Below are 60,948 nucleotides of genomic sequence, written 5' to 3'. Positions count from 1 at the left end.
TCCCTTGAAAAATTATATAATGAAACTTGTATGTTTTGGATACTTACTAAAACAATGTATGAAAGTAATGCGAAAGTGGCCACTTTCATGAGTAAATCATGTAAGCCTTATATGATTTACTCATGAAAGTGGCCACTTTCATGAGTAATCACATATAAGTTTTTACTATTTCTTTTCCGTATGGGCATGCAACATCTGTCTCCTTGTCTCTGCCTACCTCCATCTTAAACAGATATCTATCTACATTCACAAAGCACACATGTAAGGGGGTGGGGAGAAAGCTAATAAGTTGTTATCATGTGGGACCTTTTTTCGTCCCTGCCTCATTTCTTGAATATCCCACATTCTGTTGGAGCACTGAACTGCAAATTCTAGAAGATCTTGCACCATTGCTGGACTTGCATGTGCAAAATTTACCATGGGGGTGTTAGGAATTTCAATCTTTGCTTCCAAAACAGACTGGCAGCCCAGGGGCCCAAAGTAGGGACTGAGCAGGATCCAAACATTTTTTTTCTGGGTTCAACACTGCACTGACAGCATTACCCCCTTATTCTCTATCTCAGTAGGGTTTTGCATTCCCTTTAGTGTGACATCCACGGGTATGTAAAGCTCCACTCTCTTACTAGCTTTAAAGCATTAGACAAAGGATGCTAAGAGTCCACAAACCTACAGTACGTAATCCTGGAGAATTTTTGTGGGCCAGTGCTGATAGTGGGAATGCTTGAGAAAGAGTGAAGAAGACCAGCAAGGACAAAGTGCAGGATTATGCCCGAGGCAATGATAACAGTAATATTGATCTATTTTATGATGCAAACCGCTGGAGCCTTGCTGCTCGGTACGACATGTTGGGATGAGCACCTATTGCAAGCAGGGAGCAACAGCAGCTGTACGGGTGAGTATGAAACCTCTCCTAACCAACAGTCCCAACTGACCGTACTGGAAGAAGTAATGTTGAAGTGTACTGCTGTCTGTGTGGTCTTTTCACTTCAAAACAAAGATTTCTAAAATACATATCATGATAGAAAATGAACTAGCTTAGATTTAAAGACAGATATTACAAATACATATTTATTTAATATTAAAAAGTGTGATTGTTCACTGTATAACACTTTGTGTCCTAAAAATTAGTGAAATTAGTCTCTTGGGTTGTAATTTCAGTTACACAAGTTCTTCTGTACTCCACATGGATATAAAGCATTCATGCAACAGCTGCTATTCAGTACTGGAATGTTTTTGTGGAGTACCACAGAGACGTTACTTCAAAAATACAAATGGTGATGACCAAAAAAACCACATCTCAGCAGGACATAAAATATTAAGTGCAGTACCGTGATTTTCATCCAAAAAATAATAACACTCCTGTCTACCAAACAGAAGTCAGCTACAGAACATCATGCGCTGATCTGGCAGCACAGATTTTTAGGAATACAGGTACAAAGCAGAGTCATAACAGGACCTTTTCACCTGAGCTACATAAATCTGTTGCCCAAACACTGTGCATGAAACTAGAAACTATGTTCTACTACACTACATATTCCTTAAATATCATCACTGTTTTCAGCGTGTATTTGGGGATGCTAATAGAGGTATGTGATATGGCTGCAATCGTTTAAATGGTAACTTTAATTTATTTTGTGTGGTAAAACAAAATGTATGGCATGACCTTCAAGCAATAATATAATAGTATTATTATTATAGCATTTTTTTAGTTAATATAATTAATTAATTAATAATTAAATACCTAGTCATTATTGATTCAACAGGACTGCAAATCCAGTGCTACCATATAATACTAGCACCTCAGCTAAAATCAAATATGTGACAAGATCTTTCAACAATTTCATGTTATAGTGTATATTGTTATTTAGCCCAATCATTTTAGTTACTGTATAGTGATGTTTATTGCAGAGTTAACAATTCTTTTTTTCATATTCTTGCATTTCTTTGTTTTTATAGGTAACTAGTCTGTAACTATGTGAACTGAATTATCATCTGAAATGCCATTAAATACATGTTACATCAATGCAAAATAGTAAATCAATGAAGAATTGATGAATTGTAGTATATTTTGTGTTAGAGTTCACAAATAAGTCCAAGTGACAAAGCTGAGTCAAGAATCATACTGACCTTCCAGTGAACTTGTCAATCAGTGATTCAGCAGGATGCATCCTAGCAACTCATTAGCAATGGCAGACATTTCATTATGTTGTTTGTCTGGTTTTGCTCATTGTTTTCTTCATTCCACAGAGTTAAGAGCGGCGTCTATGGTTGCATATGACAGTGTCATTACCTTGCCAATGTCATTGCTCACTCCAAGAGTAAAAAAAGAAAGTTTAGTTCTAGGACAGCTACATTTATCTGACAACAAATGCACAGCAATCATCCAATATACAAAATCAGAATATGTAGAAATATCATTGTTGATCATAACTTCCCAGCAGAATCCCAGAGTGATGTTGTGACCTGAATCAAAAACCTTTTAGAGGACACTAACTGCCTTCCCCTTCATTCATTGCAGAGTATTGTCAGAGTCAAAGGAAAAAGCAAAAGCTATTTGTTGCTAAGGGATGAGGTTTTACACAGAGGCAGCTGTGGTTGCCTTGAACTTCCCATTGCAGGGATGAATAGGTTTTTTAAATCAAATAATGTGCCAAATTGAACGACAACAGCAGCGACACAAAGAGGGGGGCAGGAGCTATTGAAACGTCAAATGCTGCCATAGTTACCTATATATACTGTGGATTTATTTGGTTAAGATAAGAAAGTAAATATGCTCATTCACTGTGAAAATTATAAAAAATTTAAAATGTGGCGTGATTTGTGACTTTTTTGTGAATTTCCTATTAATTAAAAATGCTAAATGTTTGCAATTATATAATTTTTATATTTTATATAATGGCATTTTAGTCTGTTATTGTAAACCTCACAGAATCATTAGTCACTAAATCTAAATATTGTTGAGTCATTATACAACTGTGTTTACTTAAGATATTATTTTTACAGAAGTAAGGCGTTCAAATGATCTTCACTGTAAATTTTTAACTTTAATAACGTGTGTAATGATTTGCTAAGCTTCACAGCCTTTCCTGATATTTGGCCATGGTAAAGCTATTCATCGGATGGGCCTTAATGGCAAGAATCACAGAAGGCTTGTGCCTGGCGTCGGAAGCTCTATCCTGCTTGACTTTCATTTCAAAGAACAGAGAGTTTACTGGGTTGACAGGCACACTGGGGTCATCTACAAAGCATCTGTGAAAGGAGCACACAAACAGGTGATTATGTAACTGCGCCCAAGTGTAAGTGGACTTTTTCTCTGTTTGATTGTTTTCCTGTGTGTGTAACTTATTAGTGAAAGCCTTTTTATTTCCATGCTAGACTAAAAGGGTGTGCACCATTTTATTACAAATTGCTGAATTATAAAATGACAGGTTATTTTGCAAGTTTTAAAACATTTTACGTACTACTACTTAGTATATCCTTTGGATGACAACACAAGAAAATTTGATATTTAAAGTATTTTTGTGTTTTGTCTTAATTTACAAGTAGATTCCATAACAATGTTAAGATACAAAACTACCAAATATTTGCATAAAACTACTTATAATGTGCTCACAGTCTGACCAACGTTTCACACACTTTAGAAAAGTCACTCTAAAAATCCCAACAAACACATTTTTTAAACCAGTAAAATAAACAACAGCAGACCTATTTTCCTTAATTTTTGCAAGTATAATGGAAGTAACGTGATCTGCTTTATATGTGCTTTTCTGAATCATTTTTGATCTTCTAACAAGGAAACTTCCAAGGTCCCCAATAGTGTGAAATGTCAAAGTATGGAATACAGCGCTAATAAGACTTAATACCCCCAAAGCTAACCAGCAGCTTAGGATCACTTTTAATGATTTAGGAATTTTTAATAACCTAATTAGTACAGCATCTAATTTGGAGGCTTTTAAAAGATCTTTCAGAAACTGTAATTACCATAATTAAATTGTTTAATGTTAATGTTATCCTGCATTGTTCTGGAAACTTTCAGAGCCGCAGATTTAAAATGATTAATTATGAATGCTTCTTTTGCAGAAACTGTATTCATATGACAAACACATCTCTGGCCTCGCAGTGGACTGGATTTGGAACAGCGTATACTGGACAAGTGGAGAAAAGGGGGAAGTAAAGAGAATCGATATAAATGGGAAGAAACAGAGGACTCTTTTAAGACACTTGACCCAGCCCAATTCTATAAGCGTTGACCCCTCTAATAGGTAATCTATGCAGATGTCATAATGACAGCAGTTTTTTGTTTTGTTTGCTGTTTTTCATTTGATCCTTCCGATACTATATGGAAGGATCAAATGATATAAAAATTGACTGACTGACTCTCATATACCTCTGATCAAGGACAGCAGTAGGAATTTACTTCCCTTCAGTTTGGCCTGATGGATAAGCGACACTGAATAATTTCATTTAAAAACATTTTTCATGATTAAAAAGTGCCAAGAGCATATTTAAATTGCTTTTTACATAACTTATTATCGTACACTTCTCTCAGGCTTTAATTCAATTGGGCTACAGTTTATTAAGCATTACCAAAAATGAGTTTGAGGCAAAAGAATTATGAGTCTCCTGATTTGGCAGGCTTAACATATGAGGAAATGTCTAAGCAGTGCCCTTACTGGAAGCAACTAAGTTTCCATAGTTCATAACAGATGCAAAGCTAACTTCAGAAAAAAAATATTTTGGAAAGGCTCATTGCAAAACCTTTTTTTCCCCCAAAACATGCATATTGCAGGTTTCTGTTTTGGTTATCTGGGGGGATGTCTCCAAGTATCCAAAGGTCTGATGTCACAGGACAGATGAAAATTACACTAATTAAGATAACTGAACAACTGAGAGCACTGTCGATTGACCGAGTAGACAAAAGACTGTTCTGGGTTCAGTTTGGGCCACAAGGAGAAAGTGCCATTGCCTCTTGTGATTACAATGGGAACGCCCTACACACCATGAATCTTCCACTTCAGTGAGTATTTAGTAAAAATACAATTTGTTACTCATCCTTTAACTTTGTTAATAAAGAAAATGTAGATCAGAGTGTTGATGTAAATGATCAAATAAGCCAGTCGAAAGCCACTCATTATGTCTTCTTTTTTATCAGGTCTCATTCAGTTGGAATATCTGTTTTTCTGGAGCACATATACTACACCGATTCTGAGTCTCGGGTTATAAAACAAGTAAACAAGTACACTGGTGGAGAGCCACATGTTGTTAACATAAAACAAATGGGTAAACCTCCAGTTGATATCAAGATCGTGCATCCACTTAATCAGCCAACAGCAGACCCGCTATCACCATTTCCAGGTTACAGCTCAACATTATCATACATTTAAAGTTCTTCTTAGTTAAATGAATTGTGTTTATATTCTAGATAATGTATCAAGCAATCACTTCCAACAGGTTGTGATGACCAAGGTGGCAACTGTGTTAACGTCTGTTCCAGTTTGGCAGACCAAGGCGTTTGTCAGTGCAGTGAAGGTTTTGTTCTCAGTATGGAAGGCACTTACTGTAAAGGTTGGTATTAAAATAAGAAGGCAGTTACAAATACACCAGCAAAAACACATTTTTACTTTAGTCAGAATAACACTGGAAGCTACTTTAATCAGCTAAGAATAGGAAAAGAAGGATACTAGACACTGAACAGTAGAAGACTTCCTGATCTGATGACATTAGTAGGGTCAGAATTTGGGATAAATAACATGAAAGCCAACATAGAGTCATCCTGTCTTCTATCAGTGTTCAAGGCTGTGGATGGTGTAACAGCATTGGGGATATTTTCTTGGTGTTCTTTGGTCCTTAGTACCAACTTCATTGTTCAAACACCATTGACCATCTCTATTCCTGTATGACCACAATGTACCCAACTTCTGATGGCTGCTTCTAGCAAGATAATGTAACATGTCACAAAGCTCAAATCATCTCAAATCAGTTTCATAAACATTACCATTCAGTTCAGCTGAAAGCCCACTACAGTCACCAGTCTCAATTTAGAAGAGCACCTTTAGGATGTGGTGGATTGGGAGACTGGCATCGTGGATGTGCAGCCAACAGATCTGCAACAACTGAATGATGGTATCATGATAGCATGGCCCAAATTCTCTGAGAAAGCATGTTGTTGAATCTGTGCCACGAATACTTAAGGCACTTCTGAAGCCCAAAGGGGTCAAACCTAGTACTAGCAGGGATCACTGTTACAGGGGACAGCCACAATTAAAAGGACTTATATATAAAGCACAGAAAACATAAATATTAGCATCTACTTGCAAAAAATATTACCATCTTTGTCTGTGTGTACCATAGATGTAAATGAATGTGCCCACTGGAATCATGGCTGCTCGCTTGGTTGTGAGAACATTCCTGGATCTTATTTCTGTACCTGTCCTAAAGGATATGCCCTCTTACCAGACAGGAAAACATGCCAAGGTAAAGCATAACCATGTTTATAATATCAATATAGCTTTGTCATGTGTTTTACAGTGAAAATAGAAAAAAAAACAAGTAAAATGTATATTCAAGATCTGAACATGACTAAAGCTTGGGTTGCAGATCTTCTTTGTGCTGCTGTCAAAGGTGGCATTTATCTACCAGATACTACTTTGACCCTAGAAGGCTTGAGGGTCACAGGCCTCAAGACAGACTAGATATATGTGAGCTGACAATTGTGTGTTAGGTCACTTGGGTCAAAACAAAACACTGAAACTTTGTCCAACTTCTAAACATTTAAGAGCACTGAGACGATCAGGTAGAACAAAGGACATCACGATAACGCGATTATTTTTGGCTTTCAGCTAAAAGTTCATTTGTCAAGGTCATGTATAAGAAATAATTATTTAGTTAAATAAACTTGGATTTTATTTTATTAAATTTTATTTTTACTTGTATGTAATTTTGACTTAAATTTGATGATTTTTTGACATTTTTTCAAACATTTATAGTTTCTGTTTTTTTAATTTCAAGATATAGTAAAACTTTTTTAAAAAAAGTATATTTTTATAGTCAGATCATAATCTCTTTTCTACTCTCACAGCAATATGCTCAAGACAACAGGAAAAGTTCACAGACAATGAGATTAGATGATGAGGTGACATTTGCAGTAGGGAACATATCTGGTCAGCAGCTTTGTCTTTCTAAGCTGCTTAGCTGACAACCTTTGCCAAGGTCCAGTATGAAACAAACATAGAGCCAAGCAGCAGGTTAGACAATGGAGATTACAACAGAGTTTACTTGGTTGCACAGACGACAGAAGAACTGTAGTTATTTACCTACTTGAAGTGCCATTTTTAATTGTTTTATATAAAGACAAAAAAATGAAAAAGCAGTAGTTTTACCACATGCACTGTTGACATGGAGCGTTTCTGGCCTAACTGAAAGGTTTAATGGAAGACTATAAAAAGATCTGAAATAAATTTAGCCATGATAAGAAGAATAAACTATCCTATTGTTTACTGTACAAAACCTATATATGAAATAAATGCATAAAAAACAGCAATAAAATATCACATTATACAATAAATGATAATGTTCTCAGTAAGATAAAACTTAAATGACTTGTGTTATGATTCACTTATGATGATGGCCACTTGTGTCCTCTGATACATCTTTACACGATTCATACTTTATTCTTATAATTCTGCAGCATAAATAAAACGATAGACACTTGAGTAAATGAGTAAATCATGTGTCTTATAATATAATACATAGAAAACTTAAATGTCACATTTATCTACTGCTTTTTAGTACTGGTACATACTCACCTCAGGATCTCTGGTACAGGAGACCCCATGTGCCTTTTAACTAGCATTACATCACCCTCAGTGTTTGGGTTTGACTTTCTTATCACACTTTCCACTATTTTGATAGGATTAGAGCTGACTTCATCAAAGGATTTTACCAGAACAGGGGCTAAGAAGCTTGCTGTCCATCCGGCTGATCCACAGTCTACTGGCCCAAAAATAGACTCAAGTCTATTTTATTTACATGGAGCATCACGTTGCCTTTATTGGCACTATGAATGACTGTAAAAAAATGTAATTAACTCACATCAGTTTGAGTTGAAGTTCATGTAATCTTTATGTTAATCTACATGAATCAAATCCATTTGATTTTTTTTCTTTGATTTTTTAATTGTTATTTTATCGTTAAAAATCAAAGATTTCTTGTTTTTATTTTTGATAGAACTGTCTTTTTTCTATTACAGAAATCATACCATGTGAAAGGAATATGACAAAGTGCGGCAATGGGTGCCTGTCAACAGGAAATGGTGCTGTCTGTGTTTGCCCTGAGGGATCTATACTACAGGAGGATGGACAAACATGTACTGGTATGGCCAGTATTACACCACTTTGCCCCATGTTCCAATACTAAAATCTACCTTTTATTAAAAAATTATATAAATACACTTAGTAAAAAAAATGTAGCGTTAATAATATTCTCATTTACAACACTAACCTTATAGTATATGGCTAACATACAGAGTATACACATACTGGATTCAGTTTCCCATTACGTTTACATTTTAACTATAGCATCGTAGTAAAAGAAAAGGAACAATAGCATGAATCTATCAACTGACTGAATGACAGTTTAATGGAACATATTGGTTGCTCATTTCCAAAAAACTAAGCAGCAGATACAGTGCCTACTTTGTGATTTGGAGCCAAGACTGTATAAATATTTCATGAATAAGAGTTGAGTTGATGTGATCAAACTGAGGATAGATGGATCAAAGAGATGAATGTGTAACAGTGTAATAACTGTTGTAATACTTTCAGTTTATTGTGGGCCAATATCTTGCATCAGTTTAGAATATAATAATTAAAATGATTAACTTTTTTATGCATATGATTTATTTTGCAATGGATAAACTGGATTACAGTGAAATCTGATGCCAGAACCAGTGTTGACACAACATAATTTTGTGTTAAGAGTAAATACTGCAACTAAGCAAAGGTCTGTTGAATTTTAACAAATTCATAAGCTTAGCTGTGCCCACATTGTTTTTCATGGTTCCAGGCTGTTCATCTGCAGATAGAGGAGGATGCAGTCAGCTCTGCAACCCTGTCACCCCTGTAAGCTGGGAGTGTGGCTGTCTGCCTGGCTACCAGCTCCACCAAGATGGCAAGCACTGCATTGCAACTGGTGAGTCAAACAATGGCATAGCAGATAGCTGAGCTACATGTGCCCACAAAGACACACACACCGTCTACCTTTTTGCATCTGTTTCCAATGCAAAAGTCAAAAAACACAAGGTGAAAGCTGCAGTGCATTTGACCACGAAACACTGTATTTTCTTATATTTTTCTTCAGGACCTCCATCTTATCTACTAGTTGCTAATCTAGTAGATGTCCGGAGAATTAACCCTGATGGCACTGTGGATCAAATCTTGGCAGAGGAGCCCAGAGGAATAATCGTAGCTTTAGACTATGACCCTGTCCAGAACAATGTAAGATGGAAAGCGTTCCAAGAGTATGAGTATAAGGTCGAATGACTCATTGTAATAGAATTGAGTTAAATCAGGAAATGATTTTGCTATGGATCTGCAGTGTCACCCAGTGGACAAGCACTGTAATGCATGCCCCTTACTATTACCTCATTATGCTTGTTTGGACAATGATCCACATGTTTTCCTTCCAGTTTATATTATATAATTATTCATATTTATATTATAAATGCAAGTATTCATAAATGATATATTTTGCATTTAAAGGTGTACTTTGCAAGTACAAGCCAGAAAACAATTGAGCGAGTTGACATAAAAGGTGGCCCAAGAAACATTCTCATCTCTGATGGTTTGGATTCACCAGAGGGGCTTGCAGTTGACTGGGTTCATCGCAAGATGTACTGGACGGATAAAAGGTGTGCAGTGTGTGTAAGAATTACACAATGAAAACAGTTTCTTCATACAGTGCTGGTCATTTGCTGTTAGTAGATGTTTGCTTTCTAGTTCTATTCAATTGTCTATCTAAAGTTTATCGTTTAGGTCACACCCAGCTTTCTTAATCTCTTTTAATCTGAATGAACTTCATCAGGAAATAACTGACACTGGGGAAATTAAACTTCTGCATGCACATATTTTGCCCCTCAGGCGGTCAACTGTTGATTGCAGTACTTTGGATGGACTTCACAGGGAAACTATTGTGAGAAAAGGTCTGGAAAAGCCAAGAGGAATCGCACTTCATCCTCTTGCAAAGTGAGTATAGCCATATGCATCACTCTTTCACCAATACAATTGACTAAAGACTAATCAATAAACAACAAATACCACATTAATAATTACCAAGCAGTTTGATTAACTTTGACTAACACTCACCAGAGTCAGTTCATTAGGTACACCTTGCTATTGCCAGTTTGAACCCGATTTTTTACCCCCATTTGTCTTTAGAACTGCCTTGCCTCCTCATGGCACAGTTTTACCAAGCTGGAAGCACTAACCACAGATTTTGGTTCATATTGTTACAGTATGTTAGCATCATACACTTGCTACAGATTTGAATCTCCAATTTCACCACATCCCTAAGATGCTGTACTGGATGGACCATAGAAGTCATTGAGTACAATGAACTCAGTGTGTCAGGGTTCCTGGGTCGTTGACCCAGTGTTTTCAGTTTAGTCATGTTCTCTGTTTAGTTTCCATATGTACACATGTCCTGTTTTATGATGTCAGCCCTTTGTCAGTCTCTGCGCATTATGTTCTAGTTCCGCTTCCTGTGTCATTAGTCGGATTATGTTCAGCTGTGTACTCACCGGTCTCCAATCGTCATCATCATCAGTCAGGGTATTTAAGTCCTCAGTTTCCTTCTGTTCACCGTCTTGTCATTGATGTTGTCTACTTCGCACGTGTGTCCAGTCCAGCCAGCCAGTTCAGTCATTTCAGTCTGCCAGTCATCTTATGCTCTGCTCATCCGTTCGTTATAATAAACTCCATCAACCCTCACCGTGAGTCCTGCGTTTGGTTCCCTTCCTCTCATCCACACACGAAGCCCCTGACACATGAAAACTAGCATTAGAAGATGAGTATGCTGTGGTCATATAAGGAGCCACATGGCTAACAGCAAAAGATGTTGACAACAATGCTGAGTTGGTCCCAAAGTGCACCAAGAAAATACTACCCCACACCATTACACGACAAGCAGCTTGAATTGTTGCTACAAGGCAGGATGGATTCATGCTTTCATGCTGCTTACACTAAATTCTGATCATTCATCTGGCTGTAGCTGCATAAACCAAGACACCAGGTACTGTTTTCCAGTCTTCAGTTGCCCATTTTGTGGAGTAAATTGCATCTTTAATTTCATTTTTCACCCCTAGAGATGTTTGTGTGGGGAAATCCCAGAAAATGAAGAGTTTCTGAAACAATAAATATTAAATATTTACATTAAAAATTGGTTAAAGAGATATACCTAACAAAATGGATAGTGAGTATATAATCTCACAGTGATCTGGCCAATAAAGGTCATGTTTTAATGACATTTTAAACAAAATATTTTGTAACAATGAATATCACAAAAAGATATAGATGATTTGTATATACAGTGCTTAACAAATTTATTAGACCACCACCAAACTAAAATTATTAAATTACATCTTCAAATTTACTGTTTTACAAAAAAAGCATACAATGCAGTAAAGCACATCATTATTTTTTGAATAAGATGCCAAATTACAGTTATTTATTTGCATGCCTGAAAATTAGTTTTAGAGGTTGACTGTTATGCTTGAACAACTGAAGACTTCTCAGAGTAGTCCAGTTTGGGTTTAAAGACATGAATTCGGTTCAGTTTTTTCAGATTTCTAAAATATTTGTATTTTTGTTTTCTTTTTATCACAGATGGTCTAATAGAATTTGTTAAGCACTGTAAACAGGTGGTTTAATAACTTTGTGTACCACTTGCTCTCTATTTCTTTCTTTTAACTTTTTGAGGAAGTTATTCTGGACTGACATAGGGACCCATCCTGTGGTGGAATGTTCCTCCCTGGAAGGGAGAGACCGTGCTGTCATTGCTAGGACCAACCTTGTGTCGCCCACTGGCCTGACAATTGACTTCACAGAGGACCGAGTATTCTGGTGTGATCAGAGGAAAGGCACAATAGAGACTGCCGCCCTGGATGGTTCAGATCGACGAGTCCTGTCAAAGAACCAAGTAGGTGAGGTTTATGTGAAATGTATATATCTAAAAAAGCAGATATAAATGCATGGGGAATAAGAATTTCATTGTTGTAAAATGAATATGTAAGTTAATATATGATAAGTTACTCTAGGATATATGACAGATAATTAATACTAAGTATAACTGATATAGTACAGCTGTCCTACTAATCTTGACTCAAATGGCAAAAGTATACCTCTTCTTAAGTTAACTTTCTCATTCATAGCATCATCCACAATTCAAATGTGAGAAAATCCAGTTTAACCAGTATCACTGCATTTACAGCTGAACACAAGCGCCTCTCACCTGGAATCACTGAGTCAACTCAGATTTTCTTGCCGTCTGCCCTAATTTGTTCCAGGCCAACCTTTTGATCTTGCACTATTTGAAGACAGGCTCTGGATCTCTGATCAGGAACGCCACCAGCTGACCAGTGTGCATAAGCGGACTGGGAAAACATTGCAATGGATCCAAGGGAGCATGGTGCAACCAGCATCTATTGTTGCAGTTCATCCCCTTGCTAAGCCAGGTACAGAGGAACAACCATGATTACAATGATCTAAAAAAACAAGTTCCATGCATATTTAGATACATGCAGATTGGACACATGTGCCAATAACAAAAACAAGTGGCACACAGCATCCATCAGTTCTAAAGAATTCCTGGGCTTATACTTCTGTCCTGTTTTTTAGGGGCAGATATGTGCCTTCACCTGAAGGGAGGTTGTTCCCAGGTGTGTGAAAGCAAGATGGGTTTTGCCCACTGCTCTTGTTTCTCACACTATATCCTATCAGCTGATGGAAAAACTTGCTTGACTGTTGACGCTTCAAATGGAACAGCAGGTGATGTATCCTGTGTTCTTTTCTACACAGTGTAATGTGATGATAAATTTGAATGTTTTCTTTATGTATTAATTTTATAGAATATGGAAACAGTGGATCAGTTGATTTAACACCTCTGAAAAACAAAACATTTAATACTGCGAGCTTGCCACTGACAACTGATGTAAGCAGCCAGCCAACTTTCTTCACCGACAAAATGATTTCAGGTAACAGTGCACCTTGAAAGGCGTTCTATCCACTCAATATCTTGCCCAGCCTAAATGTTACATTTGCATATGCCCCCTCTCTGTCAGACCAGAATGAGTGCTACTCACTCCGCTGCGATGTGAATGCACAATGCCTGCTGAATTCTGGTCACCCAAACTGTTTATGTCAAGAAGGTTTCACAGGTGATGGACAGTTATGTGTGGGTGAGTATGCCTTCAATTATACTGGGAATATGCATTAGAGAGATGAGGTAACTGACCCTGAAATAAGCTTACGGGATTACATTTGATACAAGTGAGCTTTTTTTTTAATCTCACCTACAGTAGCAGGGATCTAGCAGAACTGAGTTTTGGATTTTGAAATAAAATTCATAGGTAGGGTTGCTCTGAAAGTAAAGGTAATGGTATTATTCAAGATAAGCCTTAATGGAAAAAGTCAAAATGTTCAAAAAGTCCTAAAACCATCCAGTAATTCCTCCTATCGTTTCCTTGCAGACCAGTTGAAGTGTTTTGAGATTATCAGCTGAGTTTGTTTGCAAAGTAGGAAGCATCGAAAAGACATAGTGTGGCAACTTTGTTAAATTAATAAAAACTTAACTTTTTTCACTGTACCAGGCCAGGTTATGGAGGATTTAAAAAAACAAACAGTAATTACATTTTATTTAGCTAGTAAATAATGTCACAACATTTTTTCGAAGCTTATGATTCTTCTTATTTGGTAAAATTTTAGGTTACAACTTACTGCTCCTATTTTTGTCCTAGATATTGATGAGTGTAACCTGGGAATCTACAACTGTGACAAAAATGAAGAATGTCAAAACACCGCAGGGAAATACTACTGCAAGTGCCTGGCTGGATACTACAGCGATGGGCAGACATGTCAAGGTGATCGTTTCCTTTTGTTAACATATCCTGGGCCGTATTGGCACATTCTCATCGTCTATCATTATCTTATCTGTGAAATCAGATAGTTAATTTAGATTGAATACAGTGTTTATATGAACCATCTCTTTTAAGCAGTAGAAAATGAATCTAAGTTAATGAACTTATATCTTCAATTCTCTCTAGAGTTGGAGTCCACATCACCATGGGTGACACCTGGTACCTCTGCTGATGTTACCACCAAACGCCACAACGGAAATGCAGAGAGTTGTCCTGCAACCTATGAGACCTACTGTCTGTACCATGGTGTTTGCTTTTACTTTCCTGAATTGGACTCTTATGCCTGCAAGTAAATAAACCCGCTTGTCCTTCTACTTGACCCATGACCCCATCCCACCCCTCATAACTGTTTGTTTTTCAAAGAAGGGCTCACGATATTCATATTAGGGCTGTGCGATACCACATCATGTACAATACTGCAATTATAAATTATTACATGATATAAGTGTCAAATCATAATACCATTGTATTGGAGCAAAACTCTTTAAAATCCCCTAGTGTGCACAACAGGGAAACAAGCCATGTCTTGTTTCCCACGGAGAGCAAGACTTAAACAACATCCAACAATACCTAGCAATTTGAAAAATATGAAATAAAACTGTTACAGTTTAAGGTGAAAACCAAAAAAGGTATCTTAAAAGAGGCAAAAACATACCATCAAGTATAACCTTACTACAAAGGAGTTGATATTAGCAACCTAAATGTAAACAAATGACTCAACCAATCTTTGCTGGTGCACTAACTAAGTGCACTCCATATGACAGGAAGAGCTGATGATGGATGGAAATAATGCAGTTACATGGTGGACATGCACGGCTTTAAGCAACTGGTTAAAAAGATCGACCCAAGACACAAAATACAACAAATATTCTTTGGTTTTATGCGACATTGTGCAGGGTGCTGAATAGTTACAAGGTTAAATTACTTTAATTATTGTTAAACTAAAGTGTTAAGCAGTGATTTTATAGTTTAACTTAAAATTTCCAAGCACCTCCATACTTGGCTACTTCTGTACTGTCGCTGCTATTTTACTATTATACTGCTGTTGGCGCCTTGCTTCAATAGGGTCTCTCTTTTTTTAAACAGAAATATGATTATGGCAAATTTTATTAAATATTGTAATATAAATATAATAATTATATAATCAAATATTTTCTCAAATATTCAGATATATTCATGCAGTCCCACTGTTAATTAAGACAAGAACACTTAGGTGAAAAGTATTTTATGACAGCTGACAAGCAGCAGGTGTCACTGTTGTTCCATGATTAAAGCCCACGCCTCACGAAAGTGTTTACAGCAGAGACAGTCTACTTCTGTCCATGAAGTATGCACTTCAAATCAGATCAACAAAAATGTAAATTATGAGTTCTAATGCACAGACTTAAAAATATTTCATAATTTCAGTGGAAAGCTGCAGATAATGTATACACATTTAATACAAATTATAATGAAAACGTATATTTAGCAACAAAAAAGAACAACTGCCTATGAGTGCCCAAACAGGTTGAAGAGTTGAAGAACCCCCAAGTGGTATCTGGTTTCTGAGATAGTGGGCAGAAATGTCAACCTGGCACTAGGTATGGATAAGATTGGCCCCAGGATGCTGACAGTTCTGCACACTTTTGGACCAGCTTGTCTGACCTTTTCAGTGATCTGTCGAGTTCTCGGGGGGTACCCTTGGCACACTGAGGGGGTAGCTGTTTTTTTTTCCCCTCCAGTGTTTTCCAATGATTCTCAGGATTATGAGGATCATTTGAAAAACAAAATAACTGAATTATTACTGAAGCCAGTCAATTCCATTTTTTCACTAACCTTATGTCATATAACTCCAAAACCTGTGACTGTAATCTTCCCTGTGTATCTGTTCTATGAAATCCAATCCAGTCTTTCAAAAACGACATTTAATTTGCCAAGGGAGCCCAAACATTTAAACACAAAACTAAGCAGTTGCTTAAGCAGTAACCGTTTTTGAATTATAAAGTAACTGGATGTGTTTTAAACAAGTTTGTCTTAAAATATAAATTGTTTGCAGTTAACCAAAAATGATTCCTGGATATGATTTTTTGTCATGCAGTTGTGTATCAGGCTACATGGGGGAACGATGTCAGTTCAGTGACCTGGAATGGTTGGAGCTTCAGCAGGCTGAAAAGGAGAAGAAGAGGAACGTGGTCATTACAGCGTGCATGGTGGTCCTCGTTTCCTTGCTCTCTATCACAGCCTGTGTCACCTATTGCTATGGGTAAGAGAAAAAAGGGAAAAGGAGAAAAAGGAGGCAGCAAAAAGTAAAAGGGGAGAAAAAGGAAGGGAAAAGAATAGACAATGGGTAAAAAAAGAATAAGGACAATGGAAAAAAATAAAAAAGGAAGAAAGTAGGGAAATCAAAATGATCAAGATATGCTATTCGCTGTGAAAGGATCAAAAGTGACTTCCTAAAAAGAAAAAGAAAAAACATCTATGAATATTTAACTATTTCCTCACTAAACATACTAAATATACTATTCAATTTGTATGGGTTTTATTAGACTGGTAAAAATGAGAATCATGTCTTCATCTTAAGGGACTATCATGCTTTTTCTAACTGATGGTCAAAAAATAGACCAGGGAGGACCTGCTGCTGTAATGAATGAGCTGACAGCATTTAGAGATGTCTATCAAACCCAAGATGCATGAGGCGTTTAATGCCGGTTTCTCAGTACGACAGCAGGGGGTCAGGGAGCACATCACACGTGGAACAAATGACAGCATGCAACAGTGGTTAGCTGAGTGAAGAGCACGCATAAACTACACACTGTGGCCCCTCCTCCTTTTTATTTCCACCTGAGATGTTTCTAAGTAGCTGATTTGTTTTATGGTTGTTTCGCTGGCTTATGGACAAGGCTGTTTGGCATTCTACACTCTTTTGACTTACAAAGCACACTACCTACTACATCCTAACGTTTACACTCTTGGTTCCCCTGTGGAAGTGGCACGCTTTCAATTACATGGTTCGTTTAGCTTGTTCTACAGCAATTACACATAAAAATAGGTCATTTCTCAGCTACAAAATGGAGCCGGTGAGGTATGACCCCAAAGGAAACGCTACATGGCCGCCAATAGCTCTGCCTTAAATTGCCTTCTGCACTTGACTGCAGGTGCACTTGTGCGTTTTTTGAGTTTGGTAGTTTGGTTTCCCCTGTAATAAACACACAGAGAGTACAGAATCACACTGTACACAAAGATAGAGTCTAAAGAAACAACTGAAACTTATGAGCACGTAGAGTAAATGCACACACGGCCTCCGGCTTGGTCTATCACAACATTCAGATGTATTATCTTTGGTCAACATTCAGGGGGTGAGATATGCAGAAAGCTAAGAAACAAACATTAAATAAATCAAATGTGGTGAAATTATTATTTTATAATGCAGTGATAAATGATGCTGTGAAGGGCAGTACACAGCACAGACACTCATTTCTCATCACGATGAATTTGAGTACACAACTTCTGTTATAACCTATATAAATCTTCTTTAGGTACCTGACCTTTTATATTTCTGTGAGATAAACTCTCCATGTGTATATTATTCTATACATAACTTGTGCAGATTTTATATTTACTTTTCAGAACGAGAAAACGCTTCCACAAACAGCCATCAGTGGATAATGTGAGTGAGACCAGCATGACGGATGAGAGCATGTCAGAGACAACCACTACCACTGTTCCTCGGGTAAGGCCATTATTACAAAGCTCGGTCATTAATACATACAGTTTTTATGTCATGCAGTAATATAATACATCAATGTAACAAAAAGGACAGTTAAAATTATGTTGTTAATTCCATTATGTGGGCTTTTCAATTATTTGCCAGATGGGGAGAAAGAAAGAAAAAACAGTCAAACATGCCTTGCATTCTCCTTGATGTTGGACTGAAAAGAAGAGCTTGCGAGTGTGTCCTCATTAGGATACATACTAGGGCTGTGCGATATGATAAAATATAGCGGATGACGAAATTAAAACATCTATCGTTTCATATTATACGCTATCATTTGTGTAGATTGGTCAAACAGAAGGACGAGTCAAAACAAATCGAGGACCTTATTCCTAAACGATGGGCTACCTCTGTAGCATGGACATGGTTTGATTATGAAAAGTCTGACACCTACCAGAAAACTGCACTCTGCAAATTATGCCGCAAACCAGTCCCCACCACAGACTGGTGGGGACAGAAAATGCCGGCCGTTGCAACTTATATCTAAAAATATAGTTTCATGCATCGGTCGAAACACTTGACTCCAGGTACATGATGCCCAGCTGAAAACACTTAACACAAGTCGAGCACTATTTTGTGATATATACTGTTATCGGGGTGAGAAATGTCCTATATCGAGATATGAGATTTTGGTCATATCACACAGCCTAATACATACTTATGTCAGTGTATGGGACTGTAGCCTAGGGTTTAATTGTAATTATTTTACAAAGCATCTCAGATCAATGTAAAAGTAATGGAATGAGTGGTGTAACAAATTACTTTTTACGCAGAGTAAATATGTAATGGCAGTTCCCAGCAGTCATAACATTTTTGTTCGCTTTGAAAGTAACATTAAAGACTGCAGTTTAAATCCCAATGTCTTATCAGAATTATATGAAATGTTTCTCTTTGCAAGAGCAATTCATGTCCATCACTCACTCTGGGAGTAGGTAGGCTGCCCCCCCCCAAAGAAAAATGCATAAAACTTTTAATGTTTATAAAAACTCAAACGTCTTAATGTATAAATCTGCAGTTCTACATTGTGGCAGAAAATGGTGTTGAAGGGAAGGTAATTCCTGCCATGGGCTGTCCAAGGAGAGCTGTGTGTACATCCTGCTCTTCAGAAACAGGTACCTGAAACTTACATTATTCATATTATATATGTAAACAACTCCAGTGATTTTTCTAACTATAGTCTAAATTCATTCTTATACAAGTTTTTTTTTTACCAACTGCTTAATTCCGCATTTTTTCCAGGTGCCAATTCTGAAAGTGATGAGTCAGGAAAACTGTCCCAGCACAACAAAGGTTACGAGTGTTCCATGGTGTCTGCTGCTGCCACTGGAACAATGCAACCCACTGTGCACCTCTCAAGTCCATCACTGTCAAGCTGTACATCTTTTAAACCAACAACGTTACCCCAGACTTCGGGCCCAGAGTCATGGCTCAATGGAAACAGCGTACAATCAGCTGTTCAGCAATGAAACATTAAAAAAATAAAAGCTTTTAGAAATGTATACGTTTGTTTGAGAAGTCAAAAAATATCAAGCGCAAAGTTTAAAAACATAAAAATATCATCATTATAGTTTATGAGAAGAGTATGCCTCCTCAGATGAGTATGGCCGAGGCAGTTTAACAATAAAAAAATACTGACCATGTTTCTTAGCAAGGTGGTCCAGAACCAGCTTCAGTATTTCGGCACTGAGTCTCTGAGACTCTGCTGGAGGGATGGCATGTTGTTCCAACTGTAATATTGTTATCAGTGACATGTCGGTCTAAATAGTCCCCTTGGCATCAAATTAGGTTAAGACCTAGTGTCTATACAGGCCAAGGCATATAATTTTTACACTTGACTGATTCATCAAGCCATTCAGTGATCTGGGCGTTATAATTCTGAAAAAAGAATAACCCATACCGATCTGTGACACTTTCCTCTAAGGGGAAACGTGGATCTAAACCATGCTATTATTTTTTTTTCCACAACAAAACAAGAGCCACTGGATCCTCTCACTGCAAGTGTAAAGAGTTCAGGCATCATGCACTGAGATAAATCTTAGATAAAGAGCTACTCTTTTGTTTTTCTTTAGATATTACACCAGTACACAAGCATAAAGGTCATCAAATCTGAACTGTGAGCCACACCCTATTTACAGATGGCTTTCCCACTGATCTAAATGCAGTAATTACTTTGGTCGGTTCACACAGTAGTAAGTTCTGGAGTCTTTATGACCCTTTGCTGCAGATACTATGATTACAGCATTTCTGAATTACCCCAAATATTGTTTTGTGCATTAAGTTAAATGTTGAAACTTCAAAAAATAAATACATCTAATTGTTGTTCATCACATAGTATACAGGCTATGTGATAGATCAGAATAAACTCATCAGTGTCAGCTAACCAAAAGATCACTCATATTCTCCTTGCACTTGCAAAACTTTTGAGACTATTTCTATATTATCATGTTAATTTTAGTAAGTTCAGCGAGTTTTATATATTTTAGCTCTTTACATATTTTTGTGTTTGAAATGTTTAAGTCACTATAATTTGCTTTGCTCAGGCTCGCTGCTATGTAGAAAAGTTGTTTTTTCTTTTGTTCCTCCCATGTATCAACTGGTGTAGATGCCTTTTTGTAGCCTTTTCATCAAATTATTAAATGTTTCATATAGGAGAGGGTTAAGGTTACTATTGCAGTTATATATGTGAACATTGTAAATTTCATTGACTTGAGGTAGTTATAGGAGAAATGAACAGTAACTGTTAGCTATTTTTTACAGTAAAAGGACAGTGCTGTTTAAAAATCATCTTCCATTTTTTCTTATAGAGTATTAGTGTATTTGAGGTTTTCCCATCAGTGTGTTGTATTTTGACATCCAGCTGTCTCAGTTTCAGTGCAGCAGGCTTCATGATCACATAATTTCAAGATTTAAGCAAAAAAACGGACATTGAGCTCCTTTTGATATAAATAACTAATGTGTCACAGTACAAAGAACTGCCATGTAACTGCCATGACACTGCACCACTAAACAACCCTTAATTGTGATCATTTTAAACATTTTATTTTGATTATTTTTACATTAAACTGTGGTTATTTTTGTCTAAATTTTATGATTCCATGATTTATATTCTAAGAAATAAGAGGGCAATAAACTCAAATGGGCTGAATGGTCAATAAATTAAAGTTGAATGTGGTTTGGAAAGGGATGATATCTTATCTTCTTTACAGTTAGAGGCAACTCTCTTCTTTGCAGAGTTTATAATTAAAAACAGAGAAAAACACTGCTGAACGACTGACTGATATATACTGTGGTTTGGAAAGGGAAGGTATTTTAGGATTTATGTTCATTTTTTTAGATTCTAATTAGTATAAAAAAGAAAAAGAATAAAATGCAGTCATTATGTTAACAGACCAACATTCAACATTTTCATTAAAACTGTACCTAACTCGGATTGCATATTATTTTCAGCAGCTATGGGCTATAACTGGAATTAGAAATTTGCAAGATGAAACTTGCTTTTTTTTTTTTTTTTTTTTATCAATAAAGGCATATTTAAATAAATGTACACTGTGTCAATAACTTCCTTTAGCACTGACATTTATTTGTATTTGTTTTTATAGCAAAACACACATGACATAATTTCCTCTCCACTGAAAGACTATTTTGGCAATTCTGTCTTTCTGTTACACCCCATCACTGTCATCATTCTTCTTTGAAGGCCTTCTGTGGTCCATTGATGGTGCTTTTCTATCCTCCACCAAATCTAATGCTCTAGTGATGTCGGCGCGAATGCCGCCACCCTTCACCATCACTCCATCTGTCTATTTCTATTTCTACCTCTATCTCAGTCTGCAAGTCTGTCTCAAGGTTGACTGGGAATTGTTAATAGACGGACCCACAGCCTCTTTGTTTCAAGGCAATGGCAGAAAACAAAGCACTTCAACTCAAAAACCATCAGGGGCCACATCGATATTGATTTTCGTGGCAAGACACACTTATCTATATATTGGGCTCCATTAGGGCTGACAGATAGGTTAGGCCACCACTCTAAACAGCAGCAGATCAGTGTTCAAGTAAAGATGAAATTGGGCCGAGTGTCAATTTATCTTGTATTACTTCTGAATTGGGGCAACAGGGGGCAATCGAGTCACTGACACTGTAAGTAACAGAAGATGCAAGGGACTCGTTTTTGTATCGCTTTAGGAATAAACAATGCTTCACAATACATATAAATACATTTTTAATGATATTTCTTCATAGATTTGTATTTTTTCCTATCCAAAATAAAATGATTGTGAATTAATTGGAGTATGTTCCACAGGTTTGTACATCAAGTTAATGCAGTGGTGTATAGCAAAGGCAACAGCAACACAGTTTAGCTTACTGTAACAGAGAAAAAGCAGGCACCAATGTGAGCATAATAAGGGAAATGCTATACCAATGCTAACTACTTGCATAGGCTCCAAGGTGTCAGGCTACACCACAGCTGATTTACACCACCTTATAAATAAAATAGCATCTTGAGACTGTCATGTCATCAACAGGGATGTTGTAGTAATGGATAATTTATTAATTCTGTGGCAAATTTGTATTTCACCTACTACATTGCCTATGCAAGTGTCCAACACTGTTGCCAGCATTTATAATCAAGCTGGCTTTATTGACACCAAGTTGTAGTTACATTTCTAGGAAGGTCACTGCAGGTTAGAACATTAATACTGGGTCACAGAGAGGTATCCACCACACAATAATAACCCTAAAAAGACAATGATGCTGGAGACACCTATGCAAAAATAGGTCCAAGACCCAAAAATGAGCAAACAGGTGAAACTCCCCAAATTTCAAAATCAATACCTGTTCCTCGTGGAAGTAGGATTAACTCCTTAGATTGCTAAAAGTGACAAAGCCCACCAAGCTGATGCACATGCTGTAGCAGTCTTATTCAGCAGCCTAGCCAAAGCTACTTGCACACTTCTAGCTTAACTCATCAATGGCAAAATTCAGAACTCAACACTCACACAACACAGAGATTTCAAACTGGAAACCTGAAGACACAATTATGTTGTTTAATCCATCAGAAAGCTACATTTCTCAAAAGAGAGGTCTTAAAGAAGAGAAAAAGTTACACTAATTTTACTTACTTAACTAGATACACTGCACTGTGTTATTCTCAAGTCATTAGCTGTGAACACTTTTAAGTTTCAAGTTTATGTTTTGTCCACACTTGTTAAGTAATGAAATGTCATCGATTGTATCCACTGATAGCCAATGACAAGAAGCCAAAAAAACCCCAAAACATCTGATGCTTACTTTACTTTTTTGAATTTAAAACCTGTTATCCAAAACCCCATATCTAATTAAAACTGTACAAATAGAACATAGCATTTGTTATCTTTGTACAGAAGAGAGTCCAGAAGCACTGTGTTACCTCATGTCTTCTTTAAGCAACTCCCTAAAAGCATTTTGTAACTCAGGAGATCAAGTTTTAAAAGCCAAAATGTTATCCTGTCCTTGCTCAATATAGGATTCCAGCTCTTTGGTTTATGGCCTCCTGGCCATATTTTTTATTTGATAAAATGTCAAATGTTTTTAACTGGCAACCGGTCAGGACTTTGGGAATGGTTTCTTACATTCTCTAATACACTGCGGTGGTGCTGTGCTGCAGAGTATGCTATCTCTTTGTTTTGCTGAAAAAGATACTGTCTGAATGGTAGCATGTGTTTCTCCAAAACCTGTAACATTTGGAAAGACTTGTGCAGATGTATGAAATGTGCACATTCAAAATACAAAAAGCAAACCAAAGCATTAAAATATAAAAATGTGAAAATATTTTCTTAAATAAAATATGGGGTTTAAATGATATTATTGTATTTTTTGTCTCAGATTTTAGGTTTTGCAGACCATCATAACTCTTTGTAACTGGGGTTATAGTTTCTGCCAGATGGGTCTAGCTTTGTCTTATCGCTCACGGTCCCATTCCTGCCCAGAGGACAGCTGATGAGGGCTAAAGCGGGAATTAGCCACCCACTCAAAGGCTTTGCCCTGATCCTTCAGGTCAGTATTTGGTCCCTTTAGCTCTTGAGCAGGATAGAGCAACACTGGTTTTCGAGGATTTGTCCAGAGTTAAAATCAGAAGGGGAGGGAAGGTCTAATGCATGTATTGGACATAGACACGTGAGCCAGAATGTATGATTGCACCATTGACAGGAGGGAAAGTCCCAAATCTGGCAAGCTGTCTTGGTAGTTTTGTCTCAGGGGAGAAATGAATAACATAACAACAATGAGCACTACTAATCACAGATACACCTTCACTTAAGTGGCACACAATCCCAACTTAATTTCAATTAGCCATTTTTCCCATTACATAAACTGAATAGGATAGTTCTTCATCACAACTATTTAACAATTAAAGAGAAATGCTCCACAGTACTATCATTAATGACCTAGAAATCAATCGTCAAGAAAAAAAAAAAGCCAGGTTGGCTTTTTTTCACTAGATGGCAGCAATGTTACAAAGAAATAAAATAGCTCACCGATGAGAAACTAATAGTAATAGGGATATATAAGGATACAACTGCAACCAATACAGAATAATCGGTTATTAAGTAACTCTGTTCTTATTCATTTTTCATATGTAGCAAATGCTAAATATAAACACAAAAACAAAAACAAAAAAATGCTTCAGTGACCTCTCTTTACATCAAGATCGCAATAGCAGTTCGAACCTGCACTCATTATCATAATCTACATTCAGTTCAGATAAAGAGCATTCCTGTTTGAGAGGGGCACCTGAGATTCAAGCCTTTTGTAGCACAGAGCAAATCATTTTATGGTTATGAATAAACTGAAATTAGATACAACTTCTAGACTGTAATCAATTCTGCAATAATTCAGGAAAAGCTGTCAAAATCGCAATCATTATTTTCTTGTAAGATAATATAAGAATAAAGTAGCCATTTTTTTTAAATACCTTCAGAAAACTCAGAATATTAATAGGAACCAAATTGGTATGGTCTAGTTGTCTCTCACTACTAGTGCATATTACTGAACATTTATACAAAGTATAGCTTCTGCTGTTAATTCAGGATATCATCAGTAGTTTTGTCACCGGTAAGTTTTGCCACTCCCATGACTTCTATACTAACATGCTCCATCACCCGCTAAGCCTGTAGGAGACATTTAACTGGAAAAAGACCTTTGCACGTTTCCATGATGTGTGTTCTGGAAATGGTCCATTAGGCTGCTTTGACACTTTTATAATATAAATTGTATATATAATACATAATATATAATATAATATATAATTGTGATATATTACACATTCAAAACTGAATAATTAAACCATAAAAGTATTCAAGATTTGTGCTTGTGGGAATTTGTTTTTGAGTTTGTTAACACTTACCACAGTTTCAAAGCCCCTTCAGTTTCTTCAGCCTGAACAAAATATCAAACTTGTTGAACAAATTTTACTCCCCTCTTTTGTCTTGATAGCGTAGCATTTTATTTCGTTGGCTAACTCATTAGTTACCAAAGATGGTAACCGGAAGTGACAGGAACGATAGGCGGCCACATCCTGCTGTTTTGTTTAACTTATTTAAAAATTATAATATGATGGGGCAACGTGTTCTTTTCCCTATAGAACATGTATATTGCATAAATTTACCATTTGTTATTCTTTTTATGGCTTATGGAATTGTGTCTGTACAACAAGAATAAAACGCAACCATCACTTCACAGGATTTGCTTTTTGGTCTTTCTTGATTTGCTTTACTAGGTCTTTCCAACTAAATGATTAAGAATCCATGTTTATTATGTGATTAACTTTTCTCAGATGAAAACATTTTGATTCATGCCATGTTTGTCTCACTCCAACCTCAACTAAATGGAGCCTCAAACAACCTGTAATGTGACCTCTAGGGGGCGGTCAGCACGCTTTTTCAATACTGAACCAACAGTAATAGTGGATTACTATCATTATTTAGATGAAAAGCTGCTTAGCTTAACTACTCGTGCCATTTATGCCCACAACTACCGAAGTGCATCCAGCAATGATACAGATCAACTTTAGTGACTCAGCTAAAAGCAGAAGTGTAACACCTGATGTTGAGAGGTCAGGCATAAAACATGTTTGATTGCTGCTACACTTTGTCTTTCAGTTCTTGTAAAGAAAGACTGGATGTCTGGGAGTGATAATTAAACTCTGGTAATTCTTAATTTCAAATGCTTAGTAGTACTTTAGATGGCTTTTCAGGTTTAGCACTAAAATAGTTTCAATGGTGTGCAATACCAAGAGGAAAAAAACAAAACAAACACAGGCATGTCACATTTTTGCACTTTGTTCATATGTTAAGTTTGTCAGCAACATATTTTTTACATTGATACAGTGCAAATGCACAATAGCACAACAGACACCATTAAGGATACATACTATTTTTTCAATACAGCAGATTTTGACAATTTGCATGTTTGAATTTTTTTTCTTTTGCTAGACAGAAATATGCTCTTCCTCCATTTAAGCATTCATTGTCCAACAGACTGGTTTCGTCACTGGTAGGGACACTTTAACACAGCGAAGTGCTTGGAAGTCAATGGCAAGTAATTTTCCAAGTGTGGTCGGCAACTTCTGCAAGGTCATGACAAGTGGTGAAGCAGGGCACTGTCAGCATCTGTTTCCCATCACGGCCGGGAGCGGTGTGGTCAACAGTCAGTCCAATCAGCTCCATTCATACTTTTTTTCTCAATTATGCAGACATTCTAGATGAAATTCAGCCATACTGTAAAGTGGTGCAGATGTTAAACATGTCTACTTTGTCTTGATATGCATATTATATTAAGAAAGAAATAACCTAAGACCTGAGAAAAATATCGCATTTTGCAATGTAAGACAGACGACACAGTGCCGTTCACCCCATCAGCTCACCTCAACCACCAACACTTCAGCTCCATGTACTCACCAGCGATCCAAACTTTTGCTTTGACAGATCTAACCAAAAAAAAACCACTGACGACAGACAGACACACAAACAAAAACATACTCAGATGGCCTGTGTTAATGTTAACTCCATCTTCATATGTACCTTCTTTTTTTCAATATACATATATATTTAAAAATATATATATATACTATATAAGTAAACTTATACTTGTGGTAGATGTAATTTGTTTTTAATCTGGTGATTTTGATCCTTTTGTTATCCTTTACATTTGGAAAAACTTTTAAATGTGAATTTAAAATGGGGGCTTTTAAACTTCAGGTGGACAGATTGTGATGGCTTCTGATCATGGTGGTGCTGTTTCTATAGCATCCCTCAAGGGAGACAGAACCTTCAATGGTTTTTTTTTTGTTTTTTTATTTTGTTTTTTTTAAAGACCTGCACATTAGTAATAATGCTCAAGCACAAACACCAACCATTTCATGACCCTCCCACTCCCACTAGACTTCGTGGGCTATATGCCACCTCTCTCACACCTAAACCCATTCATTTCTCAAGACACTGGTCCCTGCTCTCAATTTCAAACTCCCTTTTTACATTATCTTCCTTCTTTTCATACTTATGGCATTTATTTTTTACTCGCTTTTCTTTGTGGCAGCCATAGCCGATGATTTGGACTTGCCGATGTAGGCTTCAAAGAAGAACTGGACAAAGAGCACAAAGTAGCTGAGGTACATGAGGGAGGACCAAACAATGTTCTGCATGTGGGATGGACACTCCTGGCCCTGCTGCATCCACGAGTACACCAAGTAGTTGACTACGCAGCCCATCAACATCTGTGTGATTTGGGTCAGTGTGATGAACATGGCAAACTTGCGTGACAGCTTGAAACCAGCTGCACGCAGTGCGTAGTAAGAGTACATGACAGCATGGACCAAGTAGTTCATGGTCATGAACCACCCGCCGCCAGCCACCATGTCCTTGTAGGAGTACCAGGAGTAGAGCAGCACAGTAATGTGGTGGTACCAGTGGAGAAAGATGAGCTTCTGTTTCCTCAAGACAATGAACAGAGTGTCACCTGCGAATAGGAGAGTGGAAGTTAGGAGTGGATAAGACAGGACGGAGCAGCAGAAAAAGGAACATGGTTATTATTTGTCCAACAAAAAGTAACTGGCTGTGATACAAATCACTCTCAAATATGCAAAGCTGTGTAAAAACACAAAGCTTTAGGCACACACAGAGAAGCACTGAAATGTTTGACAACTTAGGACCCAATAAACTGATAAACACAAATACAAGTGGCAGCAAAAGCAGTTTTTATTATACCATTTATCACCCATAACAAGGCTAAGGCCGATAAGTACTCTACAATAAACAGTTGCGGTAACTGCAAAAGCTGAAAAAACAGAAAACATGCCCTATTACAACAAAGTACATAGTAAAGTACTGCTACAAATACAAAACACCATAATATCAATGCTTCATATCAGTGGTTTCCAGGTTACAAAATGTATTTTTCCTTATGAAAATTTGGGGCTTTTGTTTTCAAATTTATGTATAAATGTAAATGTACACTTACCTACATTTTTATTTTTTTACATCAGTCAAAAATATTGCAATATATATATTAGTGAATGTAGTGGCTGAATGACTTTAAATGCATGGAAAACTAATCCTGCAGTAATTGCAGTATGTTAAACAGTTGGGATTTTAACACAAAGCATGATTAACTCAAGCATAATAGAGACTTTTAATAACCAAGTAAGGTTCCACTAGTCACATATTTACCAAGGTCACACTGACACCGCCATGCTTACTGTCATGTAACCTTCAGACCCCAAGTTCCATTCTAAGCCAGGAAACCAGTCAGTGACAGCACAAAGTACTGTTTTGGTATTATATTTATACTGCTAGAATTTGCCCTATTATGCACATAATAGGGCATTTGTGGGAATTTCTCTTTTACAATGCAAAATTATGAATTACTTAATCATTCAAACATGATTATTATTTATATTGATTTATTAAGGCTTGCAGCAGCCAGTTTACTACAAATAAACCTGAGTTTACTGTTATAAATTTTATGTTATTTTCCACCTGATTTTATTGCAATAGTTGTAGTGTTAATTCACCTGGAATCACAGATGAAGATGTTGTCCATATGAGTGTGTATTGGCAAAAGTGGATGGCTAAAAGATGTGAGCACGGTGCCAAAAATTTGGCTTCTGACCTGTAGCTCTTAAATGAGTACTCAACTCAAATCCTTAAAGCCAAGCCATACATATTTTTGGTCCTGATAATAGTGGTATTTTGATGAAACAGAGCAGTACTTCATTGAACATAACTACTTATATGTGCCTTGTGTTCGTTTTTAGAATGTGCAATGGGATTGCAGTGTCTCGAATTTTTAGTGACATATCTAGAGAGACATCCACCCATGACAAAAAGGTCTCTGTCCACCTTCTTATGTTTCCCTAAGCCGCCTGCACCTTTCTGTACCTAGTAGATACAGAAACAACCAAGTCTCCAGTTTCCAGACTTCACAACATGATAGTTTGGACATTAGCCAGACAGAGAGAACATGGCATCTGCCACTCTTTATTCCTGCTGAGAGGAACAACTGCTCTAGGTTTAGGCTTGCAGATCTGACACTAGGAAGATAAAGATGAGCAAAAATAAAATTGTATTCACACAAAATCTTTAAAAAGAAGTGTACTGGTGGTGGCCAATTGTATCCATCAGCCTCCTAGCAGATACACCTATTGTATCAATTTCAAAATTGTAGGTGACTTTCTTCTTCAGTCATCACATTCAGACGATTTTCAGAAACTCTGACCCCTGACCTTAAGACTGAGGTTTCTGGGATTTAAACTCGTCCAAGATTATTAGTAAATACACTTTTAGTATTAGTTTGAAGGCCGTATGCCGCTTGGTTCTTAAGTTATCAAATTCACAAACTTGGGTGACCATGTTGACCACCTGCCTGACGGGGTGATGACATCATCAGCCTTTTACAGTATTTGCAGTATTGTAGAAAAAAATATGCAAAAGATACTTAAAATAAATAAATAAATGAAATGGACTTACCCAGCTCTGGTGCTTTACTGAGTACAAAAGCATATGCCCAGAATTTGCTGACAGGCCCGTTGTAGAAGCTCTGGTCACAAACTGACTGTTTTAGCCCTTTCGTCATCAGGATGTACATCATGTAACTCCCAGTACGGATGGCACCAAAAATACTACATGGGGGTGAGGAGGACATACATATACAGACAATAATTTGTGTTAAAAGTGTGAAAGTGCTTCCCACATTATAGCTAAAATGTTTGTATTTCTAGCACTTTCTACAAGGCTGAGGTTTTCTTACTGTGCACATTGCTACTGTTTCTAGTTGTTGTGAAACGCAGCGACGTTTGACAACTGAAGTCAGTTTACATTAAATAATCATTAAACAAATGTTAACCCTCTTACCTGAATACAGCGAGGGTGAGTGACCACAGCACCAATGGTTTCCTCAACTCAAACTTCTCCCTTTGTTTCATGACATGGCGGCCCCCGAGGATACAGGCAGCATAGAGTGCAGAGAAGAGAAAGGACTTCTTCCTGCAAGCAACAAAAAGAGAAAGCATGACTTACTATACACAGGAAAATATACTGATAGACTGATGTTCAATGCAACAAATTAGGAATGAAGGTTATAAAGTATCACTAAAGTGACTAAAATAGCCAAACGTTAAGTCTTGAAACACCCATCAGTTCTTTATATTTTGCTCCCAAAGACGTCAGACGTTCTTGTAAAGCGATCTTGAGCAAAAGGTTTCAGAACTTTCTGACAATCTTTCAAAGTTTTTCTTAGGACACTGGTTCCTTTTCACTCATTTTCAGTCCACTACTTGTACCTCACTTTTTTTAGATGAATGCTTTTAAAGTCACTTTAGACTAACTTATGAATCATTCAAGCATAAAACGGCACCTAACTAAGGATTGGCCGCTGTTTTGTCTACACAAAACAGACAGACAATTTAGCATAGAACCTTTTTTAAATTGTATCTTTAGGCACTTTGTTACTAGCAGCCTGCTGTAAAAAACTTAATCTGTTCCCATTTCTTTAGCTGAACTCATGGAAAAAAGCCAAAGATAACACCGTTTGACAGTAGTGTTTTTGCACCCACAAGGCAATTCCTTGTTGACCGTAACCAGAGTTATTAGCCACACATTTGGCATAGAGAGCTGTATCTCCCTTAAAGATTTTAAAAAGCTAGATAGGTGGAGAAAGAAGTGGCAGGCCTAAAAAGCTATATACAGCAGATGGACAGTATCTCAAAGTCATATCCTTGAGAAATAGGAAAGAAATACAGCAAAGATGTGACAGCCTTCAGTTAATCCATCTACTCTTTGGTGAAAACCCATCAGAAATGGAAGGATGGCTGTCAAAAAGCAACTCTTAAGAAAAGGAAACAGGAAGAAGAGGCTGAGGTCAACGCTAGATTCTGATGCACCATATATATGATTGGCAACAGCAATCCAGTGAAAGCATATCTTGACTGTATTCCACTGTATGTTTTTCTATCAATCACGGATTGGCTTTCCCAGAGTCTGGGCCTCAACATTCTTCAGATGTAGAACCATCTTGACAGAGAGCAGAAGAAAAGGCAGCCAACATCCAAAGAAGAGCTTTGGAATGTCCATCAAGAAGCTTGGACACTATTTGAAGAAATTCCAAAAAACTTGCCTACGAGAGCTCTGGCTTTATTCCACCTTTTATTCCTCAATAAAGGTTTACACAACATATTGACTTTCAAGCTTCTTTTTTTAATATATACACTATATTTTCATGTACGATTGGATTTCAATAAATTGCTCCATTCACTGCTTAAGACTTGCACTCTACTGTAATCCATCAAAGAAGAAACAAACATTTTCAAGCTTCATCCTTAGATACTATGAGGGGAAAAAACTGACATTTTAAATGAAAGCAGCATTTATTTGCAATTTATTCCCACCATAAAGTAATCATTTCTAACAATGTAATTTTTGTATGCACAGAAGTTCTTCTTCCAGCACTGCTTCACAATGTACACAAGACACGTTTTACATAATAAAGTGACTTCACATGCAATGCCTGAAGCAATGATTTAATGATCAGAGTCCAGTTCCAACTGCCATTTAATACTTTGCTGCAAGTTAATTGCTATTGCCGGGATTCAGTTTCAGCTCCTCCCATCCTGTGATCTAAATTTGTGTTAATTGACTTGTCAGTGAAACACCACCTGGCTCAACTGAATCTAAAGAAAAGTATTTGCCAGTGCTCAGCACAATTACAAGGTGCAGGTAGTCTGACTTGACAGACTGGATGCTGAATAGGGCTGAAAAACACTAAACCAGCATTGTCGAAAAACGATCTGCTCTATTGGACGGAGAGCAGAGTAACTGCTTCGAGCAGCATAGCCAAGAAAATAACCCCCCCAGGAAACCTTCAGGAAAATAAACCTTATGAGAGTAAGTTAGTAGGTTCCAGGTTAGTCAGGCATCAGACCTACAGCAGGGTAGCCAGAAGTAGATATATGTATGTAACAGCAGGGTGATACTGGAAAAAAGAAATATCAGCAGCAGCAACCTTGGAAACATTAAAAAAAACAAAAAAACATTGTGTTTGCTGTCAAGAGGACAGTGCACAGCAACTAGGAATGAGGCATTCTTGGAGCTTGACCAACAGCTCTGGGATTAATTAGCTGAGTAAAAGTAGCCCAAGGAGTGATGTTCCACTTCAGTGAGGTTTGTGTTGTTATTTAGAGGTTATACAAAGACAACAACGTGATTTTAAGCCCTAGGTATTTAGTGCTTTATTATACAAAATTAAAATAAGGCCTCTAAACAGAATTGCCAATTGAATTGTGATATATGGTATATAAGCACAGGAGTACTACATCAGGCATTTTTTGCAGCTTATTCTTTAAAAGCATATCATGCAATTTATTTCAGTTTTCCATGGGATGGGGGTTCACACTGATGTAGACGTCCCAAAAACGCGTGTTTTAAACATGATATAGTTGGCTTTAAAGGGTTAAGACTTACATTGCTAACACTGCTGAACATTTCTCACAGAGCCCACACATGTGCAACCTTGTACACAGTGAACAAACCTGTTCTGCTTCCTTAGCAGATGACACTCTCGACAACAGCGCTAAAATTTGCTGATCAAGAATGTAGCCACACAAAAAAGGCGTAATTTATTTTCTTTTAAAAAAAAAAAATGTAAAAGGCTATGTGACAATAATCAGTTAAATCTTTAATTCCATGACATCAGTTTCTCAAAAATGAACTTCAAGAATGAACTTGATGCTAACTTTAGGATCCCACTTTGTAATTTCAATACAGGAGGGTTGTGTAAGACGGTCAGTCAGGTTAAGGTGTATGTCAGTAGATGGTTATGGGTCAACCAATGCTAGAAGATAAAAAAGTAGTGCTGCTGATGCCCTTTCTCTTTTCAAACTGAATAAATGAATACTTTTACCATCACATAGTGTATCAACTCTTTATTTTCCATCTTTCAACAAAGGATATAGGATGTCACCTAACTGTTCTTGCAGGAGACCATAAAATGCTTGAGACCACCTCTGAAGAACAAAGGACAAACCTGTCAAAGTCAAATTCAGCTGCATTTACAGAATGTCAACAGGGTTGGACTGCAGAATGACATCACTGTTTTTCAACTACACAGGAAGGAGGGGGGAACGGAGCAACACACAATACAGTGCCCTATATAATGTGTAGTGGCTGGAAGGGATTGCAAAGGAGAAACAATCTCAGCATTACCCTTTGGTTTACTGTCATTCAAGGTTAAAGGTCAAAGGGTAGCACGATGAACATAGTCTAAGCTGTGATTTCAAAGGGGTGGCCGTGGCTCAGGTGGTAGAGCAGATCAGCTACTGATCGGAAGGTCGGTGGTTCGATCCTTGGCTTCCCCAGTCTGCATGTCAAGTATCCTTGGGCAAGATACTAACCCCAAATTAATGTGTGTGAATGCAGGTTAGTTTGCACTTGTGTATAGAAGTGCTTGTATGAGTGGGTGTGAATGGGTGAATGAGGCATGTTGTATAGAGCGCTTTGAGTACTCCGGGAGAGTAGAAAAGCACTATATAAGAATCAGTCCATTTGCCATATATAGAACTCCTTATGAGTACAATGAAATCATCTAAAGATGGGGCAAAATAAATTTACCCTTTAGTGTCCAAGCCTCGCTTATTCTATTAGGGCCATTAGTTTTTGAAGGTTATCAAATTAGATGTCATGTTATAAAGGAATTTATTGAGTTAAAGTAATGTGCCTTGAGCTACCCCTCATTTTTTTTTTAATATTGTACTTCCTAGAAGCCAGGCTTTCTGGTATTTTTTTAAGCACTCGAGCACTAATTCGCTAGGTTCTCTGGAGCCCTTTTTCTGTAAACACTGGCTTATTATTCACAACTTCTCAGTCCTTATCCCTGAGCATTTTCTTAAAAAACATTGATAACGGATGAACACTATGTAAAAGTCATGTCCTTTAGAAATACAAAAATGAGTAAGTAAACAAATAAATAAAGATACATCAGATGCATCTGGCTTTTCAGTTGTTCCATCTACTATTTGTTGAAGGCTTATTGGAAATAGTCTTGGTGAAAGGGTGGCTGTCAAGGAGCCTTACAGAAGGGAAATGGGGAGGAAAGGTGAAAAATCAGCAGCGTATGGAGTGATTACTGCACATTTGAAATTTTTGGTTTCCAAGACTATTGAATTTTCAAAAAACAAACAAAAATATTGTTATGATGTACAGAGAAGCTTAGGAGAGAGGTACAAAAGTGAGTTTCTACAACCACATGGAAGAAGATGGTGGAGATTCTGTCATAATTTGGGGGCTGCATTTCAGCTAGTGGTGTCAGAATCTGGCATGCATCATCATCTGGAAAGCATCTCATCACTTTTCAGTGTCACACTGATAACAAACACACTGCCTATTTTCCTAGCATTATACAAAGAAACAAGGAGTGGCTCACGGCTGGCATAGTACTGCAGTTTGCTTGTGCTACTGATACAAATTATTTTTTACATTTATTTGTAATTACCATGTCTATCATCAATGGTCACAGTTTGGCAAAGGTTACACAGATTTTATTTTAAATAGTCTTTTGTCATCTATTAAGTAAAAAGTCCATTAAAAATAGTCATTTAAAAGCATTAAAACACAAAGCACTTGACATTATGTCACATTTTAATTACCGTAATTGTCGGGCTATAAGCCGCTACTTTTTGCACAAGCTTTGAACCCTGCGGCTTTTAGTCAGGTTCATTTTCAGTTTATTCTCTCATAAATTTTGATTACTCCAGAGACTCGATTCTGTTTGCTTGCTGGAGATTAGGGGTGGGCGATATAAACGATATACGATAGAAACGATATAAATTTGGCCAACGATAGAGATTTTGACTGTACCGCTCTATCGCGATAGCGCATGTTGATGATGTCATCAAACTGCGCCTGTTTTGGTCGAAAGCATCGCAGCGGCTACAACCATTATCATCTGCAAATTATGCCAGGCGACAGTCATAGCAAAGAGATGAAGCACTTTTGAAATATGGGGAAAGCCAAAAACTGCGCTTCCTCCACTTCCGTAACATTGAGTCATTAATGTTGAATTCTCTCGCAGCTGTTCTATTCCCATGTTGTTGCAGTATATTAATAACTAACCTTGTATTGTGAATGAATAATCTCAGTTGTTCACCTGACTGAAGTTTGCCCCGTGTATAGCATCCTGCTATGAGATTTCATTTGTCCCTGACCACCAGAATCCCTCACGTGAATTTTTATTAGGGCTGGGCGATATATCGAGTTTTTTAAAAATATCGATATATTTTTATACGAGATATAATATGTGACCATATCCTTTATATCGATATATACGTTATAATTATAGTTGTGGAGCCACAAGTTTGCCTCTCTTTCGTCCACTTTTGTCTTTACGCAACGTTACTCCGCCTCGCCTCTCCTTCACTGAACACAACTCCCCCTCCTCCCTCATAGCTTCACCTGCAGGCAGCGACAAGATGAACACGGCAAAATTCCGTTAACGAGTTACTGCGCATTGCTCCATGCGTGGGGCTGGACGGCGTCAACATGCTAACGAGCTAACCACGCTAACGCCATGCAGCCCACTGGGCTGCACAGCCTAAAATCCTTTCATTTTCTCAAAAGTTGACAGCGCGCCTTATGTATGAATTCTGGTTGTGCTTGATGACCACGAACCGATTTTATGTGGAACACGGCGCTCAGCAATCTGTCAAAAAATGTTTTAGTACGACTTTGGTAAGCTACGGGGCTGCACCGCTTGATGGACTGTCGGAGCGGCTACCGAGGAGGCTCGCGTAGTAATACGCACTGTGCTTCAACGTAATATTACCGTATTGTGTGTGTGTATAAGGACCATAAATGGCACCTGAAGCGGATTTCAAACTCCAGGCTGTCAGTCACGCAGTAGAAGTTGGGAACAGAGCAGCTGTGAAATCTGCCTATGTTATTATGCTCAACGTCTTTTAGTTTACATTTTGACTGCACAATTGTGAGCTTTTTGTTATGGACAAAAACAACATACTTTTCTTTTATTTATAGAGCATTATTTTTAATAAATGCTCATAATTTATTTTTGAGTAGTTTTTTTCATGTACATCTATGCTTTATGTTAATAAAAGTGCCTGTGTGACATCTGGGACACAGCTTTGACTAAGAACTCTCTTTTTGTTCTTACTTTATGGCTTTAAAAAAATATCGAGATATATATCTTATATCGCCATCCAGCTAAAAAATATCGAGATATGAATTTTGGGTCATATCGCCCAGCCCTAATTTTTATCGAGTGGAAGAAAAGTTGGCGTTCATCCTCCAGCTTTACTGTGCATCAAAACATTTTTTAACAGATTTCTGCACACCCAAATCGGTTCGAGGTCAGTAAGCACAACCAGAATTCATACATAAGGCACACTCGATTTTTGAGAAAATTAAAAGATTTTAAGTTTGCCTTATAGTGTGGAAAATACGTTATACAGAAGAAAAGAATATATCGCGATATATATCGTTACCGCACATGCTTCAAATTATATCGCGATATGGATTTTAGGCCATATCGCCCAGCCCTACTGGACATATCGTTTTCAGGGGAAGAAATGTTTGACTCTTATCATCCCCACAGACACAGCGGCCAGGGAATCAGAATGACATCATTACAAAAAGGCCATGAGTAAGTGTGGTTATCCCAGCTGGACATTTGTCAAAGCTGGGAAAGCACCTACAGAATGCTCCAGGCGATCCAGGAGAGAAGAAAGACAACTGCTGCCTAAATGAAAACCTTTAACAGAACAGCTGAGACGCATTTTGTCAAAACACGGTGTCTGTAGCTTTCAAACCCCACGACACACTATGCCAACAATTGGTCCACCTGACGGATCGGATCCTCTTGCACAAACAGAATAATATAGTGTACGTGGTGAAATGCCAGGAAGATTGCTGTGAATTACACATCGGGGAAACCAAACCACCTCTGGATAAGCAGATAGCACAACACCGCAGAGCTACCTCATCATCACTCTTTCAATGACGATGGTATGCACATCCTGACAAAAAGCAACACTGGTTTGAGTGGGGAGTCAAGGAGGCCATTTACAACCATCTCTAAGGATATATGTTTCACCATCTTACAGTACTGTGATTACAGCCATTCCCCCAACTGTAATGGTAATGCACAGACATTTCCATTGATGAATGGTAATGAGAATTAGCACAATAATGATCATGACTAATTGCAAGGCCCATTGGTAGTCATTGGTGGTAGTTTTGGTTATTATTAAAAAATATTATTTATAAGGTTGGAAAAAGCTGCAGTCACGCATCCTGTCACTCCATTGATGGTTGCAAACATGTTTCCAAAGCAAAATGCAGATTTTCTTGGTTCATTAATGTTAAATGTGAAATGCAAAATTAAAGTTTTGAAAAGAGTGAGAACAAAGATTTAGTAATGATTCTTCCACCTAACCAAAACTCACTGCACTCTTTCTCTGTTCTTAGCGCTCTCTTTCAACCAGCAGGTGACAAATATAGCACTAGCATGCAACTTTTTCAGTAAGTTGCTTGCTAGTGCATGCTTGAATGAAGACATAAGGGATGCTTGGCAATGCTCACAATGCCATCTACATACCACCTAAATATAAAGTATTGAAATCCACACAACACAAATTTAAAACAGGATAATCACTTACTTAAACCAATGTGTACTTTGTTTTAATAACGTCAAGCCAACAAACAAGTTACATTTTGAAAATAAATTTAGAGCCTAAGGACCAACTATTGCAACAGATTACTTCATCATCAGCAAAGAATTTTACATTTTATCTATTTATTTTTAATAATTAATTAAATTAATATTTAGCTTATATTTGTTTTGGCTCAAACACCAGTATGATGACCAAGAAGTCTACTGCATAATAATTTAGTTTGTAAACACTAAAGAACAATTATACTCTGTGGGACAGACATGGGCTGCTGGAGACAACACAAGAAAGTAGTAGCCATAGTGTTAGATCTTCGAAATCTGACTGAAGTCCACCTTAAGGGTGCATGCACAGTTGGTGCTCTGGAGTCTCCACTAACACGTCCACACTGTCACAAATAGCGATCAGAGACAGTCAGGTGATGTTCACTCAGAGCCTCGCACTGATCATGTGATGATGAAACTTTCATAGAAACTACAGTAGCCTCATGATGATTGTCCACGTCCAGTACACTGGCAAACCGTAGGCACCCACTGAGAATCCATTTACAAGTAGATCGCATCTGTTGGAGGCAGTATTCAAAGCATGTGGTTCAACCTGTTTGTGGGCAACTCTTTCATCGTTTTTAGTCCTTCAGCCAGCTGCAAAGTCCTACATACAAAGACCCAGTATTACTAACAATCAAGTGTCCACTGCAGTCACCATTTGTGATTTTCATTTCTTAATCTTTGGAGTTATTATCTTTGCTGTCCCTTCTCTCTTGTCCAACAATCAGCATTCGACCTACACAGTGTCATCCACATTTGCATAGGCTGAAAACCCCTGTTCATAGGCTCTCCATAAGCAAATTCCTATGCAAATGATCACAACGGCAGTACCATAAAACAAGCCCAGCACTACCCTTGAGGAAGACTGTTTCCTCAACCCATTAGAGAATGCTCTACACTCAATTTGCTTAAGGCAAAGGTTAAAAACTGGTTATGGACAAATCAAGTGTGTGATCATGTATGAGTTGTATAGTTTTAATGTTTTATTTGGGAACAGAATGGTGTGTATGTGTAATTTTGGTGATGGAGTTTTTATTATGAATGAATGATGAATTTTTATGAATTATTATGTCTATTTTTTATGGTTAAGGACAACAGATGGAAATTAGCCCTTGGCTATAATCTGGTATGTTTACATTCATGTAATTTTTTTTTTTTTTACATTTATGTTCATTAACATGCACTGTCCTAAATAAAATAAATAAAAAAAGATGGCCAAATGTTAGCTGAATAAGAAAATTCTTATTTTGCCAAAATGTAATTACTTGGTTGGCTGCAGGGAAAAAAAACCAAAATAAATAGCCTAATGTTAGCCATGTAGCACAGCTACTCACCCTCACATTAGAACCTGTCATGAGTGATTTGTTGCTGTTTTCGCTCATGTTTTTAAGACCTGACTCACGTTGTGCATGTGCTTGTAAAGATCACCGTATATATTTTAAGACTCCTTATTACAGTTTTCTGTTCAGTTCTCTCTTAAGTTTCCTCAGTCCTCGAAGTACGTCATAATGCCTCCCAAAATATAATTTAATAAATAAATTAAGATAGTAAACTGCACAAGGTAAAAACTACTTGTGCAATATATTAAAGGGTTGTGGCAAATGGCCTGACTCTGCTGTTTGCCAAAGTGGGCCGAGGCAGCACAAATAAAAAACTACAAAGTCAGAGCTCTTTTGGGAAGGATCAGCATGAAGCAGTAACAGAATCAGCAGAGATTTCTTTCTTGCAGCAAGGCTGGCAGCTGCATTCATCTAAATGAGCACAAGAAGCACTAGCTTAGAGGTAAAAAACATTAAAATAAGGTGAAATCTATGACTGCAGAGCCGGCTCTCTATGTAAAACTGTGCACACTGAGTGTAGTCTACAAGAGCTGCTCAGTCAAATCAGGAAAGCATCACACTCCCTCTCCCTCTGGTGCGTAACCATTATTACAGCTTCAGACGCTGGGCGTTGGCTCATTTTTCACTGCTGCCAAATGATGAACAAAAGTTTAAAAAGGGAATTTAATTTTGAGAGAATACTGATGATGGAGCCAACAAAGCACAGCTCCAGAGATGTCCTCTGACACTACAGTCTCACAATATTATCACCACCATAAAGGTTCAAATGAAAATGGTCTTTTAGCCTGTAAAAGTTGAGTAGTCTAACTTCAAACATGACAAACGGAGAGCCAAGCCATCCAGCCCAAATTACAGTTTTATAGCAAACAATTCGTTCTAGACATCAAGTTGAAGTATGCCAGCATATCCTACCACCTTATGGTTTTGGTTTTGTTGACTTATGTACTAACTTCTTTAGTACATTGCACATTATAATAAGAATGTTGATCCCATTGGCCATCCCCTCCCCCACTGACAGTGTCGTATAAAGCTGCTGGATAACCTGCTGTGAAACTTGGATCTGTATTAGCTTGTCCAGGAGATTTCATGTCTTATGTAATCCTGTGCTTGCAGTCTGAGGATGAGTCTGCATGCCTGTGACACTGAGCTGGTGTCTAACTGTGTGTGTGTGTGTATGCTATGTCACAAAGACATATACAACTATATACACACAGCAGAACTGTGTATTTGTGCGCACACTTCCAATATTTTAGTTTAGTTCAGGACAGTTAACTCCTTGGCAGTACTTTCTGTATCCTATAGAGAGTAAAAGGAGTAACTTTGTCAAAGAGCAGACAAGCAGAAAAAGAGAAAAAAAAGAAAAAATACCGCAAGTTGCAGTGAATATAATCTAACTATGTTACATAATAACCAGTCATCATCCAAGAATCACTGAGATGCACTTACAGGTCACTTAGCAGCATGTACAAAAGTCAAAGTTACTTTAAGAAGTTTGTGCATGAAGTATTAACATTTGTTGTGCAATAATTGACATTATCACACAACAATCACGCTGAAGCTGTGATTGTCATTACATAATTGACAAAAGTTGTAGGATTTATTAATTAATTAATTAATTATTAAGTAGCACTGATTTGTTTTTTTTAAAGAAAGGATGGCTTTAAAACCTTTAGTCTGAGAATTGCATCACCAGTATGTTATCTATGTGCCCAAACTTTGTTTTCATTGGAACGCACATCATCAAGTACAACGTGAAAAAGACACACACTCTTGTAACTACAGTGAGAAGAAATGTAGTCCAACTGCATTCATTCCATATTGACTCATGTATGTAACTACTCAAGAAAAACTGCAATTCACCAGAGGAAATGGGGAAACAAAAAGTCCACCAACTAAAAACAAATGTAAGTGCCGTTTTGAAAAGATTTTCCAAACGATTGTAAAAAGTAAAAAACTGAAAATTCTGTAGAAATATATTTTTGTGTTAGTGGTTTATAATTTGGGCTTAATGTGTTATTTCCTAAATGTACATTTTAACCAAAGGTATCCATTATAAGGACAAAAAGCACTGGGCCACCTACATATTACACCTACAGAAGCTGGTGATTTACATGGCCACACTAACAGAGGGTCTGTTGAAGAAATGACAAGGCAGTCAGTTGGGTTGATCTCACCCATACCAATGTTCAGTCTTTGCATTTCTAGCTTGAACAAAATAAGGTAATAAACACAGGCTTGCAAAGTCACACATACACACTAACACAAAATAGCTGTAATATGAACTGCTTTTGCTTGCATTAAAGATTTTTACTGGCAGCCCAATAAAAACTGAAAGTGTAACAAAACTGCAGCAACACCGCAGGCAGACATCAGTTCCCGAGGAGTCAGCGCATGTCTCTACCTCGCCTCACCAGTGGTGAGAAGAAAACAGGCCGAACAAACATCAAGCCTGAAGCATATTCTTGGTTAACATGGTCAAGAAAGATTAGCATCACCATGTGCTGCTCTTGTTACAAAGGCAGCAGCATCCATTTACTTATAGCTACGGATCCAATTCAGGAAATCATCTAAAAAACACAACAAAGTGTCTCTAATACCTAAAAATAATTTCTTGGATAAAAATACTCAATATTCAAAAAGGATCTCTCTAACGTCGTCTGCGCTGCTTTGAATCATGAATTTTGTTTAAAAGTTGCATAAGAGAATGCACACAAATGCATATATTATTTTTCAAGAGAAAAATGAAAACAAGCTAGTTAACATTTCAAGCACTTTAACTTTAGTTTTTGAGGTGGTTGCCCAAGTACAATTGCTAAATCATTTTTGAATTTTTATTATTATTTTCACAGATTTCCAGAATAATAAATGAACTTTTTAGTGTAGTCCCTTGCTCATATTTTAAAGGTTGACTCACTACTAATCCCAGATCTTTCTCCTCATTTTGGTCGGACCAAACAACTTGCGAGTCATAGTAATATTTTTTCAAAAGAGCATCTCATCCTATCAAACATTGTCCAACTGCACCTTCTTGGACTGTAGTTGCTCAAGCATATGTGCATACTCTACTCAATACAAGTAAAAGTTTAAATCTATGGGAAATGCCACTATGCACTAACCACTGATGCAACATAATTTTTTAATCCAGTCCATCTACTGGTCTCATCTGTACAATAATAGGGCATGAGAACTCCGAAACAATGGAGAAGGCTGCACTTGGACTGAATAAGTAATATGAAACTGTGATGGAAGACAGCTATCTCCCCAACTTATCGAGTTCCAGAAACATGATCTTCAAGATTAGTCAGTGAGCCAGGATACTTCTGAATTGAAAGGCAAATGGTTAGCTAAAAAGAAGCAATGCTACTGTTAAAAGTAATATTCATAAACATTTCATGAAGGCAGAGTCTAAACATTATTATTTTACTCTAAAAATACGTTTATAAAGCAACAGCAAATGAAGCAAATTTTAGAAGAAACATTAACAGTCAGACCACACTCAAAATTTTCATTATTCATTCCCTGCAGTATTCTAAGACTGTGCAGCCCGTGTTATCAATCCAAAGCAAAATCACCAGAGATCCATCAAAAGAGCAGAGACCCATGGGGATGCTATCCACACAAGGGGATTTTCAAAAAACAGAACATAAGGTTCTAAACAATCTGCATGCTAATGAGAAATGATGACGTTTGTGGAAGTGCAGACTGAGTCAGCAGGTTGAAGGTGAGTGTATAACACTGAATAATAACAAAGTGTCTTTTATGGATAGTAAGGAACACTGCAATCTTAACATACATCAGGCAATATTGAAATGGAGCAGGTTTTATCCATTGCACTGGATCACATCTGAGGTTTTAATATATTTAGGAAGATAAGTGTTTTCATTTGAAGTGATGACAAACCAGTTCAGTCACACAGTCACACCAGATGTAATAACCAAAGACTGCAGTCCAGATATTACCACATTAGACTGGACATGCTATCGCCTATCAAAATGAGAGAAGTGCTTGTTTATTCATTTCTTCCCCAAATTTGAGCTGCAACAACAAATACAGAAACCCATGCATGTGTTTTTAAACAGACTTTATTCAAAACAGTAACATGATGCACATGTTATGCTAAACAATTTTATATCAAAGACAAGTTTGCAAAGTTATGTTAATAAATGCACTATATGTGCAATTACAGTCAGGCATTGCATAAGGTTTACTGTGTGTTAAGTGATTAAGTGTTGAAATGGGTTGTGAAGGGCCAAGGAACTGAGATGAAGAAAAAAATGATCTTATATTAATATGATCTAGCTGACGAGTGCATCTGACTTCAACTGACTCAGGTCCCAGGAGAAACATGCTGCTGAGACTTCCGAGGTAAATGGAAGTCGTTATCTTGGGGTTTTTTAAATTTTAAACTGGTTTTCCAATTTCCTAGTGTGACTTAATCACAATTAAATTTGGGTTGTGCACCACAATTTCCTTACCAAAGTCAAATCAGACAATCTTTTGCCACAAGATTGAAGTGGAGAAAAAATGAAAACACCCTGCCCCTATAATATTTAGGTTTATATTGTACTGAATACATTTTGTTGTCAAAAAGGCAAGATGCTGATGTTATCACACAGTATTTAGTTCTTCCTCCTCTTCTTAGTTCTTCAACCGACTCTTTGACCTTTCTTATACAATACTGAGCTGTCTCCTGTCAGTGTCCAACAAAGACATTAGATCAGGGCACCAGTCTCCATTCATCCCTGCAGAACAATGACATACACACAGTATATAACAATGTACACTTATGTCTTGTCCTGTTTTAAACAGAGGGGTTACTTTAGCTGGGACTTGGCTGAACATGAAACAAGAAAAATAAACTTGTGCATATTTAACATCAAATAATACAAACTGAAACAGGCAACACTGACCACACTAGAAATAATACATAATATCTGACAGCCAAAGAACAGGATTCATGGTTCAGTTAACATACATTTTGCTTGAAATGTAAATGACCGTCATGACTAAAGCTGATGCTTTCCTATATTCAACAATGAGAATACAGTACATGGAAATATTAGGAGAAAAATGTAACAACAGTGTAACAAATATTCTGATTAAAGATATCTTTGCTTTTGACTAATAGAATAGTTTTAGAGCTGTTTGTTTTTCCAGCTTATCATCATCAACACTATTACATAACTAGGTTCAACAGTCACAGTCTAATGGTGTTAACTTCAGGGCCAATTTCATGCTTTATCAATGACTCCTCTGTCATGCACACAAGCTTTTATATAACTCACGCGTCTACTCAATAGCCAGTTAAATGCAATGCAAAATAAACATTTATTGTGATTTCCAAAGATAAATATCAGATACATATGTTATATGATAAATATATGATCTGCCTTACCTTCAGAGTCTGAATTATTCCCTGGCACATCCATCAAAAGGGATCCTCCTGTTCTTCTAGTCAAACAAGACTGAAAACAGCCAAGCCAGAGATCTGTATGCAATTCTTGACATTTGCTTTTGCAAATATGAACTGAAATCAGTTCATATTTGCACTTGGCCTTGTTAATGGTTTGCAGGATAAATACACAAAATAAATACATAAACGCAAACTGTGCAAATTAGATTAAAGTTATTGTGTGGTGGTTTAAGTACTGCACTGAGCTAACCATTAAACAGAGGCATTTTTTTTTCTAAGGCACATGCTTTCATAAGAGCTCCTTATGTCTCACCCTTAAGCCATAAAAACATGTCACCCTTTATTACATTCCTAATGTCAACTCATAAACTTATACAGTCCCTCTTTCCATAGTTGTTGTCTCTATTAGCCATGTGCACTGGCCCTGTCTGACATCTTCCACTACAGGAATAGCAGAGAGAGGTCATCACAGATCAGCTGCAACCTGATTGGCTAATTCTCTGTCAGCAGACATCAGAAGATGAACGTTATTGGTTGGTTGTCAGTACTAGGGTATGGACAGCTCCTACACATTACTCCCATGTGGTCTCTCACTCACTCTCTCTCTCGCTCGGTCTCTTTCTCTCTCTCTCTCTCACACTCACACACAGGTTTAATTTTACTGAATAAGACTGAAACTGTTCTATAACTCATTCCAAGCACTCAAGGAAAATATGCTTTAAAAATAATCTGCCTTTTATCAGGCAGTTGAAACAGATGAAGCTAGACAAATACCTCTTACTTTCTGTGTGCTGCCTTCTAAAAACCCACTACCAGTGAATGAAGCTCATACTAACTTTACCCATGAATCATTTTGTTTTGCTTGGAACCATTTCTTGCTCAACCTGGCGTGGACCTGGACAAAAATAACCCTCTATTAATTCATGCAAAAGATGGGTGGACAGACCAGTACATGACCCACGATTGCAATGCATGACTGCACACAATCATGAAGAATATTTACTCATCCGTTAGTAGCAACAGGGAAATTTCAGCCTGGAGTAATGTTACAGATTGTGCAAAGCATAGCAGACACCACCCTAAGTAAACAATGAGACATTTTAAATATTGACGCTTCTTATCAATGAACAACGATGCCAGAAGGTGACTTCAGCTTTAATTTGCAGCATCTTGGGTATTTTGAGGACAGGGTATTTTGAGGACAAGCCACCTCACTCTTATTTTGAAGAAGAAAACAAGAATATTCAGCTGCCTTCCACGAAAGGATCTCATCCTGCTTTCTCATATATACTCCATCCACACCACCTTGGACAGCTGTTGGGAGAATAGTCCTTCTGTTCTGTAGATCAGCTGCAACTTGAAAGGCCACTCTAACAGAATCTGCAGCATGTGGAGAACTGCTAATCCAGTTTCTTAACATCACTCAGATTTTTGTTTTGCTTTGTTTTTCCTCCCCCTAACAAGATACTTAAAAATGAAATGTCTGTAAAAGGTCAACTTATACACTCTATTGTAAAAAAAAAAGCTGTTTAAAAAAAATGCATGTTTACGGCTAGAGGAAGAAAACACATTTGATTTGTGGGAAGCTGTGATTCATCAGTGACTCCAATTAGTACGGTTAAAAAAGGCTTTTGCTGCAAGTTAGTCTCTTATATTTTGTGTAGCAATTAATCTTTAGGTTAATTGGGATTTCATATTCTTTCATTTGGAAAGGCGTCTTATTTAGAGCTAACAGAACTGGGTTATTACTCAATCAATAAAATATCAACAATTTTGATAGGTTAATAATAGTTCCAGCCATTTTGTTTAAAGTAGAGCTCCAAACACTTTCTCTTTTCATTTACATAGGAAATGTATTGGACCAAGCACGCTATTAGACCCCTTAGAGTCTGGGGTTTGTGATGACAGTTTTTAATCATTTTATACTCCATTGATTGAAAACAATCAATATATGACTCATAATGAAAAATAAACTGTTTTAAAACACAGAACAAATAATTCCTAAATTAATAACAAATATCTTTATTTTAAAGGACAAAAATAAACCATGACTGGTGCCCACTCTTGACCATGGAAAATCAGTCAATCAGTGGATAAAAACATACTGGATGAGTGGTGCGTGGATCCAGTGAGTGGATGGCGGTGCGACAGCTGGAGGAATGGATGACCTTTATAATACTATCGCGGCAGTGATGCCGGGAGAATAAATCACAGGAATTCAAGGACAAATCCTTCTCATGAAAGATGCACAATGCAACAGTGGAAGAGCATGTAGCATCCAATGAGAGCAGACAGACTGAAATGTGGCAGAGCGGCGTTTTCGCACGCGGCTGAAGGCCTGCATGAATTTGTTCATTTTATGAAGCAGTCAGAAATTCGCGGATGATGACAAAGAGGCTGATGTAAGAGGATACGGCTAGGTTTAATCCCGGTAAACGAGGTGGATGTATGTTCCACGCGACAGGCTCCAACACACATTTAGCACGAGCACGGCGCGTTGAATGTGCTGTAGAAAAACCGTTCATTGCTATATATGGGATTATAAACGGGGCGCTAAGATTACAGTGTAGCCTTACCAGTTCTCCTGCATCCATCGGATAGCTTCGTCCTCGTTGAACTGTCTCTCGAATTCATACTCTTGCAAAGCTAGCACCGACATGCTCACTGCACTGTGTTTCTTTTCACACCGCTGAAACAAGACGATACCCGGCTGAGGTGTTTCTCTCTAGTCTGTTTCCTCGCAGCCCCTGACTCGCATCGCTCGCGCCAATGTCCTGACCTCGCGGTTGTACGCGTCACTGCGCGAGCAGCTCGCCAGTCACAGCACCTTCCTCCTCCACCGGCTACCGAGCCGACGCCCTCTTCCTGAAGAAGGGTGACGTTAGGGTCCTAAAGCCGTCATATTACTCCCTTGAAAGTTCAATTTGATGCCTTCATATTTTATTCTATGGTCATTGTCAATAAATAAGAACACAGAACATGTGGGTAATATTGAAGCCCAGTTTATAGGATTATATTGTGTCTTGTGTAAGCAGTCTGTTTAACCAACATTAAACAATGGTTGAACAATAACTGCTTACAGCTAAACCTGCCAAAACAGAAACTGGGTGACTTAGGTTCCTCACAGAAACATAACCTTAGAAACTTGGGTGTCATTTTTGATGAAGCTTTTTCTTTGGAGGGACATTTAAATCAGACAGTAAGAACCTGTTTTTTTCACTTGAGGAACATTTCTAAACTTAGATCCATCGTGTCAACAAGTGAACTCGAGATGATAATGCATGCTTTTATCTCTGCAAGACTTGACCACTGTAACAGCCTGTTTACTTGTCTAAACATGAAAGGGCTAGGCCGCCTACAGGTTGTTCAAAACTCTGCAGCGAGGCTACTGACCCGCTCAAACAAGGGTGCTCATATGACCCCTGTTTTAAAGTCGCTGCACTGGCTACCAATCAGATTCAGGTTCCATTTTAAAATTCTAGTTTTAACTTTTAGAGCATTACAGAGACGCCTCCCCCCCCCCTACATTGCTGATCTGATTCATACACATACCTCCACTCGTAACCTGAGGTCAGCAAACCAAAACCTTTTAGTGGTCCCCCACAGTCGTTTTAAAATCCGAGGGGACCGATCTTTCCAAGCCGTTGCACCCAAATTGTGGAATGCACTTCCCCTATTTCTACGGGGTTTGGAGACCTTCAAAAAGCAGCTAAAGACATTTTTATTTCAAAAAGCTTTTAATTAGACCAGGGTTTTCATGGTGTATTTTATGACTGTATTATGTTTTTACCTTGTAAAGCACTTTGTGACATATGTCTGTGAAAGGTGCTATATAAATAAACTTTACTTTACTTTACCTACAGTCTCGTACTTCTTTTCGTCAAATTTTTGTCATAGCAAACATTTTCATTTTGTTTAAAATTAAACATTATTTTATATTCAATGAAATTTTTATTACTTTAGCATGAATGACGTGTCACTTTATTCTGCAATCACTAGGCCAGTAGCTGTTTCCCAACATTTAGAAAGGCTTTTGTAATAGCTGCCTTATCTGCTTATCCAGGTACAAGCAATTTCTATATCTGGTAAATAGGTGGGGTGATGGGGTGAACTATCTTAGTAGTAGAACTCTCACCCATAAACAACAAAGCTGATACTTTCTCATGGAAGTTATAGAATTTCATCACTGATATGCAAACTGTGCTCTTTCACAGGCTTTAGATAGTGTGCTGATGATATTGCAGTTTTACTTGGACTTTTAGCACATTCATCCATGGTCCCATAGAGAAGATGGCAAATTCCCCACTACTTATGAAACATTTTTAAGTTACTGGGGAATTTGCAATTGAACTGCTTCTTTCTGGTGAGATTGGCCAATTTATAATCATCTTGTTCAAGAAAATGATTTGGTTGAAAGTTTATTTTAAAAAAGTTTACCATTTGTTCTTTCACGAATACAAACAATTCTGTAAGAATTTTTGAATTGTGTGGAAGAAAAATTGTACTAAAGGTTTTGTACAGACAAATTCAGCAAGTTGAATGTGATTCCTTGTTTTCTAAAAGCAGTGCATCACATCAAACATATAATTTTACATTTACATCAAACGTTGTTTCACCAGACTTAGACATCACAACACCCACAATGCAGGTGTAAGAGTTACTTGTACTTGTAACAAGTTGTTTTCCTGAAAAACGGAAAACAACTTGTTACAAGTAATGTGGCAGAATTGATGACCATAAAGCTGCTGAATGCATGAAAATCAGAATCAGAATACTTTATTAATCCCTAAGGAAATTATGTGGATTAAAAACTATCCACTATCCACTACCCCTTATGATAGTAACTCACATACCTAAGGGCTTGGAAACTGCCAAGCAAAGACTTTCAGCCTAAACCTGCCAATTGAACCTGAGAAATTGAAGCTAGGAAAATAAACCAGATGTTCTCCAATAAATCATCTAAGGTGTACTCTCAGCGGTAGGTGAACAACATGAGAACAAGTACCTAAACAGGATCCTGTAACTATCATAGTGGTAGACATTTAAGACACAGTCTTAAGTATGAAGAGTTGGACGGCATCAGGCCCTGACATGATTCCGCCTACTGGTTAGAGAAAGTAACTGCACTCTGGCACCACAAATGAACCAGCTGCTCATGGATGAAATACAACCAGAATGGCTAACTGAAGGCCGGACAATCCTGTCCCCAAGAATCCCCAGAAGGAGCGAGTCCCATCTAACTACTGGCCAATAAAGTGCCTCAGTACCACACAGAAGCTTCTGTCAGTCATAGCAGACAAGATTTAAAGATTGTATGATAATAAAAACAAAACAGAGAAAAACATAATTGACCCCATACGAGTAAGTGCTTTGGTGACCGTGGGAAGGAAAAACTTCTTTTTAACAGGAAGAAACCCCTAGCAGAACCAGGCTCAGGGAGGGGCAGCAATCTGCCACAACTGGTTGGGGTTAGGGAAGGAAGACAGGACAAAGACACGCTGTGGAAGAGAGCCAGAGATTAATAATAACTAATAATTAAATGCAGAGATGTTTATAAACACTTAATGAGAGAAAAGGGTGAAAAACAGTGCATCATGGAAATCCCACAGCAGCCTAGACCTATTGCAGCATAACTAAGGGAGGATTCAGGGTCAACCTGATCCAGCCCTAACTATATGCTTTATCAAAAAGTTTTAAGAATACTGGCACATGGCTCAATACATGAGTGGGGCTCAGAAATAAATTGTCATGAACACAACATGGAAAAAACTCCAGCTCCTGGTAGGTAGGGCAGTCACTTCAAGCCAGTTGCAAAAGTCAACATCAAGTGCAGGATTCACCAAGGAGATGCTCTGTCCCCACTGCCGTTGTACGTAGACCTCAATCCCCTCACCATATCAAGCCATATCATTGACAAGGCTTGGTACGGATACTGACTATGGAATGGAGAAATGGTCAGCCACCTCCTCTACATGGATGACATCAAGCTGTATGCCAAGAGTTAGCAAGACATCAACTCAGTAGTCCACACCTCTAGGATCCAAGTGTAGTCAGATGGAAAGAAAGGGAAAGTAGTTAGAACTGAGGAAACTGCACTACCAGAAGGCAGCAATGCAGACATCGAGAATAGCTACAAGTACCTGGGGATCCCACAGGGAAACAGGAACTGTTAAGAGGAGCCTAGGAAAACCGCAACCACCAAATACATGCAGATAGTAAGGCAAGTCCTGAAGAATCTGCTGAATTTGAAGAACAAGATCCAGGCAAAAACACCTGGGCCCTTCTCATTGTCAGATAGCCTGCTAGGATAATCAGTTGGCCAAAGAAAGAGAAGCCACTGACATCAAGACAAGGAAACTCCTTGCCATGCGTGGAAGGTTTCAACCCAAGTCCAGTACTGTGAGACTGTATGCTAAGTGGAAGGAAGGTAGCCAAGGATTAGTGAGTGCCAGAACCACTGTCCAGGATGAAACAAAGATCCATGGGTACATCAGGAAGATAGCCTCAACTGATAGTGTGTTTCATGAATACCTCAAGCAACAGAAACATAGCTGGAAGAGGAATAAGAAGAGGAACCATCATGGAAGGAAAGGCTGCTGCATGGGATGTACCACTGGCAGATAGATGAAGTGGCTTATATTGAAAAATCCTACCAGTGGCTTGACCAAGCTTGCCTAAAAGACAGCACAGAGGCACTAAGCATGGCAGCACACGAATACACCCGAAGTACAAGATCCACACCAGGTGGTAGACCTGATGCACTTGTGCATCTTTGCACAGGTGCAGGCTGTGCAAAGAGGCCCATAAGACAATCCAGCACATAGCGAGCTAAGATTCTGTGGGACTTCCAGATACAGAAAGACAAACAGGTGATGAACATAGTAGTGGTGGATAAGCAGAGGAAGGCAGTCGTAGTGGCAGATGTAGCTATCCTGAGTGATAGCAACATCAAGAAAAAGAAACACGAGAAGCCAGAGAAATAGCAAAGGCTGACAGAGGAGCTTGTGGAAGGTGAGGATATCAGCAGTCCCCGTGGTAATTGGAGCACTCAGGGCAGTAACCCCCAAACTGGGTTAGTGGCTCCAGCAGATCCCAACAACATTTCGAGATGTCCATCCAGCAGAGTGTAGTCCCAGGAAAAGCAAAGATATTGCCCAGGACCTTCAAGTTAACAGGCCTCTGGTAGTGGGCTTGAGCTTGAAGGATAAGGGGTGAGTTGGAAATTTACATAGCAATGTTGATGTTAGTATGGCGAATAACAGCTGAGAATGTTAATAAAACATGTAATCTGTCATTTAACAGTTTCACATGAAGTAAACAGGAACATGACTATTTCATTATTTTTATTAATGTTTGAAAGAGATAATCATGAAAATGTTATTTTAATGTGATTGATTAAAATCTTAATATTAAAGTCTGACTTGTACTTTTCAAATATATCTTAAAATGAAATTTTCCAGAAATGTGTATACAGTTGCACTCATTTAGAGTTCAGGTAAGTGTCCTACTTTTGCAGACAAGCTGTCCTATTAAACCCAAAAAACCTCACTGAAATAGGAGGCAGCTGGATCTTTTTCAAACCTTTACACAAGCATGTTGACAAAGGTTAACCCATATCAGAAACAGCCAATTGTGTAAGTGAATTTGGAAATGATGTTAAAATTTTACCAGATTATTATACCATATGAATTCACACTAATATTATAGCAATATTGGTAGAAATATAAAAAATGACTTAAGTTAGTCTTTTTCTTTTTTATTGTGTATTTTTTGTCTTTTTCTGTCAAATTAAATATACTACAAAAGTGTATAGAGAGTTGGAGAGAATGTGTGAATCCTTAGCTGTGAAAAGCATTGGTCTGAGTACTGTTAAGCTTATTTATATAGCATATTTAAACACAACAGCTGTTGACCAAAATGATGCACAATAAACCAAGTACAATCAGTAAAGGAATAGAAAAAGAAAACTAAAATGCAAAACAATGACTATGCTTGAGTGTGGGCACTCGGCACAATTCTCCGTGGTTTTCAGGGTTTTCCATTAAGTCATAGTACCCGGTACCAAGTACGTTTTTTGTTCCTGCTCAGCCAGGGTTCCAAGCAATCTGAGCAGGTACTAAAATGTGACATCGTCAGACTGCATGCCACTGATTGGCTGGTCAGTAGCGTCACTCGATGATTCATGAGAACATCTCGAAAATCAAGGCCACCATTCATGAAACCCAGCAATGGGGGAAATGGCTACGAAAAACAACACTGTGGTCCCAGAGTCTGACGAAGCAGCAGGTATATTCTTGCCTTGACATACACCTTTGTTGTAGCGCTTGTGTCGCATATTAATTATGTCACGGACGCTCTGACACCTTTGGCAACCCGCAAAGTAAAAACTTCATTGCTCTGCCTAACCATTTGTGTTTTGCCGCGTACATGACAATAAACTTCTTGAATCTTTAAACTTGACAACAACCACACACATAACCCCTTTATCTTGCATAAATAGGTTGCTGATTTTCTTTCCTCGTTTCAGGTATTACCAGCAAAATAGTTGCATGTTTAATCATCTGGGAATTTACCCAGATTTATTTATTTATTTAGACAGAGATCTTGACCCCCCCCCCCCCCCCCCCCCCCCCCCCCCCCCCCCAATGTTCAGCACAAAGTTACGCCGATGTTAAAGATAACGGTTTTTCTGAAGGTCTTTATAGAAACACCAAAAGATGAAACGCATAGAAAAAAAATCCTTTCGATGTTTTTTCTTTTTCTTTTTTAAGTTGCAGAGGTACATTCGCTACAACGTGACTTGGATTGACTGACTTTCCATTATAATCCAGTAATGTGCATGGTTATTGTCATAGCACAGGAGTGGGTAACTCCAGGACTCGAGGGCTGGTATCCTGCAGGTTTTAGATGTGTCCTTGATCCAACACAGCTGATATAATGGCTAAATTACCTCCTCAACATGTCTTGAAGTTCTCCAGAGGCCTGGTAATGACCTAATCATTTGATTCAGGTGTGCTGACCCAGGGTGAGATCTAAAACCTGCAGGACACTGGCCCTCGAGGCCTGGAGTTGCCCACACCTGTCATAGCAACATTGCCGAGCTTCCCGTAAAGTAATTAGTTTGGAAAATGTGAACGAGGGCATACATTTTTGGATTATTCATTGTATTTTAATACGTTTTTGCAGCTGCTGAAAAAGAATATGTGGCCCACCATGTAAAATGAATTTGACTTCCCTGGTCCACATGGACTTACACTCATCAGAGACTTTTTTAGGTACAGCTGTTCAGTTGCTTGTCAATGCAAATAAAGTCCCAATCAAAAGTTTAAGACCACTTGAAAAATGGCAAACAATCATATTTTGTGTGGTTGGATCTTAACAAGGTTAGAGCTTCAACATCCAACAAGAAGAAATGGGAGTGAGACAAAATATTTTTTGAGCATGCAATTTATTGAGAAAAACGCTTCAACTGAAACAGGATGTTTTACAGCTGCTCAAAAGTTTAGGACCACATTGTCATTTTCTGTCAGGTAGTCACACTGCCATGACATTCTGATGGCAAAGGCAACAAACTTTCAGTTTTTTAACATGGTCAGGTTGTTGAACAGCATAAGCAGGGTCTCTCACACCATCACTGTTGAGGTGGGACATAGTAAGACAGTCACTTGGAATTTCTTAAATGATCCTGAGGGTTATGGAACGAAAAAGTCAATTGGAAGACCCAAAAAGATTTAATCAGCACTGAGCTGGGGAATCCACTTGGCTGTCCATCGAGACACCCAACGACCCAAATTAAGGCCGTTACTGGTGCCGACTGCAGCCCCATAACCATCAGACGGCATCTGGGACTGAAGGGCTTCAAAAACAAGAAATGTCTTTAAAGGCCTCGTCTCCTGTAATGCCATAGAACTGACCATTTGGACTTTGCAATAGAGCACCAAACATAAGACATTGAAAGGTGGAAGAAAAGTTTATTCTCTGATGAGAAAAGAATTTAACCTTGATGGTTCTGATGGTTTCCAACGTTACTGGCATGACAAGCAGATCCCACCTGAGATGTTTTCCATGTGCCACAGCGGAAGAGGGCGCCATAATGGTCTTGGGTGCTTTTTCCTTCAGTGGAACAATGGAGCTTCAGGAGGTGCAGGGACAGAACACATTTAACCTTAAAGCAGATGGGCCACAGCTGCACAAATCAGACAGACAGTCCAACATGTTCATCTAGCATCTCCTTGTCTTACAGGATTGCAGCACTGTGTTCATTCCATGAAGTCCTTAATGCAAATTAAGTAATTTGTAATGAAACAATTTGTTTTACTTGATTTCCAGTTGATTAGAATCATTCTCTTAACTGACTGAAACTCCACTACCATCAAATGCAGTTCTTTTTTGCAGCCTGGGCATTTTCAAACCTGGACAAAATTTGATATCTATAATAAGAATACTGACCAAAACTGCTTAACAAGAGGGCTTTACAACAGCAAATGCAGGTGAGGTGTCCTTAATGTCACAACCATGCCGCAGCAGTTTTGATGAAGTATCATCATTAATGTGCAGGGTGTGATACAAAGCCATGTATACTATTCTTAACTGAAGTATATTGTATTGATTTTGTTCCACTTTGTTTGTCATTATCATTTTAATCTCAGTGTTGTAGTTTATGTTCCTATTAAACTCAGCCAGCCTTATCTTATATCTATTCTAGCTGTCTGATGATAGTTGGAGCACACAGCATTTGTAGATTTTCTGCTCTTCTCATCTGAATGTGAAGTGAACAGTTATTAGCTGCATTGCTGCCATATTTGGGCACATATTATATAGACTGTTAGGCTTAAATGTAATAATTTCTCTTATGCTTTCTGCTTCTCTTCAGGTTTGCTGGGAAAGGGCCAATAGAAATAGGTAGCATCAACTCACAAATGATATGTTTCCTCTTGGTTGGCACCATACTCTATAACCTAGTTTTTTTCTGTCTAAATTGGGAATATCTAAGCTTGTGTGGAGTGGATAGAAGGCTAGAAGCCAAATATCTCTGTATTCGTATAAATAAATCTATCCCCCTGAGCCAGCTGACTGAACTGCACTTATGTTTCCTCACCTTTTCACCGGCACTGTTCTTCTCCCTTGTTACTTATTTACACTTCCTAAAATATCCAGCTTTTGGTTTTCGTCATTAGTTTCTCACTGATCTCTTTTGTTTTTAGTCAAGCTATAAACATGGAAAGTGTGACTTCTCACCTGTCTAAGTGTGTCATCATCAAGTCTCCCGGCAGAGCATCTGAGGACAGGTGTGATACAACATCAGTTCATTTCTGTTCACAGTTCATTCTCTCCTTATCAAACAGCTGTAAAGTGTTGCTGCAGAAACGTGCGGGGTGTAAAGATTTCAGCTCATGGATGACAACGTTTCAATATTTTACAGTTTCACAATAACAAAAGAAAAAAAAAGGATCTAAGGGAAAATTTGGAATCCAGAGATGGTCATGAGTAGTCACACCCTCTTTTATCGAGTGTTAAAACTTGTGAAGAATTCTTGCAACCAGGTAAGAGTCTGATCATTCTTGCTCGGGAGACTTTCACCCATTATTCATGCAAATAATTCCTGGAATAGATTCTGCAAGTTTTGTATCGTTGTGTATACTCTGCACTTCTGATGTCCATTCATGGATTTTCAAAGCTGACAGGCCACTGTGATGGCCATAGGCCTTCAGGTAGGGTTTGATAGGTTGTTTCAATACCCTGGACCCTGCAGTTGTCATGGAAGAGGCATGTGGCAGGCAAAAGGTGGACCCAGATGCAGGACTTATCAAATGGAAGTTTAACTAAAAAACACAGCTTTTATCTGCAGGTAAAAGCTTGGAACACAGCTGGAACAAATCAGGGGTAATGAGACAAAGGAAGTTTAACAGAACACAATACACACCAGATGAGAGGCTATGAAAATAAAAAATGAAGTAATGAACACACAGACTCAGACTAAGAGACGCAAACTTGACACAGACAGAAGCCAAAAACATGGAGACAAGACTGAGGGAACAGGATGGGAATACAAAAGGGAATAATCAGCACCATAACATAAAGCCTGAATTACAACAATACAATATACAGAACTATAATATGACAATAAACAAAACCCCTAAATATTCCCCAAACTCAAAACTCTGGGTCAACGACCCAAGGGATCATGACAGCCTGCTCAAACAAGCGAGCTATATTGGTGCCACATGGTGCAATGTTTGCCAAATGTCCTTTTTTTTTTTGAACATTGAGCATTTATTTTGGACATGGAAGAACAGAGAGGGAGCAGGGTAAAAAACAAGAAAGGAACTGGCCCAGGGCAGGATGGAACATGGGCTACAGGAATAGGATTTCAGACTTGTCAGCTCAGCCTGCTGAGCCATACTGGCACCCACATGGTGCTGTTTTCTATTTTTTCTACTCCTAAACTGTGGGAAAAAAAATATTCCCCTGATCTGTGTTTCATTTTAACTTTATGAGTTTGGGAGATCGGCTCATCTAACCACTTTGATATTCATAGTAACAGAGATGTTGGCAGGTGCATTAGAGTACTTGCTTACTCGTGTGCTGGTTATGTTTTGTAAGTTCCTGAGTACACCTGTGTAGTTGGTGTCCCCTCAGGGGGGAAGGTTTTACAGGGATTCCATGTTCCTGGAAAAAAGCTTAGTTGACCTGGACTTCAACAAAAAGTTAATGAGTTTTTTCATTGCAATGATAATAATAATAATAATAATAATAATAATAATAATAATAATAATAATAATAATAATAATAATAATAATAATAATGTTTTGATGTAGAGATGAAATCATCTAACTCTACTCCAGTTTTTTCAGTTCATCTATTTACATAATTAAATGCTAACATTTTGATTTAGGGGCTAATGTGGCATTTTTTTTTGCATTTTATTAATTTATTTAACATTCACATTTTTTTAAATGTTAATCTTCAAAAAGACCATAAAAGCCATAATTTAACAAAATAATCCTCACTTTTTTGGTAATAATATAAACATGGCATCTCCAGAGACTTCAATAAGTAACATGAGTTAGGCAAATAACAAACTCCGACGCATGCAGCACTTTTATTAATGTGCTAGGTAATAGTGGTATGGTGTCCCTTCTTCATGCAATAATGTATCTTTTGTGATATAATAATTTAGTGTAGTTTGTTGCCAATGATTGGAATATGATCTGTATCCAGGTTTGTTCAAACAGTGACCATATTATGCTTGACTGTTATCCATCCATATTTCATTTTAGTACAGAATCACCAAACATGAGCTTCTGTCGTTAACTGTTACTTTAGATCAGGAGCACAACGTCACAGATAAGATGAAATACCAGTTACAGTAATCTCACTAGATAGCGTATGACCATGAAATGACCTTTGATTGTTTTGTGCATTGTGTTGTAATTTTGTGATGTTTATCTGTGCACAATTGTGGTTAGGAGCATGCTTTTTCCCCTTCCTTAATGTGTTATGTAATGTTTTTCCTCTAAAACAGACATCTATTTTCCCATGACCCCCACACACATTGCACCATACATCATTATGACACACAGTCTCTTCTAATACCCTCACCCTGTGGCTTTGTAGATTCAGCATTTCCTACCTATACATAACGCCTTGTCCTGCTCTTTTGCGTTGTGTGCTTTGAATACAAAATGTCCTTGAGGAATAAAAAATCTGTCCTGAAACAAAAGTTTATTAATACATTTCACAGGCCATCTGGATCCCCTGCAGCAATCACACTGTGATTTACGACCTCACAGAAACTCCAGCTTCTTAAATGTGACACATTGCTACATTTGTCTGTTATGCTTTTGAATTGTAAATGGAATATTTTGAGCTAACTCACTTCTTTTATAGTCTGTATTTCTTAAAGAAATGACTGGATAAACAACATTTCAGCCATAACTTTTTTTTTCTTTGATAAACTGTAAATGTTATGTACGACTCCATAATTTTGGTAATAACCTCCAAAGCCACCTATAAATCCACACGGCTAGACCACATATTGTAATCCAAACAAAATAAAATTCCAAATACAGTAAAATCAAATAAAAATGTATGTTTCCTTTTGTGGCAGTACTACTGAGGTCAATAAGATCATTTTGAGGCTGTATTTTGTAGTTTAGTGAGTTTTTTAAAAATATTATTCTTATATATTTTTTATCTTTCAGTTTATTTTTTCTCTTCCATGTAATTGACATACAGGGTAGAGTCAAAATAGCAAGAACATTTAATATAATAAGGTATAAACAGATTCTGGTGTTTCACTTATGTCCTGATTTGCTTGCCTAAGTGTTACCTTGACTTCATAGTCACCGACATGTTGCCATCTAGTGGTCTCTTTGTGAATTTCAGCCCAGCAAAGCTATCTTCCACTCCAAATACCCGATCTCACCCAAACAAATTGGATTCATAATGTATGGCTTACATTACACGCTGTTTATATCATATCTGAGGCTGTAGACGAGCCCTGGCAGTAAATCTATTCAGTAATATCTCCCAGTCCTCTGTGTGACATTGCCAATAAGATGGAGAATTTGTGATGTGATGTATGAGTGGCCAAGGTGAATGTATTGTTTTAACCAAAAGGGCACCAGCTGCATTCACAGAGTTGTGGCGTGGAAAGTGGAAATCTGACCTATTGGTTTAGAGCAGATAACAACACATTCCCCCTGACCTTTCCGCTTCATTACTTGCCATGATACCTAATAAATTGAGAAGAATACAGCGCTGCTGTCACACCAGAAGAAAGCAGGTAGTATTTTTTCCTTCTATGATCTGAAAGTCGGACAGTCAGTTATTTTTGTCATTTCTGAACCTGAAGGTCAGTGATACATGTTAAATTACCAAAATGTCTGAAAAGACAAGTCGTGATCAAATAAAGAGGAATAAAAATAAACAGTTTAATGATGTTCAGTGATATAACCACTGCTGGTGTAAAATGTACGATCACTTTACTACAGAAGAGTAAAACATAATTGATGATATTATAACCGCAATAGACTTGTTGATTGGTATAATCCACAAATATGAACCCTTTTAATAAGTGTTGCAAAGATGCAGTGCAATTTGGGGAACACTCAACTGAAACTGTCCACTGTAATTAAATACAAGTGGAATATTTTCAAAATCACAATGATTCTGAGTTAGATTTAAAAATAAGACCTCCGCACTTTTAATAAATTAAATTATATTTGGCGACCTCTGCTGGCCAATATTGATTAAAGTACAAGGCTAAAGTTTGTTGGTGATGCAGTTACAAAATTACCACCTTGGAAAATCAAAGGTTCATTGTCGTTATACTGAAGGGAACGAGTGAGAGTGTGCGGTGATGCATTTGTTGTCACTGTTCCCTGACATCAAGACGGTTCTTGGTTCAAGCCTGGCCTTTGTCGGTGGAGTTTACAAGAGAGTACAAGTTGTGTTCTTGCATACACAACACATAAAAATGCTGAAATACTAGTATGAGTGACACAACAAATGCAGTGATTAACGTAAGATGCATGAAGCTGAACCTGATATGGGATTTAGAATTGATCAGGTAGATTTAGGTAGGCAGCAACAGCATATGTCACTACCAAACCAGTTTTTAACCTATCCTATGAATAAGTTTCCAATAAAAATATTTTTAGTATTTAGTATTTAATATTTTAAAAACAAATAAGAACAACCCATCCCTATAACGTGTTTCAGAGGATAAATCTAACATCCCCTGCAGAGAACTATAAACCTATATCCATAGTCTACAATATGCTGTTACAACACACCAGTCATGGCTGGAGATGTATACAGGTCTATGTGCATGGATGGGTTTAGTTTCAGTAATGGCGGTATGGTGACGCCTTCCAGCAGGGATTACCACACTGTGTGCTCTGGCTCACCCACTGTGCACGGTAATGAAGGAGCGCTGCGGAGACTGGAGGCACTGGCGGCAGGTCGCTTTACACGGCAGACGATAATTCTGGACGTGACT

General features: G+C 37.8%; 2 protein-coding genes across 3 annotated transcripts; one reads left to right on the top strand and one right to left on the bottom strand.

Annotated features, from left to right (window-relative positions):
* The first annotated feature begins 345 nt into the window (after positions 1-345).
* egf (epidermal growth factor) lies at positions 346-21,459 on the top strand. Of its 2 annotated transcripts, none has more exons than XM_085415667.1 (23): positions 346-892; positions 3,073-3,272; positions 4,081-4,262; positions 4,790-5,017; positions 5,153-5,355; positions 5,452-5,565; positions 6,352-6,474; positions 8,249-8,371; positions 9,064-9,189; positions 9,358-9,494; positions 9,759-9,907; positions 10,137-10,241; positions 11,973-12,196; positions 12,590-12,727; positions 12,891-13,040; positions 13,121-13,246; positions 13,334-13,450; positions 14,009-14,131; positions 14,315-14,477; positions 16,266-16,430; positions 17,795-17,897; positions 18,955-19,051; positions 19,179-21,459. In XM_085415667.1, exons 1-23 carry the CDS (start codon positions 766-768, stop codon positions 19,403-19,405), a joined length of 3,450 nt encoding a protein of 1,149 aa, XP_085271793.1. In that variant the 5' UTR covers positions 346-765; the 3' UTR covers positions 19,406-21,459. The 2 variants fall into 2 exon arrangements, with proteins under 2 accessions (XP_085271793.1, XP_085271783.1); XM_085415657.1 differs by having other exon boundaries at positions 12,560-12,727.
* Positions 21,460-26,238: 4,779 nt separating this feature from the next.
* Positions 26,239-47,766, bottom strand: elovl6 (ELOVL fatty acid elongase 6). The gene is made up of 4 exons (XM_085415645.1): positions 47,519-47,766; positions 30,323-30,454; positions 29,939-30,090; positions 26,239-27,929 (listed from the first exon to the last, which is right to left on the bottom strand). The coding sequence occupies exons 1-4, from the start codon at positions 47,599-47,601 to the stop codon at positions 27,487-27,489; spliced, it is 810 nt and encodes a 269-aa protein (XP_085271771.1). The 5' UTR covers positions 47,602-47,766; the 3' UTR covers positions 26,239-27,486.
* Between the last annotated feature and the right edge of the window lie 13,182 nt (positions 47,767-60,948).

Source organism: Rhamphochromis longiceps, linkage group LG2 (assembly GCF_057381845.1).
Source record: "Rhamphochromis longiceps isolate RC_006_pf linkage group LG2, R_longiceps_female_GT1.1, whole genome shotgun sequence".
NCBI classification, from domain to species: domain Eukaryota; kingdom Metazoa; phylum Chordata; class Actinopteri; order Cichliformes; family Cichlidae; genus Rhamphochromis; species Rhamphochromis longiceps.
This window is presented reverse-complemented; position numbering and strand designations above follow the sequence as displayed.

What these genes read in the sequence shown, in the direction of transcription:
- elovl6 (XM_085415645.1), bottom strand. Translation starts at nt 47,601, where the DNA reads ATGTCGGTGCTAGCTTTGCAAGAGTATGAATTCGAGAGACAGTTCAAC. An exon ending in CGATGGATGCAGGAGAACTG is followed by an intron (nt 30,455 to 47,518) that starts GTAAGGCTACAC and finishes TGTTGCTTGCAG; the next exon opens with GAAGAAGTCCTTTCTCTTCT. An exon ending in CAGTAAAGCACCAGAGCTGG is followed by an intron (nt 27,930 to 29,938) that starts GTAAGTCCATTT and finishes TCCTATTCGCAG; the next exon opens with GTGACACTCTGTTCATTGTC.
- egf (XM_085415657.1), top strand. Translation starts at nt 766, where the DNA reads ATGCCCGAGGCAATGATAACAGTAATATTGATCTATTTTATGATGCAA. An exon ending in GGATGGACAAACATGTACTG is followed by an intron (nt 8,372 to 9,063) that starts GTATGGCCAGTA and finishes TCATGGTTCCAG; the next exon opens with GCTGTTCATCTGCAGATAGA. An exon ending in CACCGACAAAATGATTTCAG is followed by an intron (nt 13,247 to 13,333) that starts GTAACAGTGCAC and finishes CCTCTCTGTCAG; the next exon opens with ACCAGAATGAGTGCTACTCA.